General features: G+C 40.2%; 1 protein-coding gene across 1 annotated transcript; it reads left to right on the top strand.

The window, feature by feature from the left end:
- The first annotated feature begins 32,701 nt into the window (after nucleotides 1–32,701).
- On the top strand, nucleotides 32,702–60,391 carry LOC118625280 (cytohesin 1 interacting protein). The gene is made up of 8 exons (XM_036254117.1): nucleotides 32,702–32,979; nucleotides 40,782–40,831; nucleotides 41,099–41,153; nucleotides 44,577–44,679; nucleotides 45,156–45,249; nucleotides 47,998–48,067; nucleotides 56,182–56,248; nucleotides 59,140–60,391. Exons 1-8 carry the CDS (start codon nucleotides 32,806–32,808, stop codon nucleotides 59,595–59,597), a joined length of 1,071 nt encoding a protein of 356 aa, XP_036110010.1. The 5' UTR covers nucleotides 32,702–32,805; the 3' UTR covers nucleotides 59,598–60,391.
- Nucleotides 60,392–72,089: the final 11,698 nt, after the last annotated feature.

The raw sequence follows: 72,089 nt of genomic DNA, 5'->3' as shown, positions 1-72,089 counted from the left end.
TAACCAGTCAGGGCAACAATTTCTTTTTTATAAACAAAAATTCTGAATGTGTTTTGCTGGATTCAAGGATCTTTCTGGTATTTTAACTGCATTTCTAACTTTCCTGGAGGTTGGTTCAAGGCCCATAGACTGATCTCTGAGAATGGACCCACACTATGAACAGCCTCATTAGAGAGAATTTGCATCAAGGCTGAAATGATGATGCCATTTCTCTAGGATGCTTCCTGTGCGTTCTTCTTTGTTCTGCTCGGAAGCAGACTTTCCTGGCTCAGATTTCTTTTTTTTTTAATCCTCAGATGAGGACATTTTTCAATATTTTGTTTAGATAGAGTAGGAGGGAGAGAGAGAGAGAGAAACATCGACGTGAAAGGGACACATCGAGTGGCTGCCACCCACATGACCAACCAGGGCCAGGGACAAACTGCAACCGAGGCACGAGCCCTTAGCGGGAACCGAACCCGGGTCTCTCCGGACCGCAGGCCAACGCTCTAACCGCTGAGCCAAACCGGCCAGGGCCTGGCTCAGATTTCTTGAACCTTAGCATCCTAATGCCTTCCACAGGCTCTCGCTAGCTTGATCAGCCTGCAATGTCCTAGGTCTCAACTCACTTCTCTCTTCTCATCATTCTTCTGACAGCATTTCCAAAGAGCTTCATTCACATTATTACCACACATCCTACCTCCGCTTGTACTACTGCTTTGCTAGTACTACAGTCACTGCTTCTACTCCCGCTGTGACTACTACCACTTCTACGACTGGTGTTACTGTTGCTATTTCCGCTGCCACCGCAGCCACTACTGTTTGCTGTTGTACTACTACTACGTCTATGGCTATTACAACAATTACTACTACTGTTACTGCTACCATGTCTCCTCCTCCTCCTCTTACTAAAACTTTTTTTTTTTTTTTTTTTTTGAGTGACTATATTCTGGGCACTGTCATAGGCGATTTTTCATACATTTTCAAAACAACGCTACACAAACAAATATATTATCTACATTTTGCAGGTGAGGTTACAGAGGCTCAAAGAATTTAAGAAACTTTGGTTCATTGAATATTATTCTCAGCCTATGGAATGCATTAAAAAATTAATATCGGAGAGCTTAGCATTTGTGACAGTATGGTGGACCTAGAGGGTCTAATGCTAAGTGAAATAAGTCAGTCAGAGAAAGACAAATACCACATTGTTGTGGTGCGAGGGAACCGAGAGACCACCAGAGCCAAATTAAAGCCAAATAGAGAGCAAAGCTGGCCAGTGAGTGATCCCGAGTTCTTGGAGACCAGCCCTGGGGCCCCCAAATGTTGTGGCATGACGGGGTCAAAGAAAGACCACTAGAGAATTGAAGTCCAAATATTAGCCGTTTATTAGCCGGTCAGTGTCTGGTTCTGAACACCCCTGTGACAGGGTCTTCGGAATCAGCCCTGATATGCTTTATTACGTGCCTTTTATACCTTACAGAAAAATAGGATCTTTTTGATATAATGCTCACGGCCACAGCAATGCTGTATAGAATTGATTTGTCTTACGGATAACAGGAACACCCAGGCACACGCAGGCACACCCAGGAACACCCAGATATTTCAGGTATTTCAAGGTACATTGGGTCACACTTAGCCCCGAGCTGCACAAACACAATGCAAGCCTGATTCCTTGAGATTGTGGGGGAGGTCGAGTCTCTGACTCAAGACCTCCAGGCTCTGTGGACTCTGTCAGACACGCAGCCGGCTCCCAACAATTTCTTGGTTCAGGGAGTATTCCAATTTACTGAGGTTATTTTGACTAAACAGGTTCAGCTAGAGGGCACACAGCGACTTTCCCAATCATCAATTATGGAGCAGCACAATAATTTACCAATCATCAATTATGGGGTTATAAACATGCCAGCACAACATGATTTCACATATATGTGGAATCTAAAGAACAATATAAATGAACAAACGAAACAGAAACAGATGCATAGACACAGAGAACCCACCGATGGTTGCCAGAGGGAAGGGCTTTGGGTGAAAAGGTGAAGGGATTGAGAAACACAGGTTGGTGGTTACAAACTAGTCACGGGATGTAAAGTACAGCATCGGGAATATAGTCAACAATGTCATAACTAGGCATGGTGCCAGGTGGTACTGGAAATATCAGGGCAAACACTTGTAAAATATGTGCTTATCTAACCACTATGCTGTACACCTGAAACTAATACAAAATGATATTGAATGTAAACTGTAATTTAAAAAATAATAAAACTGAAAAAAAAATTAATATATGGAATTTTACACCTAGTTGCTCCTGAGCTCTGTTTATAACTCCCTTGATTCTGAAGGCCTGTGGTCCCGGCTTCTTGGTGTAGAACACACTGGTGGTAACATGACCAGAACAACCTGGTGGGCTTGGTGCTTTTGACAGTTACCACAGGTTTCAAGGTAGCTTAGTCGTGGGCTGTGACTTAAAAATATCATAGACTGAGTGACTTAAACAACAAACTTTTATTTCTCACAGTTCGGGAGACCAGAAAGGTCAAGGTCATGGGGCCAGCTTGGTCCAGTTCTGCTCTCTCCCTGTTTTGTCCTCACAGAGTGGAGAGAGCAGATGGGCAAGCTCTCTTATCTTGTCTTCTAAGGACGCTAATGCCATCCTCAGGGCTCCAGCCTTGTGACCTAATTATCTCCCCAAAGCCTCATCTCCAAATACCATCACATTGTATATTAAGGTATCAATATATGTATGTTTGAGTGACACAGTCAAGCAAAGTGTCTTCTTGAGGGGAGGTGGGTTCCATGCAAGAGAAACCGTCCGTTGTGCTCCTGAGTCAGCACTCGGTGAGGAGGGCTGAACACTTCATCCTGGGGCAGAGGTGTCACTAGGCTTTAGTTTTCTGTTTTGTTTCTGTTTGTACTTCCTGCTGGGTATTGGTTGTCATGGACTTAACGCTGTTAATTCTTGGGGAAAAAAAAGAAAATGATCTTTAGTACTGTAGTTGACATCACCCCTCTTAGGGACAGTGCTTGGATTATGAGATCAGCATTTTTAACATCAGCAGTTCCTAAGTAACCCTGCAAATACACTGATGCTTTGCATGGTCCAGAAGTTTTAGTAGTTAAAAAACCCCATCTTTTAATGAAAATTTTAAAACTTATTATAAGGATATGGAAAATAATAAAGAATACATAAAAAGCAAATTAAAATTTTTACTCTCGATGCCAGGTAAAGGGCTGTGTGTGTGGCTGTGGGTGTATGCACGCATACACCCACACCCTCTGGCACATGGGTACGAAAGTGTAGACATCCCTTGCCTGGAGGGAACGAAGCTGGAGTAGGTGTCAAATTGGTTCTAATCAGATTTTTTAAGAAGTACCTGCAGTGGTGGAGAAAAAAGTATGGCCTGGGAGGCTAAGAATAGCAGGTATATTTAGCCACAGACCGTGGGATAGTGGGGCTCTATTTCTTGTTGTTTTGGAGTAATATCAATCTTAGTGGATTTCTCTTTTTTCCTTCAGCTTTGTTGAAATATAATTAACAAATAAAATTGTAAGATATTTGACGTATATAAGGTGATGATTTGATACATGTACACATTGTGAAAGGATTCCCCTCAGTGAGGTGATTAACACATCCATCACCTCTCATAGTTAATTTTTTGTTTTAAATAGAGACCATTTAAGTTCTACTCTCCTGGCAAATTTTAGTTGTACAGGACAGTGTTAGCAGCTACACTCACATGTTACACTTATGTCCTCAGACCTTATTCATCTTATACTGAGTAGCAAAACCCTTTGCTAAAGGCTTGTGATAAAAGAGTCCTACAAGATAGCAAAGAGAATCATTGACTCATTGTTATCTGAACATGACCTTCCACTTTCTTTTTCAAAATGTTGCCATAGGCAGAGACAATGCAAAGGCGGGGACGGGATCTAGAAGTGGGCTGAGGCTGACTGTTGCATCATATAAGTCCTGTGTACAAACAAATTTTTTTTCTGGTGGCTTTAGCCAGCTTTCCAAAATCCCAGCTAAGTGTTATCACCAAATCTTTGCAAGTTTTTTCTCCTTCAAGAGCTAAGCATTCCTATATAGCTAATTAGGATGCTTCACGCTCCAAACTGCAATTCTACACGACATGTCCATGGGAATTTCGAATATGCAATTTGTGTAGAACATGTTTCATATTCATTACAAATCAGGTACACATTTGCTCATGTCCAGTACATAGTGTTGGAGTCAGCAAGATTTTTTCAGTATTTAAAAAAAATTTTATTGAATTGCCCTGGCCGGTTTGGCTTCAGCAGTTAGAGTGATGGCCACGGACCAATGAGTCGTGGGTTTGATTCCAGTCAAGGGCTCATACCTCAGTTGTGGTTCATCCCTGGCCCTGGTTGGGTCGTGCGGGAGGTGACCAGTTGATGTGGCCCTATCACATTGATGTTTCTCTCTGTCTCTCTCTCTCCCTCCCTCCCACTCTATCTAATGATAAATAGAAAAATATCCTCAGGTGAGGAATAAAAAAAATATATTAAATTTATTGTGATGACATTGGTGAATACAATTTATGGGTTTCAAGTGTATAATTCTATAATGTATCATCTGTATATTATGTGTTCACCACCCAAAGTAGAATCAGCAAGATTTTTTGTTGTTTGGTCAATCTCTTGGTTTATTTAATCTCACCCAGTTTATACCAAAAGGGATTTAAAGTGGCTATATTTTAGTAAAATTTAGCAAGTTAGCTCTCGACCACATTTAGCATGATTTCTCTCGTCTTTGGAAGGCTTTTACTTTGTTGTTGTTGTTTAATTCATTGTGAGTGTAGATAGTTCTCTCACATTTGAGAGGCTAGCATCATCTCCAAGTTAAAAAGGTAAAAATGGAGGTATAAAAATTTACTAAAATGCCATAAATTTGGATGAGGTGAAATGCCCAGTTCATAAGAAAAAAGCAAAAAAACAAAACATCAAGTCCAGCTACCTTTAAGGATCTGAAATGATAGTTCGTGTGTTTCTAAGATACTTGGGTAAATTAAGCCAAACAGGAAAAAACAGAAGTTCCTGAGTCAGAGAGGAACTGCTCATTACTCATTTGACTTTGCAAGCAGAATGATGATGCTATTACCCTGAAGTCTACAAAATTTAAGATAACTCATTGTCCATTATGAAAATGCTAAGGTTATGCTTTCCCATCACGAATCCCATGAGCAACTTGACCTTATCCATTTTTTTTTAAAGACCATTCCAACCCTTCATACCTCTAGAACTAGATGAAGTGTTTACCAATGTTTTAGATTATAGGGCACTTTGGGAAAGACAACCTAACCCCACCGTATCTTTTTCATGATGTACCCTATTCTGTGTAACTCGAATGGGAAAACTATATACAAGAACAAATGGTAAGATCGGTGTTCCATTGACCTAATTGAGACAATGCTCTGTTTCTCAAAATTCAGGGGGAAGCTAAACATTCGGTGCAAAAGTAAGCACTCATCTCTTTGGCCTCCTAGGGATGGCAGTAATCTGTAATACGCAGACCACCGTCACACCCAGTGAAAACCATGAAGGGGAAGCAGAATGGGGAAGTGGGTGGGAAGGTTTTAATTTAGTGGTCTCGTAACATTTTGGAAAATGTAAGTCAGTGTGGTATTTGCAGAAGTTCTTACAATGTTATCAAAGATGTCATATACCCGGTCTTGCAACATCAACTCAAAAATGCTGGCTCCTTTTCATCCTCTAATCTCGGGAGGAGAGAAAATGTTTCCTTTCCTAAAGCAACAGTCTGCTTCTGCCACTGGATCGCTGGGTCCACAGGCCATGCCCGTGCTCAGCAGCGTGGGGTTCCTTAGATATTTTAATTAATGTTTATTGACTAGTCAGGTATTTTGAAAGCACTTTACTTTTCACAAAACCCTATATTTGGTACTATTTTGTATGTATATAGAAAACAAGCACAGAGGGAGAAAATGCAGCGGTTCCTAACGCCTGGTGGCACACTGTCCTCACAGGGCACCTCGTGTGGTACCTGCAGCACTTTTTTTTAGCTCCTTTCCTCTTAATTTACGATTATTTTAGAAATTTAAACTGATTTTGAAGTTAAAGAAGTACATCTATAAGGTAAGGATTAAAACATATAAAGAGATAGACCGAAAGAAGTCCTCCTTCCCTTACACCCAAGGACCATTTTTTAAAGTATTTAGAAATAGCCTATGCATAAGACAGGGTATACACACAGATGATTACATGGTTGTTTTAGTTTGTGGATCTCTTAAGATACTTGTGTTATACCTTGACATGTTATAGTCATTTGTGAATGTGCTTTTTTCCCTGAGTTGATTGTAAACTCTCTGGGGTCATGCTGTGTATTCTGTTCAGGTTAGCTATTATCAAGTAATAAATGACCCCAAGACTTGTGGCTTAAACTAATAAGAATATTTATTTTGTTCAATGATCCGTAATTTGGGCAGGGCTCAGTGGGAACATCTCATCTTTGTTTTACTCAGTGTCAGCCGGTGGCTCAGAGGCTGGGTTGGGTCATCTGAAGGCTCAGTTATCACATGTGCAGAGTTTGATGCTGCCCTCAGCCAGGACTTTGAGTGAGACAGTGGCTAGAATACCTATGCATGGTCTTTCCATGTAGCTGCTTGGCTTCCTCAGAGCACGGGGCCTGGGTTTCGAGCATTTTATTAGAACTGGGTAGAGGCTCTATTGCCTTTTATAACTTACCATTGGACATCACATGGTCTTATTTCTGCAGTGGTCAGAGGCTTATCGAGACTCAAGGGGGAGAAGGTATATACAGACCCTTGAAAATCACATGGTAAGAAGAACATGTGGGTTGGGCTATATTGTTGAGACCATCTTTGGAAAATACTATTTGCCACAAGTATCTTTTCCTCTTAGGTTCATTCCTCTACTGTCTAGACTTTTATCTCATAGCCATGTATGTAGTAGATGTTCAATTAATGCCCAGGAAATTAAATTGTTGAATCAGGGTTAGGAGACAACTCTCTGTACTAACCTAGACTAACAAGGGAGGGGGGTAGTGGCTCATGCTTGGGAAGATGCTGCTGGTTATCTCAAAAGCAACATCCAGGGTATACAATCTCCCTGGGGACAATTGCTAGGGGTGGCTAGAAAATGAGTTTCTAAAATCATTCCCCTGGAGTAACTAGCAGACGCCTCAAGCTTTCAAGCTTTCATCTTTGTCCAAGAGGTTTCTGAGAAGTGCCATTTTGATGGTGAAGGGGAAATGGGCTAGTACAACGCCGAGTTTCGTGTGAGCAGGTGCATAGAGACTGCAGCTTCTAGGAACCACAGTCAGCCCCGCAGGCAAAGTTCTTCCCCTTTCCAGTGAAGCTCACCTGAATTGTTCAAACACTTTTATTGCATGTTTGGCAGTGATCAAAATTAGTATGAAGGTGAAATTCTGGGTAGAAAAGATGAGGGCGAAGTGTGAAGGCTCGTTTGCTTTTAGATGTGACGGGAATAAATATTGTAGATGCCGATCCGAGCAGGGCCTGAACAACTGGCAGCATCTGTGCTGGTCCTCCAGCACTGAAAGCAGGTCTGTAGCACCAGCTGAGGTCTGGTATTGAAGAACCCCTCTCTTGACCAAGCAAAACAAAGTAACTACCAAAATCACTACTGTTTCCTTAGTCAGTTCTCAACCACCTCTGATCACTAGACATTGATTGAAACACTTGTTCTCACGTGGCACTGCATCACTTAAACCTGGCAACCCTGAATCAGACCACTGGTCCCGGAGATAATCTCCACCACGTCTCAGCCCTATCCCCGGGATGTTCACACTTAACATCTGCAGTGTACGTACTCTTGCTCTTCCCTCACAGGGGTCTTGATTGGCGCATTCGAGCTCCAAGGGCTCTGCTTTTCTTCCCATTTTGACCTCGATAGAATGAGAGCAAACAATTATTAAGATTCAGTGATGATGTGTTTATAGGGCTTAGAATCAGAGATATAATTTTTTTTATCCTCACCTGAAGACATTTTTCCATTTTTTGTTCAGATAGAGTGGGAGGGAGAGAGAGGAAGAGAAAGAGAGAGAAACATCGATGTGAAACAGGCACAAGTGGCTGCCACCCGCACAATCCAACCAGGGCGGGGGACAAATTGCAACTGAGGTACATGCCCTTAGCGGGAACCGAACCCGGGTCTCTCGGACTGCAGGCCGACGCTCTAACCGCTGAGCCAAACTGGCCAGGGCCAGAGATATAATTTTTTTTTTAACTTTATTGTTGAGTGTATTACAGATGTTCCTCATTTTTCCCCCATTGACCCCCTCCTCCCCACTCACGCCCCCTCCCGCCTTTTCCCCACACTATTGTCTGTGTTCATTGGTTATGCATATAAGTTCTTTGGTTTATTTCTTCCCACCCCCCAACCCCTTTCCCTTTGAGGTTTGTCAGTCTATCAGTGAATTTGTACTTCTTAATCCCTTCACCTTTTTCACCCATTCCCCCCACCCCCCTCCCATCTGGCAACCAACAAAATGTTCTCTGTATCTAAGAGAATGTTTCTGTTTTGCCTGTTCATTTTGTTTATAGATTCCATTGTCGATAGTTATGTATTCATTGCCATTTTGTTTGTTCATATATTTTATCTTTTTCTTCAAAAAGACCCTTCAGCCATGGCCGGTTTGGCTCAGCGGTTGGAGCGTCGGCCTGCGGTCCAGAGAGACCTCAGTTTGGTTCCCGCTAAGGGCATGTACCTCCATTGCAGTTTGTTCCCGGCCCTGGTTGGTCGTGCGGGTGGCAGCCACTCGATGTGTCCCTTCACATCGATGTTTCTCTCTCTCTCTCTTCCTCTCTCTCCCTCCCACTCTATCTGAACAAAAAAAAGTAGAAAAATGTCCTCAGGTGAGGATAAAAAAAAAAAATAAATAAATAAATAAATAAATAAATAAATAAAAGACCCTTCAACATTTCATATAATAATGGTTTGGTGGTGATGAACTCCTTTAATTTTTTCTTGTCTGGGAAACTCTTTATATGGCCATCAATTCTAAATGACAGCTTTGCAGGATAGAGTAATCTTGGTTGTAGATTCTTGCTTTTCATCACTCTAAATATTTCTTGCCACTCCTTCTGGTCTGCACAGTTTCTTTTGAGAAATTAGCTGACAGCCTTATGGGAACTCCCTTGTAGGTAACTAGCTGTCTTTCTCATGCTGCTTTTAAGATTCTCTCTGTCTTGAACCTTTTGCATTTTGATGATGATGTGTCTTGATGTGGGCCTCTTGGGGTTCATCTTGTTTGGGACTCTCTGTGCTTCCTGGACTTGTATGTCTGTTCCTTCACCAAGTTAGGGAAGTTTTCTGCCATTATTGTTTCAAACAGGTTTTCAATTTCTTGCTCTCGCTCTTCTCCTTCTGGCACCCCCAAGATGCGAATGTTGGCACGCTTAAAGTTGTCCCAGAGGCTCCTTACACTCTCCTCATTTTTTTGGATTCTCTTTTCTTTTTGCTGTTCTTATTGGGTATTTTTTGCTTCCTTATATTCCAAAATCAATGGTTTGCTTCTTGGATTTACGTACTCTACTATTGAATCTGTGTAAATTATTCTTTATTTCAATTAATGCCTCCTTCATTTCTGATAGTGCATCCATCATTTCTGACTGGTCCTTTTTTATGCTCTTGAGGCCCTCACTAAGTTCACTGAGGTTCTAAGTTCATCGAGCATCCTTATAAGCAGTATTTTGAACTCAGCATCTGTTAGGTTGCTTATCTCCATTTTGCTTAGTTCTTTTCCTGGGGTTTTGTTCTGTTCTTTCATTTGGGACCTGTTTCTTTGTCTCCTCATTTTGGCTGCCTCCCTGTGTTTGTTTCTGTGTATTACTTAAAGAGAGGTATGGGGCTAGCTGACACCAGATGCTGCTCGTTTGAAAGAATTTAGGAAAAACCTGAAGCAGGATCCAAGACAGGCCAATCCTATGGTTAAGCAACTGGCAACAGCTTGGGTGGGCCTGAAAGTTGGGTGGGCGGGGCCTCAGGGAGTCACCAGGGCGGGGCTACCAGTGTGAGCCAGGTTGCTGGAGTCCCAGATATGGCGACTGTCTGCCGCCCCAGGGAAGGGCTCACCAAAGGAACAAAGGCCTCTGACAGCACGTCTGTCCCGGAGAAAGCCCCCTCTCCAGCCCTCGCTCCAGTGCCAAACAGTTCAGTTCTTGCCCCTCGAGCTGCCTCCCTTCCAAGCTTAGAAGGAGAGAGTCCGATAAGTCCGTGCACGGGCCCTTTAGGGAGCTGCTTGGGGCTCCAGCCGCGTCGGCTTCCCTGAGCCTCAGTTCCCAGTGGTTTTTCCAGCCAGAAGTTATGGGGATTCTCTTCCTGGCACTGGAACCCTGAGCGGGGTGCCTGGTGTGGGAGGGGGACCCCTCAGTCCTCAGGAAGGACCTTCCCAGCCGAGGGAGCCTCCTGATTTTTATCCGCCACACGTGGGTGTGGGACCAGCCCGTCCGCCTCCACCCCTCCTACCAGTCTCGATGCAGCTTCTTTAATTCCGTAGTTGTAGGACTTCCATTCAGCTTGATTTTAGGTGGTGTTGAATGATGGTTGTTCTGTAGTTTAGTTCTAACTTTGATGTGGTTGTGGGAGGACACGATACCGCCTTTACCTACGCTACCATCTTGACCAGAAGTCCCAGAGATATAATTTTAAAAGGGCTGTGTGCTCATATTTAAGTGTGTTTGGAAAATGTCTATCAAAGAAACAAGGTCAATATCTTTGGCTAAATATTTCTCACTACTTGTAGGAGCTTTCTGTCACATTGCCTACACTGACTTCTCCACCCAAGTGGGTATTCATAGTGTTGCTTAACTCCATTTTGTCCATGATTTAGTTTGTTATTTTTTTCAACTACTTTAAGTCATTACTTTTGAGTAGGTCATTAAAGGTCAACCTTTAGCTGTGTACCCGTCACTGTCCACATTCTTCCCCTTCTGATAAGATTCACTGGTAGAGTATGACTTCAGGGTGACCACTGGGGGTTGCCTGATGCAGGAAGAGGAAGCAGCTGAAACGTTAATTTTATGACAGTCTTTGGTGCTGAGGTCATATTCTCTTACTGAACATTGGTCTGAAGGGATAGTCAGATACTTATTTAGTTGAATTCAAGGTGTACATTTAGTGTGACTTTCAGAATTGTCGATTTTGGAAAGCTACAGAATCTTGGTATTTGTTGACCTGATACTGCAAATGGCTTCTGCAGTGTGGGATAAAACAAGGATTTTCCATTGTGATTTAATTTTTGGACTTCAGAGGTGGAACACTGTTTGCTGGTGCTTGACTGTGGTTGTGGCCAGGAAATGTCTTCTTTTTTTTTGATATTTTGTTCACATAGAGTGGGAGGGAGAGAGAGAGAGAAACATCGACGTGAAGAGGACACATTGAGTGGTCGCCACCTGCACGACCCAACCAGGGCTGGGGACAAACTGCGACCGAGGTATATGCCCTTAGCAGGAACCAAACCTGGGTCTCTCCGGACCGCAGGCCGATGCTCTAACCGCTGAACCAGACTGGCCAGAGCATGAAATGTCTTCTTGCCATCACTTCTTGTTGCCTCATCCTTCTTGTTGCCAGGGATGGTTCAGAATCATCAACCTCCTCTCCCATTTCTCCTTACACCTAGGGGTCACAAAGTCCGATTGCTTTTCCCCCCACTGACATTGTTTTAGTTTAAGCCTTTATTACCTATTTCTAAGATTAAGGCATTAGTCAAATTGGCTTTAGCTCTCTCCCCCACAATTATCTTATAATCCACTGCCAAGTCAATGTTTCTAAATTTTTCATTTAGTTAACTTATGTCTCTGCTCGAAAAATTAGTGATTGCTCTTTGATTATTTTTGTATTTAATTTTACTTTTTATTAATTTATTGGGGTGACATTGGCTAATAAAATTATATAGGTTTCAAGTATACTATTCTATAACATATCACCTGTATATTGCATTGCGTGCCCACCACCCAAAGTCAAATCATTCTGTCACCATACACTTAACCATTTTGATTACTGAATCAAGTCCAAATTATTTAGAAGACAGGGACCCTTAGCCATCTAGCCCCAGTAAGGTGTTTGGTAGTTATCTCTTGCAAAACAGCCTACTCTCCCGAAACAGCCGTATTTTTATCAATCTCTGACCAGTTTTATCTGTTTTCTCCTCCTGATGGCTTCCTTACACACTCATTCACATGGGAAACGTTGATTCTTCTCTGGCTGCCATGTCTAATTGTTGAAACTATACTGATTCTCTAAATGTGTCTTCCTCCTTCGAAGGCAACTCTTGCCCCCATCCCAAGAAGAAATCAGTCTCTGTTACTGTCTTTCTGAAGTGCCTGTACCATTTCAGTCCTGTACTCTGTGGGTGTGGGCACGCTGATCTCTTCCTGGACTCATGTGGGACAGACACAAGGTTTTAACAACTTCAGCATCACTTTTCCTTAGCCCAGAGCCAGATATGTAGCAGACCTTTGGTAAATGTTGTTGCTTTGGATTTTATTTTTACAGATTCTCCCTGGGAAAAAGTTAAATTTAACTCAGACCATGAACTCAAGTTTTTCTATATATAAAGTGTAGTAAAAATGTCTGATTGATTTGGTGTCTAATTACTCTAAATTTTCTAATACAACGATTTTAAATATGATTTATAAAAGGATGTTTATGAGATATAATTGTCAAGCCCTGGCCAGTTTGGCTCAGCGATTAGAGTGTCGGCCGCGGACCAATGAGTTGCGGGTTTGATTCTGGTCAAGGGCACGACCTCAGTTGCGTTCATTCCTGGCCCGGCCCTGGTCAAGTGGTGCAGGAGGCAACCAGTCGACGTGGCTCTACCATGTCAATGTTTCTCTCTGTCTCTCTCTCCTTCCCTCCCTCCCACTCTATCTGATAAAAAGCAGAAAAAACATCCTCAAGTGAGGAATAAAAAAAAAGAGATATAATTATCAAAGGACACTAGGACTATTTCCTCAAACATTGGAGGTACAGTGATTGTTCCTGTGTGTTAGAGCTTCTCAACTCCAACCACTCTTATAGACACGATGCTATGTACATAGTAATGCCAACTCATTGTGCTGACATCAGCTGTCTTTAAATATTTTGATTTATATACCTTAGGCCTTTATTTTCCTCATCTTTTTTTTAGCGGATAGCTCTATCGTGTGGGATGTTTAAGTGAGACCACCAATGTGTCTGTTCATCTTCATCTATACTAACAAGATCCAACTGATGTGTAGGCTGGTCTGAGAATTAGGGTCCCAGAAAACTAGGTAGGCAAGCCATAAAACTGCTATATTTTAAAAAAAAATTTTTTTTCTTGTGATTTGTTGTCCCAAATTGTTCTCTTGTATTCAAAGGTGTAGTGTTCACAACTGATTCTCTTTGCACCTTGTAAAAATATTTAGTAATCCTGTTTTCAGAGTTGAGTAGTGTGTCATTTTTCCATTGCTACCTTCAGGTAATGTACACTGTTTTTTTGGTAATGTTATTCATAATGGACCTACTTTTCAGCCCCGACCACACATTCAACTATTTCTTTTGGGTGCAGATCTTCCTTTGAAGCCAGTGGGAGCTTTGTTCACAGATGAGACATGTGGCAGGGAGGGAACCGTTTCCCACCTTCCTCTCTCTCTCTGACCCTTTCATCGTGTGTAACAATGTTTTCCACTCCTCTGCAGATAAGAATCTTTCGTGAATTTTCTATATTTAACACCAGCGCTAAAATGCTGTTAAGCAACATCAGCCATTCTCACCACATCCACCCAGATTAAAAGTGAGTCAAAGACAATTAGGTTATTCTGGCAGGAACTGTGACCCCACAAACTGATAATTTTTTACAGTGCCTTCCAGTCCCTAAAGATACCATGTGTCTCTTCTGCAAATGCTGGGGGTCAGGTTAAGGCAATTTCCTTTGTACCATCTATATATTTTTTTAAAAGAAAATAAGATATATTTATTTTTTTCCACATTCTTGGTCCTTTACTTGTCTTGTTAGGGCCATAGGGGTGCTTGATGATACTAAATTCTTATTTGCTCAGCTTTTATATGCAGTCACTGGATGTCATCCAACCCTCTTCCCTGGTTCCTTGCCTAACTTTGTAAAACTTCAGGAAAAAACACTCCACAGATTCCCTTGACAATACATGTTGAATGGTCTTTCCTTTCTGGATAGCACCACCTCAAGTAGTTACTTGCAGAATAATAACTAGATTGTTCTTGTCTGGACATCTGATAATGTCAGGCATGTCCTCTTTTATTTTTTTTTATTTATTTTTTTATCCTCACCGGAGGACATTTTCCCATTTTTTTGTTCAGGTAGAGTGGGAGGGAGAGAGAGGAACAGAGAGAGAGAGAGAAACATCGATGTGAAAGGAACACATCGAGTGGCTGCCACCCGCACAACCGACCAGGGCCGGGGACAAACTGCAACCGAGCACGTGCCCTTAGCGGGAACCGAACCCGGGTCTCTCAGGACCGCAGGCGAATGCTCTAACCGCTGAGCCAAACCGGCCAGGGCAGGCATGTCCTCTTTTAGATGATCAAAAGATTCATACAAGATCAGTCCTCATCTCTGCCACAACTTGTCATTCGAGTCTTAGCTTGCTCCTGATGTCTGCTCTGACTCTCCTTCCAGATACCCACAACCAGTGAAAGGCTAACCTTGGGGCTTTCAATACTCTCGTCTTTCTCATATTTAAGTTTTTTCTATATAAAATAAACTCAGTGGGGAAAGTTTGTTTTTCACCGAGTTCAGCTCTACTTCTTCTAGGTAAGAAACTCAAGGACTGGGAAGAGATACTCCTATGACAACTTCTAATAAAAGGGCATCCTGTCCGGCGGGTGTGGCTCAGTGGCTGAGTGTCGATCCATGCACCAAGAGGTGGCTGGTCCATTCCCGGTCAGGACACACACCCTGGTTGTGGGTCCAATCCCCAGTGAGGGGCATGCAGGAGGCAGCCAATCGATGTTCTTTCTCATCGATGTTTCTATCTCTCCCTCTCACTTCCTCTCTCTCTAAAATCAATAAAGAAAAAAAAGAAAGAAAAGAAAAAGAAATAAAATAAACAAATAAAAAGGCATCCTTATCCCTTTAATTTGAGTGTTTTCATATAGATGGGATTGAACACTTGAGGACAGACAATATACCTTTCTAAATATTGTTATGAATTATTGGTATTAATTATAGGTAAACTGATTTAAATGACCATTACCCCTGCCCTTTTGCCCAGAATAATTTTGTTTTGGAGTCCATTTATTTCTTCTAATTTATTTAGAATAATTTTCTGTATGTTTCTTGGGAAAATCAAATACCCTGATTCTATCGAAGTTCTTCATCTGTAAAATGAAGCAGAAGAAGGGAATTGTCCCAAGCATGTTTTTAACTCTGATCATATATATATATATACACATATATACATATATACCTATATATATATGTAGTTTTAATTTTGTGAATCTAAATGACCTATATTTTGGATATAAAGACGATTGGGCCCTGGCTAGTTTGGCTCAGCGGTTAGAACATCAGCCTATGGACTAAAGAGTCATGGGTTTGATTCTAGTTATAATTCATACCTGGCCCTGGTCAGGGTTGTGGGGGAGGCAACCAGTCACTGTGTCTTTCTCACATCGATGTTTCTCTTCCTCTCTCTTCCTTCCCCTCCCTCCCTCCCACTGTATCTGAAGATAAGTAGAAAAATATCCTTGGGTGAGGGTTTAAAAAGAAAAAAAAAAAAAGATGATTTGAAGGGACAGTTGGCAGAAAGACATGAACTGTAAAGTTAATAAAATTTGAGTCAATACATTTAATTTTTTAAAATTTCGAGTCCAATTAGTCATCTTTGTCCTTCCGGGAAAGTCTTCATGTAACTCAAAAAGTGCCCCCAAACTTGCTGCTTTTCTTCTTCTCCCTCCTTTCCTTCTTTCCCTCCTCTTCCCTCCTATGCTCCCCTTTCTTCATCTTTTATCCATTTTATTCTTCGAGAGAAAAAAAGCCACAATTTTTTAAGGACATTTATGTAATGACTTCTCCAAATTCCTCTTATAATGTAGACTGATATTGAACAAGGACAACAACAAAAACTGTGGCAATGTCCATATGTGGTTTTAAACTGTACTATTTATATAATAAATTAACTTTGCATGTCCCTGGTTTTCCACCCGAGAAGCCAGGGTGCAGGAGAGAGAATATTTATCAGAGTGTGAGAGCCCTTCCATCGCCACAGCACTTTCCTGCTCGCGGTCAAAGGGCAAGCGGATTCACTGTGCACATTTAACACAATGAGCTTTCATTGCTTTAATATATTAATTTTATTTTCCAATGAAATTCCAGTTACTGTGAACTGTATTCTATCTCCTTTTTTATTGAACCTCAAATAAGCACAAAAGAAGTGTCTTATATTTAGAATAGACAAAAAGAAAATCAGTATTTCATTTAGTGTTATTTTATCTCGGACTTTTTCCATATACCTAAAGAATGACATTTTTTTTTTTTTTTGCTTTCCTATAATTATGTTTTAGTATTGAGGATTTTTTTTTTTTTTCTTGTCAGAGTATATTTCTAGCAATTTGGTAAAATGTTGTAAATCAGTCAGAGTCTTTAAAAAATTTGTCCTGCCAAGACTGAAATACGTTCCTACATATTCATTTTTGAATTGATGGACGGGTGACAAGCAGTAGGCAGCAGGATTGAGTATGAAACGAGTCTTGTGTCAGCCTTCAGAAATGTTAGCAATGTGATCTGCAGCAATGAAGAAAAGTTGGAAAAGAGCAAGAAAAAAGAAATATGTATGAGAATTTGGTCTTAAGTCCGAAAATAGCAGCAAAGATTTATTTGTAGGCCCTGGCCGGGTAGCACAGTTGGATGTTCATTCCCCGGTCAGGGCACATACAAGAAGCAACCAATGAAGGCATCAATGAATGCATCATTAAGTGCAATAACAAATATCTCTCTCCTTTCTCTCTCTCTCTCTCAAATCAATAAAAATAAAAAACGAAAAAAAAAATTATTTTTACTAAGTAGGAACATAAAAATAGAGAGCTGAAACTCTTGATACCATTGTAAACAAATGAACTGATTATCTTAAGTTTTGTTGAAAAGTTGCCTGTTATCTTATGCCTTGTCGAAATTTTAGACATCTGTTGAAAGACTGTAAAAATGATGGTGAGTTTTGAAGGCTGAATGGATGAGGAAAGATGAAAAAGAAGGCAAAGTGGTTTCTAATGGTGCCTTCTCAGTCAAAGGTAGTGTGGTCTGCTGGGAAAATCATTGGTCTGGGAAATGGAGGGCCTGGGACACATTTACAGCTGCCGGCAATGACCATGTGTCCCCGGGCAAGTCGCTTCACATCTTTGTGTCAAATTGTCCATATCAGAAAAATGAAGGCATTATATTGTATGATTTTTAAGGTCCTTCACCTCAAACTTTATAATGGCTTTTCATCTACCAGCAGTACAGACTGAGAAGAAATGTGCAGAGTAGTACGCAGTTCACCTTGGTAAAAAAACAACAACAACAAATGAAGTGTTTATAAAGCTAGGGATAAAACATTTAGAATAGGGGGAAATTTTGTTTAATCTCTGATGTTGACATTTGGGTTCAATTCTTATCTTCTTTTCCTTCTCTTTGCAAAGCCCATTGTATCTTGCTTATTCTTAGCAGTGTTCAAACACCAGCTGTATAAAAGAAAAACAAGAGCGTAAATAGAAAAGTCAATGCCAAGTACAATTTTTTTTTTCTGGGGAGTCCACTGGTTTCCTCTCAGCCTGCCCTACTTTTCTTTTTTAAACTTGGTTCGCATGCCAATTTTGTGTTTCTTTGTAAACCTTGTTAGAGCTTTTGCAAAAAAGTGGAGAAAGATGGAGAAAAAGAAAAACAATTATGAAACTAAATAAAATTAACAGACTAGCAGTACTTAAAAGCAAAATAACACACAATTGCATTCCTCTCTGCACCAAATCCTTCAGGAGCCCACGAAAATCAAGTAAATAATTAACTACTGCTCACTTGGAGAATGACAAAGAGGACCTCAGGGTTTGTAGAGAAAGGACTAGAATGATCTTCAAAGTCCCAAGCAGTCCAAAGTTTCCATGACTTGATTCCTGCCCTCAGGGAAATCACATTTCAAAACTGGAGGAAAAGGGAAATTTACACAAAGCCAAGGTGGTTCCCTTGAAAATGACAAAAGCTATTTTATCTCCTAGTGTGTCCTTAAACACTCCAAGCGTTCTATTCAAACATGCTGCTTTTCCTGGGGAGTTCACTGATCTGGCGGAAGTAGTTTTGGTTTTCAGTTGCTGGAGAGAATGAACCATATTCCAAAAGCTAAACCGTTAAGCAAAGGATAGCAAACAGCCAGCAAGGGACACCCTGGAGAGGGACAAAGCTATAACGCTCTGCACTTGTGAACTATTTGCTATTTAATGGAATTTTTTGGAAAAATCCAGAGGCATGAGTATAATGAAGTCACCAGATTGCAGTAATTGAAATACCAAAGTTAATTGTTGTGAACACCATTGCTCATGTTACCCCTGCGTTTTAGAAAGACTATTGTCAAAGCATTTATTTTTAAAGATCTACTCTAAAAGCCAGCTACTAAACTGACTCTCTCAGCCAGAGAGAGTTGGGAGTCAACAGCCTGGCAAAAAACCACCCACATTGCAACCTCTGTTTTCTGGAGTGAAGAGGGAAGGAAATGTTCCCCATTGGGTTACATATTGGTGCATGAGATGTACAGAATGTTTTGCTAGGTGTGTGAGTGAGACAAAATATGTGACAAACACACTTTGCCCTTATGCTAGCTATTATTCAGAAAGATGAAATACAGCCTGAGAAAGACTAGGGAATATTAACAACCTGCTTCCTGGGCAGTGAGTGTTGTACGGACACTGATTATGGAGTGGAATATCATACCATAGATAGGAGCGACAGATCAGTAATAATCTGGCTTTTCCTTCATTCAGTTTCTTAGCCCGTGGCTGGAATCCAGCGATACATTTCCCTGTCTTTGTTCCTCACTCCACACGTGCTCTGGGAAGCTCAGTCATGATGGGTGGGCTTCCTTATGTCCATAGTGAGAACTTTCATCAGTCCTGGCCAGCGGTGACTGTCTCTCTCCGGACGCAACTCTTGCACAGGCTTCATTTTCATTCTTCTCCAGTGTCAGGGTGAACCCAGGGTGGTGCCGAGATTCTCCCTGTTACAGAGCTTGTCCAATCAAGTTGTACCACCAGCAGGAAAGACAATATGCTTCCTGTTCTTTTCCGGTATACTAGCACGTTTCCCTTTTCTCGTCCCTGCAGAACGGTGACGACATCTTTCTTTGACACTGCTAACCTTAAACACCGCTATTTTGGTGTCTGCACACATTCTAGTGCTCCTCCTCCCCACCCCCAAGAATATTTACATTTTATCTTTTCCACTTGGCACATGGTCTAAACAAAACCAGTTGGTCAGGGACAGTGGCTGTTCTACCTTCTAGTCCGTCCCTAAAGAGGCTTTGTGTTTGTCCACTGCAGTTCCGAGGGTCCCCCTGAATGTGCATGTGAAAGAGCTGGAAATACACTTCCTAATGTCAGTAATTGTTATCTGCTTTGACTTCCGCTGTGTTACTCAGTAACCTCCAGGTGACATCCAATCAATTGAAATATCAGCTCCCCATATCATATTACTTTATTTGATGTGTATTTTTCACTAAAACAAGATTTTGTTTAAGCCTGGGAGGGTCACAAATATATATAAAATGGGGTTCCCAGCCTAACAAGAGAATGCCTTCCAAAAAAAAAAAGCTAACTAGGCTATGTGGAAGTGTGTCACGGGCTGCGTGAGCAGCGCAGGTACTAAACTGTATAGAAGTTCAGTAGTGGGAATAGACATTCTGGCTGCTGTCATCAGGGAATGCCTCACAGAGCAGGTGACATCTGAGCTCAGCTCTTAACAATGGAGGGAATTTCCATGAATAGAAATTGGGAGAGGTTTTTAGGAAGAGGCAACAGTTTAAACAAAAATGCCAAGGTATGACAATGTTAGGCATATACTCAGGAGGAAGGCGATTACATCTTGAACACTCTAAGTCAATTTACTTAGATTAAAAGTCAAGACGGAAAGTTAGGTATGAATTGGATGATGGGTGATTTTGAATGCAAATATAAGAAGTTTAAATTTAATTCAATAGACATGGTGTACAACATAAGTAGATAGGAAGTGTTAGGTTGGCGTGTCTATATATATATAGGGAGACCAGTTGCCTGCTGCTCTGTTGTGTTGAGGACCAAACCTGGGGCTTGGAAGAAGCAGATGGTCATAGAAAGGAGAAGACAGATGTTGGATGTTCTAGAGGCAAAAAACAAAACGTGATGTCCAACCAAATAGAAAAAGAGAAGTCTGAGACAGTGAGATGGGAGACTGCGTTGTGCCTGACAGGACCGGCTGGGCAAGTCTAATTTAATGTATGTACATTTTGGGCACAGAGGGTGCTATTTTGGGAGATGAGAGCCCCAACTGCATTTCTTCAATTCCAATTCCAATGCACTTCATCACACTTTATATTTCTGAAATTAGGATGCTTCTTATGGTCTATGGGTGCATTTAATGTGGAAGTTTTTCTTGAAAAGTAGTAGTTAGTAAATTAACAGTGAATATTGCAGTTGATGGCACCTTATCAAATAACTAAAGTATAAAATATTTATTATTACTGTACTAGGTTTTCCTTTCAAACTACAAATTATTTCATACTCATTACAATTAAGCCAAACGATCCAGTAAACATAAATTGCATTTAAATATTAAAACACCGTAAATATTATTCATCAAACACCTACATTGCTCAAAGTAAAGAATCACTGGGAGAATCAATCAACTGCCAGAGCTTTGGGCGGACTATGAATGTATTCATCAAATGCTTACCGAGCAGCTTTTATGAGAAGTCAGCCATCTAAGTGCTAGAGGGATGCAAAGATGAATGACGAAAGAATTCTGTCTTGGGGTGGGAGTGGGGGAAGTGAGCTCACAATTTATTGAGGAGGAAAGGACAGGTGCACATAATTTTAACAAGGCAAAATGTGATTCATCATAAGAAAGAGCCCCGAGGTGTGCTTTGGAAGCTCTGGGGAGGGATGCTGGTGTCTGCTTGGAGGTGTCAGGCAAGGCCTCATTAATGATGTGGCATTTAAGTTGGGCCTGGGAGAATGGGTAGGATTTTAGACAGAGTTGGAATAAGGAAATCCAGGTGAACAATGTGTGTGGACAAAGGTAAGAAGGTGGAAAGAACCATGTGTCTTCAGGAAACACAGCAGATTAGGGTCACTGCAGGGTAATGTATGGCTAATAATGATGAGGACAGGAGCATTTATTGAGCAATTAGTGTGTGCTGAATACTGTTATGTTTTACTTGGTGATATGTCATATAATTGGTCCTGTTTTATAACTGAAGTTAGTGAAGCACAGATTAGTTAACTTTCTTGGTCAAGGGCCTAAACGTTCAAGCTGAACCAGTTTTCCTGACTCCTTTAACAGGCCGTGCTCATGTGAGGTGCACACACAGGGGGCGGCAGCTGTAAAAGGAGGCTGGGCAGAGGTCAGGGACGGTTTTGCAAACCACGGGAAGGACCGGGAAACTAACTCTGTAGCTGAAATGATGGCATTCTCTGGATTTGGAAACTATGGCATCACCCTTTTGGTGTGTAGAATAGAATTGGATAATAATGGTCTTTCGAAATATGGTTCCAGAGGGGTGTAGGGTGTGTGTCAAACTATAGCATCCTACAGGTGTGTTTTAAAACTCTTACATTTTGCCCTGGCCGGTTTGGCTCAGCGGTTGGAGCGTCGGCCTGTGGTACAGAGAGACCCGGGTTCGGTTCCCGCTAAGGGCACATACCTCGGTTGCAGTTTGTCCCCGGCCCTGGTTGGTCGTGCGGGTGGCAGCCACTCGATGTGTCCCTTCACATCGATGTTTCTCTCTCTCTCTCTCTCTCTTACTCTCTCTCCCTCCCGCTCTATCTGAACAAAAAATGAAAAAAAAAAAAAATGTCCTTGGGTGAGGATAAAATAAATAAATAAAAAATAAAACTCTTACATTTTTATAAGACTTTACAATTAAACATTTTTTTTTTCATTTCGTATGTCATTTATTTTGAATCTCACAATGGTGTGATATTTCTCCCTGCATTGCGTATATGGAGAAACGTACCCCAAATTGGCACTGGCTTTGCCAAAGCCCCAGGGCTGATAGGTGGTTGAACTAGGGAAGGAAACAAGACCTGGAGCCTAGGTCATTGCTCCTTTCACTCAAGCCTCTGTCCCTTTTCCTAGTTTTATCTCAACTCCCTTTACAATCAGAGGTGCAAATGGGCACTCCTATGGTAATTACTAGGTTTGCTCAAAACTGGAAATCAGTACTCCTGGAAGCAGAGTTTTTGCCTGATGAGAGAAATGGACAGTTCTCTGGCTGACCTTGGCTGGACCGCGTGGCCAAGCGCTCGCCCAGGAGGCAGTCGTTTCTGTACTTTTCCATTGGTGAGGAAGGAACAGTGCTAGCTGGCTGCCCCTGGAAGCTCACGTGGCAGTTCCCACAGGCTTGTCTCGGGAACCGGGCCAGCTGTCAGACTATCTGAGGTCAGACCGTTCATTTCACAACCTGTTTGCTCCGACACCTCTCGACCCCTCCCCAGTTTATCAGTAAAACGGAGCGTCCACCGTGCTTGGCTAAAGAGACAGTATCACAGATTCTGAATTCACCACAATTCTTTGTCATATATTTGTACATAAAATTCCAATACTTGTTATTTCAGAACTTCCACTGGGTTTTGAGTCAATATCCAGACCAAAGAGGTGCTGACTAATCACCCATTCTTGAGATTGACAGCACTTTCCACTTTTATGTTTGTAATAAGATCTCTAAAGGTAAGGAAGAATGGATATTGTATGAATTTCCTAGGGATGTTGTGACAAATTACCACACGTTTAGTATTTTTAAATAACAATTTACCCCCCTCACCATTCTAGAGACGAGACATCTGAAATCAAGGTGTCAGTAGAGCTACACTTCCTCTGAGACTCTGTTAAAATTCTTCCTTGTGCCCTGGCCGGTTTGGCTCAGCGGTTAGAGCATCGGCCTGCGGTCCAGAGAGACCAGGGTTCGGTTCCCGCTAAGGGCATGTACCTCGGTTGCAGTTTGTCCCCGGCCCTGGTTGGTCATGCGGCTGGCAGCCACTTGATGTGTCCCTTTCACGTTGATGTTTCTCTCTCTCTCTGTTCCTCTTTCTCCCTCCCACTCTACCTGAACAAAAAAATGTCCTCGGGTGAGGATAAAAAAAAACCAGAACCATTTAAAATTCTTCCTTGCTTGTTCCCAGCTTCTAGTGGTGACCACTGATCCTTGGTTTTCCTTAGCTTGCATCTGCAAAGTTTACAATCCAGAATCTGCCTCTATCATCACATGGTGCAGTCCCTGTGTATCTGTCTTCAACATGGCACTTTCCTCTTCTTACAAGGTCACCAGTCGTAATATTGGACCAGGGCCCACCCTAAGGCCTCAACCTGATTACACCTGCGAAGACCCTATTTCTAAGGAAGGTCAGGTTCATAGGTACCAAGGATTAGGACCTCAACATTTTTTGAGGGAGACATAATTCAAGATTTAACAGATGGAAACCAATAATTGGCACTATTCCTTTAATTAAAGTGAACTGTATACAGATCATGGCACTCTTTCTAAATTGTAAACTTCTTTGGGTTAAGAGGAAGGTCAGCGTGACCAGGATGTGGTATGATGTGAGGTCATAGGATCTCCTAGAACATTCAGGACCTCAAATAACAGGCTAAGTAAGGAGATTGGATTTTATTCAAAGGCCATGGGGAAATCACCCAGGTCTTACATGGATGTTCTATTGTTCCAAGTATTGATACGAAATTCCAGTCCCAGACAGGTTTCTTGCTTTCTAAGAAGTTCCTTTCTAAAGTACTGACGCCCTTCCTAATTCTGCGGGTGGCACTGCCCAGACGCATTGGGCAAGTGAAGTAGAAGCTCATCATCACTGAGGGTGACGCGGGGGTTGGCGAAGGGAAGTGGAAGGGGTACTGTCACTTGTTGATCTTAAATTGTGATAAAAGACTTGAATTTTTAAATGGAACCATGTGCGTGTGGGGAGGCAGAGCAGGTGTAATAAATGACTAATGAGAAAATTAGGCAGTTGAGAACTGCTATTGTAGAAACAATGAATTTCAATAGGACAAACCATGCCCTTTACCTCCATGAAAATTGGTGGCCCATAATGGTGTTCTTCTCCTTTACTATACTATTTTGTGGAGATTTCAGCTGTCTTTTTTTTTTAAATATGTTGTTATTGTTTTTTTTTTTTTTTTTTAGAGAGAGAGAGGGGAAGGGAGAGACAGAAACATCAATGTGAGAGAGAATCATTGATTGACTGCCTCCTGCACACCACACCCCCTACTGGGATCGAGCCTATAACCCAGGCATGTGCCCTGACCGGGAATCAAACCGGGACCTCTCAGTCCATGGGACAATCCTCAGTCTACTGAGCCTGGGCCAGCAGTCCTTTTTTAGGAGTAAATTTACTTGGCTGGAAGAAAATGATAAGGAAAAATGGAAGAATCACCTAAAAAGACGAAACATAATCCAATTAATACGAGTCTTTGCCTGTGAACAAACACCAACATCCAGGGGATAGATGAATAATTCTCATCAGTAAGCATACACAGAAGCATGAGAACCTATAAAGTTATAAGATGTTATTATCAACACAATGTGATTGACTGAAAAATTCTTTGTGAATTAATGGTTTTTAAAAAGTTGACCATGTAACATATGAATGCATTTATTATAAAGGTTCAAACTATATATGAAATAATTTTTGAAAGTCTTCTTGCACACTTCTTTTTCTTCCACAACTCCTTCTCCAGAATAACCACTATTAACAGCTTGATGTAAGTCTGTGTAGTCTTTTTTATGCCTGTACATGTTAGTGTACATATATATGTGATCTTTCTTTAAGAAGAAAGCATAAATGAGATCATGGTATGCACATTATTCTTCTATATTTTCCTTTACTTTGTCTCAAAGATCTTTTTGCACATAACTGTTTATTTGATATTTCCTAATGGGTGCAGAGTATTCCATTGATATAATTATCATAAGTTTTAGCCAGTTCTCAATTGATATATATTTAAAACTCCAATTTTTTAAATTAATTTATTTTTGTTGAAACTCCAATTTTTTACAATGACAAACAATGCCACAGAAACACTCTGTGCTGTTTTTTGCACATGTAAGAGAACTTCTGTAGGGTAAAATTTTAAAAGTAGAATTCCTGATATGCATGTTTTAAATGTCAATACTGTTAAATTGCCATACTAATGAAGTTTTAATAAGTTATATTTCTACAATGTGCTAAGAGCCCATTTACCTGTAACTTCACCAACAGTGGAAATCACCAATTATTACTGTGTCTATTTGGTGGACAAAAATTATTGTCTAACTAGTTCAAATTCTACTTTCCTGATTACTACTAAGTTCGAACATCCTTTAATAAATGTACTGATGATTTATATTTCTTCTTTAAAATATATATTCATAGTTTTTGCTCATTTAAAAAAAATACTTTTCTGGCCCTGGCTGGTTTGGCTCAGCGGTTAGAGCGTTGGCCTGCGGTTCCAGAGAGACCCGCTAAGGGCACGTACCTCAGTTGCAGTTTGTCCCTGGCCCTGGTTGGGTTGTGTGGGTGGCAGCCACTTGATGTGTCTCTTTCATGTCAATGTTTCTCTCTCTCTCTCTCCCTCCCACTCTATCTGAACAACAACAACAACAAAAAATACTTTTCTGCAAAGTATAATTGTAAGAGCTCTTTATATATTATGGCCTTAATCAAATGTGTATCACAAATAATTTCTTGCTATCTGTCACTTAGCTTTAACCTATGTACATATAGCTTTCATTGACCAGAAGTTTTTAATTTGTATGTTGCTAATCATCCCTGAATATTTATATATTGTTAGGAAAACCATTCCCAACTTAATCTTACTAAAATATTCTATATTTTCTGCTATTATTTTATATATTTAAAATAATTTTGACATTTAACTTCTTAAGGCATCTTGAATTTATTATTATACTATAATAAAAGACTACGATTTATTTTCCTGATAGGTACCAACCCTATTTATCAAAAGGTCTATTTTTTTTCCTAATAAAGTAAAATAACTTGGTGCGATAGTAAATTTCTGAATATGCATGAATATGTTTTGTGATTCCCTATTCATTTGACAATATTCTATTTGTCAATATTCATTTTTTAAAAAAACATTTTTTTATCCTCAACTAAGGATGTCTTTATTGGTTTCAGAGAGAGAGCAAGGTAGAAAGAGAGAGAAACATCAATGTGAAAGAAAACATCGATTGGTTGCCTCTTGAACTCAGGGATGAAACCCACAGCCTAGGAATGTGTCCTGACCGGGAATAGAACTCACCATGTTTTGGTGTACAGGACGATGCTCCAACCACTGATCCACCCAGCCAGGGCTGTTTGTCAATATCCTTTTATTGACTTACTCTATTTGATAATACAGTTCTAACTCCTATAATATATTCTGATGCCCAAGTAGGGTAATTTTCTCAATGCCCATCCTCACTTCCATCCCTTACCATTATTATTTTCAAATTCTTCTTGGCTAGTCTTGTGAGTTTCTTTTTCGTTTGAGGATAAGACTGTACATCAAATTTTATCAACAAACAAATCAACAAAACCTGTGTATATTTTGATTGGCAATACATTGAATATTTTAGAAAATTTGGGGATAATAGGTACCTTTAACAAGAAGGACTTATCTCACACGGGAACATGGTGTTTTCTTTCCCTTAGTTTGAAATTTATAATGTTCTTTATAAAATCATATAAATGCTTGCTAAGTCCTTGTCCCAGTAGCTCAAATTAGTCAGAGTGTCATCCCCAAATGCCAAGGTTGTGGGTTTGATCACCAGTCAGGGCATATACAAGAATCAACCCATGAATGCATGAAGAAGTGGAACAACAAATCAATGTTTCTCTTTTTTTTTTCTTTCTCTCTCTAAAATCAATAAATTAAAAAAAAATTTTTTTAAATGCTTGCTAGGTTGCCTTGGCCAGTTTGGCTCAGCGGTTAGAGCATTGGCCCTCGGACCAAAGAGTCAAGGGTTCAATTCCGGTCAAGGGCATGTACCTCGGTTGCAGTTCAGTCTCAGCCCTGGTAGGGTCGTGCAGGAGGCAGCTAGTTGATGTGTCTCTCTCGCATCAAAGTCTCCCCCCCCGCCCATACTCTGTCTGAAAATAAAGGGAAAAATATCTTCAAATGAAGATTTTTAAAAAATGCCTGCGAGGTTTATTCCTGTTTTATGACTTTTCGGTTATTTTGACAGTGTTCCTTTCCTTTATTATTACAAGTCCCTATCATCCATTGCTGCTGTTTGAGAAATTTATTTCTTTTTATATATGTCCTTTGAATTCTACACTTAGGAAAACTGCCTTACTAAGTCTGTTCTTCATTGGATTGGCTTGGATGTTCTAGTCATGAAACTGTATCACCAACAAACCTTAGTTTTGTCTCTCTCTCTTTTATTATTATTATTATTTTTTTTGCAAATTCTGTACCTTTAGCTGTGATATGCAGTAAAACAGTGACAAGTGGCGAGGGTTACTGTCATCACTGCCTTCCTTCTCACTACAATGGAGACTCATTTCAAAATTTAGGATGATATTTGGTGGGTGTTTCTGGCAGATATCCTTTATTGTGTTAAAAAAAAGTTTTCCTTCTAGTTCTAGTTTACTTGGGATTTTTCAAAGCAAAGATGAATCTTAATAGTTTTGGTATCTACTGCACTGAATTTATTTTTTCATCCAGAAATTTAGGAATTTGTGTTAATATTTTACGTTCTAATGTTGAACTATTTTAGTATTCCTATTCTGGCCAATTACCTGTTTCTTGGTGTGACTGACAGGTAAGCCATCTTCCCATATCACCCAGATCTTACTGGGCATGTGTTTATTGTCCAGTCCTTTCTCCCATTGATATGTGGGATACAGTCTTGGAAAATGTTAAAGTGCAGCTTCCTGGAAAACTGTATAAATGGTATGCCTGTATTATCCATTCATTCATTCCCTGTTAGTTAATAACTGGGTTATTACAATATACCCCTTCCTTCCACCTTCCTTCTCTCCCTCCCTCCCTTCCTTCTTTCTCTCCTTCCTTCTTTTCTCTTCACTCTCCATATCTAGTTTAGAATCAGATTAGTTAGCTTCATAAAATACGTCTTGTTTTATGCTCTGGGACAATTAATATAAGACATTTCTCTCTTGAAAATTTGATGTAACACCTGGATCTCATGATTTATAAAGGATAGATCTTTGACTGCTTTCTGAATTTCTTCTATAATTTGTGGTCTATTCATGATTTCTACTTCATATGTCTCTTTCTCTGTCTCTCTCCATCCCTCTCACCCCCCCCTCACAAACCCCCCCCCCCACGTATTACTTATTTATAAATATTTTATTTTCTTGTTCAAATGTTTAAGGTTGGACATAGCCCTGACCAGTTTGGCTCAGCGGTTAGAGCGTCGGCCCACGGACCAGAGAGTCACAAGTTTGGTTCCTGCTAAGGGCACGTACCTTGGTTGCAGTTTGTCCCAGGCCCTGGTTGGGGTCGTGTGGTTGGCAACCACTTGATGTGTCTCTCTCATATTGATGTTTCTCTCTCTCTCTTCCTCCCTCTCTCCCTCCCACTCTACCTGAAGATAAGTGCAAAAATGTCCTTGAGTAAGGATAAAAAAAAGTAATAAGGTTGGACATATTCCTGAGTACTTTATTATTCAAGTAATTTAAACAGAAAATAGCTACATTTTTTTCCCCCTGTAAGATAATAGTCCTCAAGCTAAGAAAATGAAATACTCTGTTAATTGGTAGTCAACAAATCACATTTCTCTTAGGGCCTTGATCTTCCTTGGAAAGGCATCTCCATAACAGAACAGTTCTCTTAAGATAACCCTTCCCACTTTCGTCTTAATAAATTTATGAAGAGAGATTGCTTTAAAATAGTTTTAGACAAATTCAGAATTACTGATCACACTCATTACTTTGTGTTTATGTTTAAAGCGAATGCTTGGTTTTATCCCTCCAAGAGAGAGCCATGTCTATCGAAATTGGGGAACTTAATTAGCGGTAGGATGCTTTCCTACAGAGGGACTATGCTATGGAAGCTACTGTTCTTTGTACAATGTTGATTCTTTTCTCTCCTCTATACTCATGTTGTTTTCATTCCATTTTTATTTTGTAACCCATGGGAACCATGTGGTGCCAGGAATGACACAATATAAGGCAATTAAAAGTAAACCACCGTGGCTGAAGTCAGGGTCTCCTCTCACGCCTCCTTCCTCCTCCTCTTCCCTCTTCTCCGGGTAACTCAAAGGCGCTCCTTACATTCTGAAAAGTGTGGTTTTAAAATGAACGCAGAGCCCTGGCCAGTTTGGCTCAGCGGTTAGAGCGTCGGCCTGCAGTCCGGAGAGACCCGGGTTCGGTTCCCGCTAAGGGCACGTACTTCGGTTGCAGTTTGTCCCTGGCCCTGGTTGGTCGTGCGGGTGGCAGCCACTCGATGTGTTCCTTTCACATCGATGTTTCTCTCTCTCTCTCCGTTCCTCTCTCTCCCTCCCACTCTATCTGAATAAAAAATGGAAAAGTGTCCTCTGGTGAGGATAAAAAACAAACAAAAAACAAAAAATAAAAATAAATAAATAAATAAAATGAACGCAGAGACTGTCTCTTAAAGACTCAAACTTGTCTGCACCCACAGAGCATTTTGTAGTCCATTGGCAAGTCCAGAAACAAATGCCCTTTACAAAAACCTACCCACATTCATATCATCTCCAAGTGGCCCTGTAGTACTCTACACCTTCAACATGGACCCACTTAGAGATTCATCTCTTCCGCATGCCCGCCAAGCTCAGAGTACTCTCCCTGAACCCCAAGTGGACCAAAAAGTAAAAATTTTAAAATAAAATACACAGTGATGATTCTATGTGATAAATGCACAAAATGAAAGTCTCAAGACATTTACTTTTACATTGAAAAGAGGGCTTTAAATGATCTTACTGAGTGGATTCATGAAAAGCCGATCTAGATAATCTATTTAGGGCCCCAGATGAAGTCAGTGGCTTAATCTCTTGGATGATACTGTGATCTACTCATAACTTCACGACTGGACTGGATTAAACTTAAATAGTTCAGAAAATTGCTTCCTTGTACTTGTGTTAACAACACAATGGATATGATTTATTGCTAGCTATGATTTACAGGTTTAAAGTTTTGCGTGTGCTGTTTTAAATATGTATGTCACAACTCTAAACTAATATTTGGTTTGCTTCCTCTTTGGAATTTCTAATACAGAGACTTTTATAACCTCTGTTTCTTTTATTTCCCTTTCCTGAGCCGGCTATTTTTCAGAGGCAATCCTGATTGTAGAGTTTTGTTTAGCTTCTTCTGAAAGACTACTCTTCTATGGGGATGCTGCTAGAACCCCAGTGATGCCCACAGAGTGGCGAAGGTGGACACCCACCACCAGCCAGTCACTCAAATAAAGTGAGACACAGGGTGAAGCAGTTTCACATCCAGGGCACTGTCGTGTATGAGAGTAGCCTTACCAAATTAAAGTTACCTGCTATAAATTCAGACGTACAATATTCAAATATCATCTATGTGACTTTAACCATCTTCTACAACAGTCCAGGCAGCCAAACAAAGGCTTTCTGTGCGAATAAAGGCAAAAAGCCAACATACACAGAATAAGCAAACCAAAAACCACAAAACAAAACCCTGTAATATTCCAGGAAGCTACATAAAGTCTTCTTGTGCAAATAAGGCAAATAGCCAAAATAAAATGAATCAAAAACTCAATAACTATCTTAAAATCGGAAGGACAGAGAGGAATCCTTGTTTTTTGAGTAACCAGCTGCTCCCATGTCTACCCTAATGAAGAGATGAGTCGGGCGATGGTAATCCAGAGACTTCAGACATCAGCTCTGACAGTGCTTTGCAAGCTTGCCTTGGCAAATGACAGCTAAGATTTTCACACGCACCCTAGTCTTTAGACTGCTGTATGGGGGATGAGGGCATCCTTGCAGTATGTGCCGGCATTTGGTAGTGGATAGGGCAGTTCACAGAGAATTCAAGTCATTTTCTGTAAAGTGTTTCCTTTTGAATTCTTATTATTTGAAACAAAAACTCCATAGTAATACTTTACTTTGTACCAAGTGATATGTGGGGACTATTTTATCTATTCCTCACTAAAATATTTTATGTTAGATGTGTGGAAACTGAGGTTCACAGGGTATATTAGTTCGCTCAGACTAATAGCATAAGGACAAACACCATACACTGGTGGGGAAAGACTGTGGCCACTGAAGGAGATGTCAGTTGTGAAGCACTCCTGACTCCGAAGATTTTACTGTTTTTACCCTTGGCAGGTTCTGCTTCAGCCGCATTCACCTTGACTTTCATTTCGCCTCCAAGACTTTCTAACTCTTTTAAATTCTACTATTGACCTTCAAAATGATTTTGAAAATCACAGTTGACTTTTTAGACTACGTAAAACTTCTCTTTTTTGATTTTTTTTTTTTTTATCCTCACCCGAGGACATTTTTTGATATTTTGTTCAGATAGAGTGAGAGGGAGAGAGAGAGAGAGAAACATCGACGTGAAAGCGACACATCGAGTGGTTGCCACCCACACGACCCCACCAGGGCCGGGGACAAACTGCAACCAAGGTACGTCTCCAGACCGTAGGCCGACGCTCTAACCGCTGAGCCAAACCGGCCAGGGCTCTTTTTTGATTTTTGTTTGGAGTCTTCCTTCTACTTACATCCCTTGCGCCTCCTCAGAAGCAAGTTTTCCCAAAACTACATGTCCCGACCCCAACCAAAACAGCATCTGGATCTTGAGTCCTTCACGATGGTACTCATATAAGCACGCAGGGACCACTGGCAACATTCTCGGGCCCCTTGCTTTGCCTGTTGCCTTCCTGCCCTCTCCATTCCTTCCCCGGGACCACTTGCTGATGCTGCAGCAAAGTCCACTCTAAAATATAGCGAACTTTGCGCTCTGCATGTACTGGTCTTCCCCTCCCCTTGTTCCTTGTAAAGATGATGGATAATTTTAGCCAGGACAAAGCAGTTAAAGGACAACCAGGAGAATGCTGAATGGTTACAGTCCAAGTGGCACATATAATGTCTTTCTGATGAACATTAATGAGCTACGGTGTACTCTGGGGAAAGTACATTACAAGGACTTTGTAAGAGAACATTATGACCGGACCCTGTAATTCTTGCTTATATTCACGAGAACTGAATGTTCGCACAGCCTGGCTTTTACATTGCACTGCTCATATTAAATGGGAAAATGGATGGGAAACAAATGGCAGCACTTGGGGAAGTTTTTCTTTCTTCCTTTAAAAAAAAAAGGCAGATGGTGTTTTGAACACAACTTGTCAGAGAACATGCACGCATAAGAGTTCTGGCTGTTTGAAGGGGAAAAATTACGTTGATAATTTTTTTAGTGGTAAGAAGTAGCTTTATGTGCTCTCAGGGGCTCAAAGGAAAAAAAAAAAAAAAAACCACCGAGAAATGGGAGTGAACTGCAAGATAGGGTTTCTGTAACAAGTACCTCAAACCACAGAAGTCACATGGCTCTGCTGCTTTGCTACTTCAGATTACTTGTCAGAGGTTATACTTTTTAGCTTCCCCCATTCTGCAAGGCTACTCAACCATGTGCCAGCTGGAGTAGTCTCTGCTCACAATGTCTTTGCAAAGGCTCATGCAGCAGGGCAGCAATGCCAACTTGGTGGACTACTGCGCTGGCCCAGCATGTAACTCATACTCCACACTCTCGGGCAACTATTCCATGGATGATAGTAGGAGGATTCAAATGCTGGCTGACACTGTGGCTACTTTGCCTCGGGGCCGAAAGCAGGTATGATTGCTATTTTGTAACTTTTAGAGCGTTCACGTTCTCTTGAGAGCAGAGTGATATGTCTGTGGGACTTCATACTAACATTGTTATGATAGAGGCTTCTGAGAGGATGAGTGAGGAAGGAGGTGAGGCGCCCGGGCAGTACTAGTATACCAGTCCCAAAATTTAAGACCATAACAAAACTTTCCTTGTCACAGCAAAACTTAAAAGAAGATTGCTTTTCTCATTTGAAGAGGTGTTCAGGGAAAACAAAAATGATAAAGCACATCAGACTTGAAGATGCTATTTATAGACATGACCAGTGTGAGCATTCTTGATTTTTTCCCCCTGTGTGTCCCATTGATTCCTTCCTCCCCAGCCTCACTCGCAGTCATAGGTAGTCATTTCGGTTTATAAGCCAGTGAGTGTTTTTTTTTTTGTTTTTTTTTTGTAAGGACAAGTTTTGTGAGCTAAACTATCTTCAGCTTTGAGGCATGGGCACATACCCCATGCTCTTGAGAAAGTTTGTATTGGATAAGTGAGTGCAGATTGAACACCAGCTCTGTCATTTAATAGATGTGGGACCTTGAGCAAGTCACTTGCGTCTCTAAGGTTCAGGTTTTTTGTTTTCCTTCCCCTGAAGTGAAGATAATAATAGAACCACCTGTGGGGCTCTTCTGCTGCTTAAGTGAGAAACATTCAGTGCTTAACAGAGAGACTGAAATGTAGTATATGCTCAATAATCACGCTAATATTTTTATTTTTACTGCAAATATTTCCCTAGAGGGGAAAATATTTGCAAAAATTCATGTCTAACTGGGTTTATGGTGAATGTATTTTTATCCTTTGACTTCCAACTTCAAAAAACATTAAAACCATAGCACTTCTTTAGTTAAATAACCTGCTACAATGCCCCAAGTACATATCTGAATTTAGATATAGCACTTGTACAGAAAATACGTAGAATTGCTTTATTGCTTTATTTATTTATTTACTTATTATCCTCACCCAAGGACACTTTTACATTTATCTTCAGATAGAGTGTGTGTGGGGGGGGAACATCAATGTGAGAGAGACACATAGAGTGGTTGCCACCCACGCGACCCCAACAGGGACCGGGGACAAACTGCAACTGAAGTACGTGCCCTTAGCAGGAACTGAACCGGGGACTCTCTGGTCTGCGGGCCAACTCTCTAATCGCTGAGCCAAACCAGCCAGGGCTAGAATTGCTTTAAAGCATACATTTTTGCCCTTAAATGTGGCAAGCGCATCATGTACTCCACTTCAGCCTTCCAATTCGGGATTAGAGTTGGAGTACAGCAGGAGTCATGGTCTTTTCTCAGGGAGTTACATAGCCGATTCCTGCGACTTCTCCCAATGGAGGTAAGGACATCATTTGCCGTGGTTTGGATTATCAATCTTTTCAATCCCAAAGGGCTTTTATGACATTTAAGTTTAACATAATGACGAACATGTCTATCAATTTTCTACCTGACTGAAAATAAAGCACCTCTGGGAAGTACTGAAATCTTCATTCAGTTTTCAGACAAAGAGCGGTATAGGAGGAACAAAGGTGAGAAGAACATATTTCCTGCCCTTATTGTTTATAATTAAAGAGGCAGAATGAATAGATGTTATACAAAGTAAAACAACATAAATGCTCCAATCCTAGTACATGTCTTTGAATACAACCTTGAAGGAGAGATACTGCAGATATTGGGTATTCCAGAAAAAGGGACTAGTTGATATTGAAGCACAGGTCTTGGGGCCGTCAGGGAATGTTTATGGAATGGCACATTATTGGGTCGGGAGGGCCCAGTGTCTGTGTGGGAGGTGAGGGGAGACCACAGAGTTGGGCTGCTTTACAAAACATTTGGACACTTCCCTTAAGGAAGCAGTAATTTGAGCAGCACAGCGAGTCATGGAATGTGTTGGAGCAGTAGAGGGATTTGGGACATTTACCCTAGAAATGTGGTCTGTCGGTAAGTGGGTAGAGACTAGTGGTCAGGGAGCAACTTTTGCACTAGTTGGAAAAAGAAGAAATGGAGTCTTAAATACAAAAAGAAGTGAAATCCGGCTGGTGTGGCTCAGTGGTTGAGTGTCAACCCATGCACCAAGAGGTCGCCGGTTTGATTCCGGACCAGGACACATGCCCAGGTTGTGGGCCTGATCCCCAGTGGGGGGCATGCAAGAGGCAGCCAATTAATGTTCTCTCTCATTGATGTTTCTGTCTCTCTGTTCCTCTCCCTTCCTCTCTCTCTAAAATCAATAAAGGAAAAAACAAAACATCAACAAAGAGCAGTGAAGACAGAGGAGTGACATATGGTTTTTAAGCATGAGTGAATATAGCATGCAATGGTAAAAGGCCATCAGTAGGCCCTGGCCGGTTTGGCTCAGCAGTTGGAGCATCGGCCTGTGGACCAGAGAATCCCAGGTTCAGTTCCTGCTGGGGGCACGTACCAAAAAAAAGGCCATCAGTAGGAGGTTATTGGAAGAAGATAATGAGAGGGATTTAGGCATATGAAATGCACACAAGTATGAGTGTGTGTTTACATGTGTATAATATATATATATATACACACTTACACATATATGCACATACATTCCAACATCAATTAATTTATTTGTATGTTCTCATCTTTTTTAGGTCTTCTCTTTCCCCTTTTCTCATGTTTGTTCCCATGGTTGACTCCTCCTAGTCATATAACTTTTGAGCACTGTTGTGAGAATTACTTAAGAAAAAAAAAAAAGCAAAACATGATCATTCTGATTCCACACAACTATCATCAATGAGACATGTTGCAAGTTTATCCCAACGTCTCACAATCTTCCAAAAGGAGGTTCATTTCCTTGAGAACAATCATCCATTTGTCACCGACTGAATTGCAGGCAACAAGATCTCTGTAAGGTCGTCCCAAGAACAGGTGTTTGTCTGCCCACTGTTATTTTCAGTCCTTTCAGCGTTGACGTCAACAATTCATACTTCTCGTTATTGTTGGCTTTGGTTTCTGCAAAGCTGTATCTGGTTAGCCTGTAGTTTCAGTTTATTCTTCAGAGTCTTTTGGGTGTTCACACTCAGAATTGCTTAAAAATAGATTTCTGTGTGTACATATTATCTTAATACCTACATTGTGGAAGGTGACAGACACCCCACCGCAGCTCCTATGTCTGAACACAATTTTAGGAGGAAAAATACGTGCAATGGAAAACACTGTAGGAAGGAGGCTGGGGAGCATAAGGACAGTCTGCAGAAATGTTGCAATGCCCAAGGACTAGGGTTGCTCTTAGAAAACAGTATTTTACCAAATGCAGCAGCGAGGCCAGGGACCTGACATGTGAGAAGCTTGGATATGCACAAGAGGACCAACAAGCTGAACCTCTTGCCCTGATTTTCTCTTGGTTATCAAATTACAGTTGACCCTTGAACAATGTGGGGTTACAGGTGCTAACAGTTGAATATCAGCATATAAATTTTGACTTCCCCAAATCTTAACTTTTAAAGAGCCTGCTATTGATAGGAAGCCTTACTGAGAACATAAACAGTTGATGAATACATATTTTGTTGTAAGTTATATGGATTGCATACTGCATTCTTATAATAAAGTGAGAGAAAAGAAAATATTAAGAAAATCATAAGGAAGAGAAAATATATTTACAGAATTTATTTTAAAAATCTGCACATAATGGACCTGCACAGTTCAAACCCATGCTGTTCGGGGTCAACTGTATTACTAAACAGACAACTTCTAGAACAGTTATTTTTTTTTTAAATTTATTTTTGTTACAGATGTCCCCCCCACCATGCACCCTCCTCCCGATCCCGCCCCCAACCAAGCACTGTTGTCTATGTCTACTCGTTACGCATTCATGCATATAAATTCTTTGATTCATCTCATCCCCCCCCCACCCCCCCCACCCCCCGTCCCGAAGTTTGTCAGTCTGAACCACACTTTCTATCTCTCTGGGTCTGTTTAGTTCATCAGCTTTTTTTGTTCATTATATTCCACAAATAAAATTTTATTTAAAACTGTAGATACATAACACAGTGCTCAACTCTGTAATGTGTGTATTTCTGGGATGGGTTCTGCCCTTAAGGAGTTTTTACATCATTTGTGGCCACGCATCCATCTGTTACCAAAACTTCCAAGTGCTCCTAACTACAAAAGGGTATTTTGCTCATTCAATTAATCCTTTTAGGTAGGAAACTTAATTTGACCACAGAAGAATTTGAAACGTATTCTCTAATCCGTATTGTTGCACGCTGGGAGTCAATTTCCAACAATTCTTTCTGAAAAAGAGGTCCCAGACCTTCATGGGAAGCTACAACCCTTGAATTCAGTGCCTTTATTTTGCTGTATCTTAGAATGATCTGTGCAGCCCTGCTAACACAAGAATCCCGACTTAACAGGGGAAAGAAAGAAAGCTGTATACATGGAAGAACCGGGGAGAGTGAGGCAGGGGACTGGAAAGGGAGCAGAGCACATGATTTTGGAAATTTGAAAACAAACACAAACAAAAAAACCTCAACTATGGATAAGTTGCTCCCCACTCTCCTCCCCCAACACTTTCAGGAAATGAGTAGCAGACTGGGGACCAGGAAGTAGCAATCTGTTACTTCACTGCAGGAGTGGCTACAGTGTTGACCTCTGAGCTCCTCTGAGCCTGGCTGAGCTACCACAGGTCATCCGTCTTTTGCAAACTGGCAGCTGAAGTATTTGGCCCTGGTTTCCCTCTAAAAAGGGACATTGTGAATCACTGGATAGCAGGGAAAAATTACCTCTTGAAGATCAATGCCTGATTTTTAACTCATCTGACTAAAACCCAAAGAAGAAGGATGGTAAATGCAACCCCAGGCATCTTTATGTGAGTGTCTAGCAAGGGGTTAAAGAGCTTGGCGTACTCAGCCGTAGCACATGAATTGCCAAATTGCTAAACCCTGCTTTCTCCTCTTCGATCACGTGTAATAAAAGACAGCTGTCGCCAGTGCAGACTGTTCATTGCACACCAGTTCCTCACTCATGAGTTTTGGTGCCATCACTACAACCCCGAGAAAAGAAGGGAGGGCAGTCTGGGAGTGAGGCTCCCCGATTAGAGCCCAGAACAGGGCTGCACACCCGAGGGAACGGGCTGCAGGAAAGCACTTTCCAAAGTGGAAGACCTTTGATAAGACCTTAGACGTCCTTCTTTTCACTTAGGCAGATAGTCTGGTGTCTGAGCAAGTTGGAACCCTGAGAACATTCCCTTCCACACCCCCTGAGCCTGACAGCCCTGATGGAAAGCAAGTAGTCTTTGCATCAAGATGGGGTACATGTCAGGGAATTTGATGGTGTCTCATTTATTTAAATTGTTTTTAATTTAAATGTTAGGTGCCTGAAACAGGTTCATTGCTAATCCAGAGCGGAAGCTAATTTATAATTTGACTTAGTCTGATTTTGTGTGTGTGTTACTGATAACCCAAATCAGTCAGTCCACAGGAACTGAGTATCTGCTATGCCTCTCATAATATGCCAGGCAAGCATTTTCATTTCCAACAAGTCCATTAGCTAGATAGAAAGTGTAGCAGAAGAGCCCTGGTCGGTTTTGCTCAGCAGTTAGAGCGTCAGCCTGTGGATCAGAGGGTCCCGGGTTTGGTTCCCGCTAAGGGCACGTACCTTGGTTGCAGTTTGTCCCCAACTACTCGATGTGTCTCTCTCGCGTTGATGTTTTTCTCTCTCTCGTCAATGTTTCTCTCTTTCTCCCTCTCGTCAATGTTTCTCTCTTTCTCCCTCTCTGCCTCCTAAATGCAAAAATGTCCTCAGGTGAGGAGGAAGGAAGGAAGGAAGGAAGGAAGGAAGGAAGGAAGGAAGGAAGGAAGGAAGGAAGGAAGGAAGGAAGGAAGGAGGGAGGGAGGGAGGGAGGGAGGGAGGGAGGGAGGGAGGGAAGGAAGGAGGGAAGGAAGGAAGGAGGAGGAAAGGAAGGAAGGAAGGAAGGAAGGGAAGGAGGAAGGAAGGGAAGGAGGAAGGAGAGTAGCAGGAGAGAGGTGGGCAAGTTTCCTTCTCCGTAAAGGTCTTGTAGTTGTCTGGTGGATTTAAAGAGTTTAGACTTGATCTACCTAGAATGGTTTTTTATTTAGAAGGCAAGTTGAGGGTGGACCAGCTGATTCCTATCAATGCTACGACTAATCTGCTAAATAATGATAGCAAGAGTTATATTTTTAAATATAAACCCTAGTTACGGTTACAGATAACATCATTAGATGTGACCTACCTAAGTACCTTACAATCTGAAAACAAAACAAAACGCCAAGCAGGTGCAAATAACAAAAACAGATTAAGAAAGTGAGTGTAATAATATCAGGAAAAGAGAGAATGCTTGGGAGTATCAAGTTTATTGCTCTCTTCTGCGGAAAGTTAGCCTACTACATAGCTGGATGGTGCCCACTCATATGGACAAAATCAGGCTGAAATAAACCATGCAAATTGTTGTAGGTCTTCCACATTCAGTCCTTATGAGTTGAAAATGAACACTTTTTAGCCACTCGAGAGAATCTTTTTGGGTCTGAGCCTTCCTATTGCTGTCTACAGAATGATATAAATGATTTAAGGTCCAGAACTGACAAGAAAGAAAAATGTAATTAATTTACATCAACTCAGTGGGAAGAGACCAGCTCTCCATTACATTAACTTTACTGACCAGCAGCCAAGTTCTGCCCTAGCATGAGCCATTCCAGAAAATTGGTCAGAATATTGGCATTTGGTCCTGGGTAATTTCAATTCCTTACAGTAAATGTAGGCTTCTCTCCTAACAAATGCCTTAATGAGGATTTCTTCTGTGCATTGATTTCTTTTATGCATTTTTCTCCCTCCAGTTTTCATCCTCTATTTTATTTTTATTTGTTTAGACTCAGTATGCATTGATCTCCTGACAATTTGCATGTTAAGTTGACAGTTAAACATCACAAGTTAGCTAGGAGCGTAAGCTTATGTTTTGGGCCCCTGAGAAAAGGCTAATGAATATTTCTTAATTCCTAAACAAACAAAATAAAACACCCGCAAAAACTCACTTTAATCACTGAGAAAAACGCCCAGAAAACAAGATGCCACCTTTTGTACATTTTCCTCAATTTACAATGGTTGATTGTATTTTGGAATTTTGTGTTTATATGATCTTTTCCCAAAACAGAGTAAAGATGATGTTTTCTATGCCATTTATACCATTTATTCTGAGGTTCCTTTCCTTCCTTGGCTGGAAATCTCACTACACTTTCCCAAAACTATTACAAAAATAAATCACAAAACAGAATCAAGGGTCTGAGTATTTGGTTTTACTTGAATTGTATTTCTGCATATGAATTGGTTCTTTAGAGATTCTTTTAACCTGCTTTTAAAAAGTAACATTTTAAAGTAACTGTTATAATAAACACAATCATTTCATCGGCATCTCCAGAAACTATTAAGTATTTGGGTTTTGCATGCCATTCCATGGGTGTTATTTTTCTTCGGATTTCAGTGTGATTATAAATTGCTATGGTTAATCTCTCAGAGGCTATTTTTAATACAGATTAGATATGAAGTTCTTTTGGGAAGCTTTGGAGTTTTGCCACATTATATTAACTCTTGCCATAGTGTATTATTATCAGAGCCTCTTTTAATCTTTGAAACAGACTGCCTGCACTACCCTTCCTCAGCTCTCTGCTATCACTAAAGAATGGAAATTACCACCTTTACTTTCTTTGAGCTGGGCCAAAGAAGGTGATCAAGAACAATGTCCTTTGTGACTTAGAACATTCACAGATGTGTCTTAAGGACCTTTCGATTGATAACTGTGCTTGTTGTCTTTTTCAGCTTGCTTTGACGGCATCAAGTTCTTTAGGTGACTTTTCCTGGTCTCAAAGGTAAAAAGATTCATTTATTTATTGTTTTCTCTCTCACCAACATGTTTAGGAACACAGCTCTCCAGACTTATTGACAAATCACACACATACACACACACACACACACACACACACGCACACACACACACAGTTATAATACTACAATTTACAGAAATTGTAACAGTTTTTAGGTTGTGACAGTTTTTTTAAAAAAATAAGTATGTGACAATTGTGATACTTTGATCCTCATGCATAGTTTTATTTACACTAAAACATTTTTTATTACAGAAAGCTTGTTACTGTGGAAAAGCAGGATAATGGAACGTTTGGATTTGAAATTCAGGTGGGCACTTCTCACATTTTTTAGACTTTTAATGAAGACAGTGGCACTAGTAGTGTGGTGATATTTGCAAAGCAAGAATGAAATCAGTATTGAAGAATGACGGAGACTGTGATTTATATTTAGTGTGTGGTTGCTTGGGTAGTTCTTTCATGTCTTTGGTACCATCAAGGAAAGAAAAGATTGAAACCCATAAAATAAAACCCCTGAGACTTGCTCAACACATTGTTCTTAGTTGCTTCAGTCTCCCCCAAAGTCTGAGACTGATCAGAAATACTTGATGTCAGGCAGGTTTTAATTAAGAGAGTGAAACACTCTTTATATGTGTGTATTTTGTTTATTTGCATTTCTGATGGGTTTGCATAATTATTTTTTATACTACATGTCAGGTATTAAATCTGTACTTTGATACTCGAGAAATACTTCAAAACATATATACTTGTATATGTGGACTTCTTGCATTCAAGTTAGCTCTTATAACATTTAGAAAATCCTAAAGATTTTATTTTATAGTAATGTGTACATTTTTATTAATGATGACACTTTGTAATTATTATTATACTTAAGAACAGTGCTCCACTTGCACAGTGTCTCGTGCTCAGGGAAACTTTTTAAACAATCTATAGGTTTCTTTGAAATAGCCTAAGAATTTCAGTTCTTATTCGCATTTGCTTTCTAATGGCCGTGTTTGTAAAGATGGTGAGTTAGGTCAAATGAAGTCTAATGCAGTTAAGTGCAACAGTAGTAGCTTAAGTATTAAGTGCTTTTTTCCATTACACGTTTGCCTTTCCTTTAGATGTATTTTGCACAATCATATACTTATACTGCACACCATCTTTTAGGTCTTAGCTTTGGTGCTGCTTTCAGAAAATTTTGGTGACCAAGTATCAGCTCCACAACTGGAAAGTCAGCATGTGTTTTAAGATAAGGAACAGGAAGCTACTAAGTAAAACGTGCTTTATGAACAAAGGGACAGAGTGGAACTCTACCTTTAGTGAACAGGGAGGAGGCTGTAAGAGAAAAGATGATACCGTCTGCTCTCTGAACTCTTCTACCTTGAAGTTTGAGGAAATCTGTAATTCTTCCATCAGGTTTTGGAAGCATAGTACTGTTTCTTATTCCCCAGTCACACAAAACACTCCCTGTTCTTCTGCCGAGACTGTACTTTCTGTGACTGCTTCTTTTTAAATGAGAATTATGCACACGCGTGTGCGACCATTGCTGCTGAAAACAGGATCAGTGACCACTCCGTACCCTTATTTAAAGTGACAGACTAGGATTTTTTCTCACCCTTCTGTGCTATGCCACTGCTCCCCCATGTGTCGTCCCCGTACCATAAACACAGTCCAGGTGGAGCAAGAGTCAAAGCTGTCATTAGTAGACCACAGGCTGCAGCACCCGAACCTTTGTAGCTCGGCGTGAGCCGACGGCCGCACCTCTGAACCGGAGCACGTATGTGTTATCTCGGGAAAGCAGGAGCCCACTCCCCTGCACATTCCTTTTTGGTGTAGTTTTCGTGACCAGCTCCATGACCTCTTTTCTAGTACTTACGAGATTTGCATATTCATCGAATTGGGGAAATGCTGTGGGAACTTTTTAAAAGCCAGATAGAACCTCTTGTGCTGGTATTATGCACCCATTGTTAACACCTATTTGCATGCTGGTCCACCGAGGGAAGGGCTCTTTGGAAGAGAACAAGTCCACTCTGCTCTCTGGTTTTCCATGGGTGCTACTCCTACGCTGCTAATGAGAATCATACAATACAGCGTGATAGGAACACAGAGTCTAGATTCAGGCACACCTGTGTTTATTTTCTCTCTGTTGCCTTGTGGGGTTTTTAGGAATTTCAAATGAAATAACACATACAAAATACTCAGTCATGTGCCTGGTACCAGCAGAAGATCAGCACATGACAAGTGTTAGAATGAATGTCACTGGGTGTGAGAAAGGGCAATGTGACTTTTGTGTCTCTAAGGATTGTTTTGCTATTAAAAGTGAGAGCAGAAGACTGAGAGTGAAAGAGAGATTCAACTACTTGTTGCTCTCTATACCTTTGGGACCCCTGCCTTTTCTTCCCTATCTCTAGCCCCCAAATTTTGCACCCATTGGCCAACGGCCAACATGCCAGCTACCTAAGTCAGTATTTCTCCTTCACTGTGCTCACTTTGATCACTGGGCATGGAAGGCAGAACTCCCTGTTAACAGAGTTGTTGTACCAGAGGTTTCTCAGCAGAAAGCCTGCTAGAGCTGCGGTTCATGACCACATGAACTAGGCCACCCTTCCATTCCTGAAAGGTCTGGGCTGTGGCAAGAAGACTCCCTGGCAGAAAAACTGATAAAGGGTCTCTGACAGAGATGGGAAATATATTACATGCTCTTTAAAGGTCCCTTTTACCTTAACACATGGGGGCTCTAAATGCCTTTTTGAGTCAATAGAACCTGACAGGTAAACAAAGTCATATTTCTAGAAGTTCTTAGCGTATGACTGACTTCTGGCTCTGGAGCCTGGAAGTCTGTAAAATAAGAAGGAATGATCATCAGACATTAATTTTTCCATAAGGGGGCCGTATGGAATATGGTTTAATTTTAGGAATCAGATGTTTAAAAGACTTACTCAAATAAGAATGGTGATTGTGAGTCTCAGTGGCACTAGACCTCATAACTTAATTGTGTAAAAAAAGAAAAATGTGCTGGCGATAAGGCATAGGGCCACTCTATCTAGCAAACATTTATCCAGTGCTCTGGGTACAATTTGGAAAACAAAAACAAAAACAAATTGCTTTTGCCATTTGGAGGCAGGAGGCAAAGCATAGCCTTTTCTGATGTGGTTGGATTACTAATGAACCAATATTCAAGGCAGGTATACCAGCAAGTGCTCCGAAATGAAGGTAATTGAGTCGATTATAGTACTTCTGAATTAATGCAGGGCAGATTGTCATTATTTGCAGAACCATAATACAAAAGAATTATTGTTGGCATATCTCCATTGCTGGTTATGTACAGTTCGTCTGCTCCTGTGTTGAGTACCTTAGCAAGGGAGATCCTCATGGACATCTTTCTCTTTGCTCTTGGCCACCATTGTTTTATCCCATTGGGAAATGAGAAACTTAATTTTTTTCTCAAGTAATATGCAGTAATGATAGCATCATGTGGTCTCTTAGGCCTGAAAATATAAAAGCCTGAGCCAGTTTTATCCCACTTTTTCCCCCTCAAGGCAGATGTTCTTTTTAATGAATGGGGTTGGCTGAAGATTGGTAGGATTGTGAAATTGGTCTGTTGGATGTAGTTTATATTCAGGAAGGACTTTCCAAATTGTTCTTTGCATTTACCCTTATACCACTTAAGGTAGCAGACACCATTTTAGTTTTGGACAAATAGATTTTGAATTTGTAGAATACTAATTGTGTATCGCTTTAATTTTTGCAGACGTACAGGCTCCAGAACCAGAACACCTGCTCCTCAGAGCTGTGCACTCTGGTCTGCAAAGTCGAGGAGGACAGCCCAGCACACTGTGCTGGCCTGCAAGCTGGTAACTTACAACTTTGCTCATGTTAAAAATGATTTTAATAGCAAGAAAATTTTTTTTTGTTTTGTTTTGTTTTATCCTCACCCGAGGACATTTTTTGATATTTTGTTCAGATAGAGTGAGAGGGAGAGAGAGAGAGAGAAACATCGACGTGAAAGTGACACATCGAGTGGTTGCCACCCACACGACCCAACCAGGGCTGGGGACAAACTGCAACCAAGGTACGTGCCCTTAGCGGGAACCGAACCCGGGTCTCTCCGGACCGCAGGCTGACGCTCTAACCGCTGAGCCAAACCGGCCAGGGCGCAAGAAAATTTTTTGATAGTGAAGGTCAGGACAGTATTGTTGCTTTTAATTTTCTTAGAGCCTTTATGTTGTTAAGGTTTGAGGCTTGCTTGTTTTTCTTCTTTTGCACAGTCAGGAAGGATTATTTAACCAACCACTTTAACACTCATTTTTTTTTTCTTGGCATCTCCCAGGTGATGTCCTTGCAAATATCAATGGTGTGGGCACAGAAGGCTTTACCCACAAGCAAGTTGTTGACCTGATTAGATCGTCAGGAAACCTGCTAACGTAACTATCCATCTGCTTCTTGTGGGGCTTCAGAAATGTTTCGGTCTCTCATAATGCCTGTTGAGTGAATGAATAGACTTATTGTTCAGGATCACAAGAAGGGAGGCAGTGCATCATAGCTTTGGAATTGGATACAGACGTTTTCATCAGTTCCTTTTGTTTTTCAAGGTTTCCTCAAACTTGAACATGTCAACATCTGAAGTCAGAGAACTTGGATAGCCCAAACATCTGAGTGGGAGGGAGAGCATTTAAAAAAGTACTTAATGTTAAATTAAATTAAACTGGCACGCGTCTTCTCTGGACAGACAGAAAATGGTCCAGTTTCCATGGTTGATATAATCTTGTGGTTAGAACGAGTAAAAGGTCGGAAAGGTTGAGTTTTTCATCTTATACCACAGCCCATTGTTTTTCTCATCTAGTGTCCATTCAGAAGGGAGAACTCCAGTGCCCACCCTCCCTCCCCGCCCCTGCACATGCACACACACACTCCTGCTACCACTGCAAACTTACTGATGGACATTCGTCTCCCCTATCGGAGATTTGACTGACTTTTCAACTGTACCATCCCTAGAACCTAATAGGACTTTAATATTTAGTTAAAAGATGAAATTCGCTTATTCTCTGAAATACTATTTCTTGAGTAAATACTATGTTTCCAGCACTGTGACAGGCTCAGGGGAGATGGAAGGAGATGGATAAGAAAAACCTGCGAAAGTAAATAACTTTAATATTTCAGTTATGGATAACTGCTCTGAAGAAAGCACCATAAGGAATGGGATAGAACATTGAGGAAGAGGGCTGCTGCTTTAGCTCAGGTGTTTAAAAGTGGCCTCTCTGAAGAGGTGGACTTGGAGCTGAGACCTACATGAAGAGAAGGCTGGTGATATAAATTCTTGGTGAGAGAGCATTTAAGGTAAAGAGAGAGGTCTCTGAGTTGTCAAAATAGGCTTGGCCCATCCAAGGAGAGAAAGAAAGCCAGTGTAATTGGTGGTTGGTGAATTAGGCTGAATAGAATAAGGGATGAAGACAGAGCTGGTCTGGGGGGTGGAGTATAGGTCTATCAGCCAGGCTAGGTAGTTTAGGATTGATTCTGATTAAGGTAGGTCCCATATTTTCTCATTTGTTCTTCACAGCCACTTCATGAGGTTAGTTTTATTTCTATTTATAGGTGAAGTAACTGAGGTTTAGTTAAGATCAACCATCCAGTAAGTCCCGGGGCTGGGATTTGACCACGGGCCCTGGATGCCAAGATCTCTTCTCTCCATCCACACCACAGCTGCTCTCGCAAGCTGCCAATCAAAACTCGCTGGACACTCCTGAGTGATTCTAGTCTAACACTGCAGAGGGTGTTTGGGGTGTGTCTAGGAGTCGTTTTGAAAGGTGACTTGTGACAGAGGACTGCATCTAACTGCCAGTGCTTTCTCTTGGACTCTGGATCATTTCCTCCTTGCAGATTCAAGCTTCTCTTTACCCTGAACTCATGGGGTCCACAGAGTTGGACTCAGTCCTCTGTCACCCCCAGAAGGCTGTTCCTAACTAAACCTCATGGAAGCCGCAACCACTTCCTATAGTAGGCAGGCGTCAGGTGGCTATTTAAGGGCGGAGACAGTTGGGCAGTCAGAGATCAGGAAGAGTACTAAGACTGACGAGAGCAGCCAATCTAGGCCTGAGGCTTTGCCCAGAGACATCTACTGCTCGGGGAGGTCAGATGGACATTAAAAATCCCAGTGGAACAGAATCGCAGGGATCCTCACCACTGCCTGGAGTCAAGACTGCCCTAATGAGAAAGCAGATACTGTCTTGGCTTGCTGTCGTCTCATTATTTTGGGTACGGTGCTGTTAGAAATGGAGGCAAATTGATCTCCACATTTCATGCTCTTATTTTACCACGCCTTGAAAAATTCTTGCATTGTTAGAGAGTTACAGTTTGTTTATCGGAAAGAAATCGAACCAATACTTTAAAAATGCTTAGGTGTGTGACTCCAACATGAAATGTATTTTATTCAGATTGATGGCTTAATAGTCAAAATAAAAGCCTCTAACTTGTGTCCACAAAACAAATCAAAGCACTCAAGATGCAACAACTCTTTTTTGTTTTTAGAAAGGGATAGGGAGAAAGAACAGCATTAAATTGATCATTTTAGGATTCAAGTTTGTGAACTTAAAAGGCTTTGCGATGAGACAGTCATATGAAGGTTACTCACTGATAGTAGTTCTGGTTTTCTTTGTTCTAGTTCTAAAATTCAGGCAATTCACAGAAGTCAAGGCTCTTGGCAACTTAGGGAGGCAAAGATTTTTCCCTTCCAAGAACCAGCATGTTGATGCACTGCTTGTTATTCTTGTTGCTATATTTCTTGAGCTTAACATGGTATCTAGAGACCAGCACACAGTAGATGTCTGATAAACATTCACAAATGAAGGAGGTGAGTCAGCCAGAACTCACACGAATAGATTCTTGTAGAGAACAACCATCACTGCTGTGGTTTCTATAAAATGAGCTGCAGTTCACAAATTATCCAGAATCTTTCAGTAACTCTCTCAAGGGGAGTTGTTTTTTGTTTGTTTGTCTGTCTCAGAATTTGTTAGAAGATTTGAGCTAGGTCCAGATGCTTTCAGTGTCAGGAGCACTGTAACATTTATGTTGCTTTGTAAGGATAGTCTGTGCTCAAATTGTAGTGCTTCTTAAGGATGGGACTTGTATGAATGAAGCACTCATGCTACCCCCCCCCCCTTTTTTTCTTAAAACAGAATAGAGACTCTTAATGGAACAACAATTCTCAAAAAAGCGGAGCTTGAAGCAAAGCTGCACGTTTTAAAGGTAATTGAATTTAATACAGGGAGGTACATTTTTCAGCCTTGAGTGTATGAGTGGTAGAATAAAGATCTATTTGAGGAATTGAGACAGCCCTTGGGGATGAAATTTCATGATAATTCTAAACTGCTGAATTATCAAGAGCCACACAATTAGCTTTGTAGGAATATTAAGTTTCACAAACCAGTGCAAATCACTTCCTTCCTCCTGTGTGTCTCTGAGGCTCAGAAAGGCAACAGGAAGGCACATCAATTGAAGAACTTTTCATTAATGCACCTATCTGTCTTGATTTACATTTTGTTTGGGGGAAAACAAAAAAACAGAGAAGGAGAACCTGGTCTTTTCGTCGTTTTCCCAAGTGCTGCATGTGTGTGCAGGGGGGCCTGGAATTTTTGCTTTCTGTTGTCTTCCTCTGTGTCCTTCCATTCTGCCTCATTCTTACCACAAACACCATCTCCCTGTCCTCCGGCTGTCCTCGACTCTCCTTTCGTTGGCAAATACACTACCAACTTTGAAGAGGGAAAAATTAAGTTTTTAGGAGATGGTGCACAATGCTTGATGTTCGGTGAAAATTCCCATGGCCCATTGAGTCTCACAATCTTAGTAGACTGGGGAGGCTCTGCCAGGCCAAGTCCAGACCCTCACTCATGTGCGCCAGAGCCCTGCAGGCCCCTCCCTGGATCCAAGGACTCTATCCCAGGGCTGCCCCGCATGGCAGTGAAATAGCCCCTCGGAGCAAGGGTTGCGTGTTTACTACAGCCTGGGTGCTCACTGGGCTTTTGCATAACAATAGCTTCCATTTATTAGTTTTCTTTATGAAGTATGCACTTCTAAATTATTGAGCCCAGGAGGGTGGAGTTACTATATGGTATTGATATTTGATCTTGTAGTCCCTTCCCCCACATCTAATTTATCAACAAGGCCTGTTTTCTTTTTTGTCAACATCTTGTTATTTTTCCTTATTCCTGCTATTTTCTTTAATCTCTTTGTAAAATTACTTGAAAACATTTTTTCTGTTCAGATTTTCATAGCAACTGAATTTCATTTATAGGATAAAGGAGATCAATTGACATCTTTATGGTTTCACTTCTCTTATTTCAAACACAGTTGAATAATTGGAGGTAAAGGGGCAAAACTTTCATTACCTACAGCTAGTATTATAGCTGTACAGAAAAATGTAAGGGGATCTATAAACATTTTGTTAGAATAAAAGGAGTTCAGCAAGACTATTGGATTTAAAAACCAACAGCAATAAATTAAAAATCTTTGAAAGTTAAAAGATTATATTTATTAAGAAAGAAAAATGAGAAGGTACCTAAGAATAAATATTTTTTTTAAATGTAAAAGTGTATGAATGAATTATAAAATGTTTTAGATTAAAAGATTCAATACATCTTGTTAGATTTATTCTTTTATAACTTACAATTTTGTTCTTATAGTTTTTTTACTTAAAAATATTTTGATTGAGATTAATATATAGATATGTAAAATAAAATATTCTATGTTGTCACTATATTCAAACACTTTGCTACACTGTATAATTTCTAACAAATTATCTATAGATCTTTGGGGGGCCTTCTAGAAGGATAGTAACTATTTGTTAAGAATGACATTCAGTTCTATTTCTTGCTAATTGGCTAGAACGTACAAAATGATGATGAATAGAAACTATAATTGTAAGCATCCTTGTTTTGTGCTTGACTTTAAAGGGAATTTTTTTACTCTTTCATATTTGGAATGAACTATCATAGTATACTTTTCAGGTTTACTGGTAGTTTTTATAGGGCTTTCATATTAAATTTTATCAAATACCTTTTTTACATGTGCTAAGATGGTCTCACTTTTTTATTTTAAAAGAATCTGTCAAGCCCTCGCGTTTTGGCTCAGCAATTAGAGCGTCGGCCCACGGACCAAAGAGGGTTTGATTCCTGTCAAGGGCACGTACCTTGGTTGTGGTTTGTCCATGGCCCTGATAGGGTCATGAGAGAGGCAACCAGTTGATATGTCTCTCTCACATTGATGTTTCTCTCTCTCCCCTCCCGACTCCCGCCCTCCACTCTATCTGAAGATAATAGAAAAATATCCTCAGGTGAGGATTAAAAATATGGTAAATGACATTTAAAGATTTTTTTTTTTAAAGTGATACCATCCTTGCATTTATAAAACATACCCAAAATGATCACAGTTTATAATCATTTTTTATATACTTGTATATTTGCTTTGCTAACATTTTCTTTAGGGTATTTGAAGGTCGCTTCATTTTATAAGTAGCACGGCCTTTACTGCTTTCCCTCAGGCGGGGTTGCTTTGGTTTCGGTGTCACGTTTACTGGACGTTTACCGTGAGCTAGGGAGCATTTCCCCGTTTCATTCTCTGGAGAGTACTTGTAACTCTGTCTGAATCATCAGGGCTTGGAGTTCTTTTTTGGTGGAAATACATCTAAATTCTGTTTCAGTTTCTTTATTAAGACTACTCAGGCCTTCTGTTTTTGTTTGTTTGTTTTTTAGCCAGTTTTATCAAATTATGTTTTTGTTAATAAAGTTTTTTGGTTTTTTTTAATCCTCAACTGAGGATTTTTTTTCAAATATCTTCAGATGGAGGGAGGAGAGAGAGAAACATCAAAGTGAGAGAGACACATTGACTGTCTGCCACCCACACGACCCCAACCAGGGAGGGGACACAACCGAGGTAATATCCTTAGCGGGAACCGAACCCAGGTCTCTCTGGTCCGCTGGCCAGTGCTATAACCACTGAACCAAACCGGCCAGGGCCCATTTTTATTTGTACTCCTTTGTGTGCCTTCTCATTTTTTATTTCTTAGTAATTCTCTCTAGAGGATTTTTGAGTCTTTTTAAAAAATAGTATTTAAATTTGTGCCAATCTTTTATCTTTTGCTGGTTGCTTTTAAGCTCTTCTTTTGTTCTTACCAATCTGTAGTTTCCCCACAACGTGATTGGGTCTGGATTCATCTATACATTTATACTGCTTAGAACTTAGAATTTTCCGTGCCCTTTCAGTGTCAGCATGGTGACTGTCTTTGGTTCTGGAAAACTGTCAGCTTCATCTCTGAGTAGACGGCCAACCCTTGGACAACATGGATTTGAACTGCATCGGTTCACTTAACACATGAATTCTTTTCATCTTGTAAACAGCTAATGTGAACTCATGGCATCGATAAATACAGTACAATGCTGTAAATGTTTTATCTTATGATTTTCTTAATAACATTTTTCTCTAGCTTACTATATCATGAGAATATAGTATATAGTACATATAACATACAAAATAAGTGTTAATCAATGTTTTATGTTATTAGAAAGGCTTTCAGTCAACAGTAGACTAGTAGTAGTAGTTAAGTTTGGGGAGTCAAAGGTTATATGCAGATTTCTATTCTGTAGGGGTGGGGGAGACTCCCGTATTGTTCAGGGGTCAGCTGTACCCTCTCTAAATCATTTAGTATTCCCTAAATCATCTCCTGGAGTTCCTTTAGACATATCTTAGAGTCCCTTGATTTGTTTTCCAGTCTTCCTAACCACTCTTTCATATTTTGTATTGCTTTATCTTTTTTATGTTCTTTTTGAATTTCTTTTTTTTTTTTATCCTCACCCGAGGACTTTTTTCCATTTTTTGTTCAGGTAGAGTGGGAGGGAGAGAGAGGAACAGAGAGAGAGAGAGAAACATCAATGTGAAAGGGACACATCGAGTGGCTGCCACCTGCACAACCGACCGGGGCCGGGGACAAACTGCAACCGAGGTACGCGCCCTTAGCGGGAACTGAACCCAGGTCTCTCTGGACTGCAGGCCGACGCTCTAACCGCTGAGCCAAACTGGCCAGGGCTGAATTTCTTATTAATAGCTTCAATAATGTTGTCTGTGTTCCATATAGAATGTGTTCTTTCTATTAATAGTTAAATTTTTATTTTCAAATAGCTCTTTTTTATGTTTATCTGATCTTGTTCTTTTTAAAAAAAGTTTCAAATTTCTTACTCTTCTTTATTTTTTTAAACCTCAGCTGAGGATATTTTTCCATTTGTCTTCAGATAGAGTGTGAGGGAGGGAGAGAGAAAGAGAGAAACATGGATGTGAGACAGACACATCGACTGGTTGCCTCCCACGTGACCCCGATCAGGGCTGGGGACCTAACGGCAAGCTAGGTACGTGCCCTTGACCAGAATCGACCCTCGACTCTTTGGTCCATGGGCAATATCTCACTGCTGAGCCAAACCAGCCAGGGCTCAAACTTCTTATTCTTATTAATGTTGATATAATTAATTATGATTAGAAATATTCTTAGTTTAAAGTCTTTTTTGGACGCTTTCCATTTTCATTTTATTTGGAAAGAATTTGTACACTGATGATCGGTGTTGTTGCCCTTGTTACTAAACTTCAGCGGGTGTTTTGGAGTTTAGATTGACGACTTTCCTTCATGTGGCCTCTTCCTTCTGCTCAGTGTCATAGTTGGGCAGTTGCCTCCACTATACACTTCAGGGCCCCTGCCCGGAGCCTGGCGTGGCAGTGAGGATGCCCCTCCTTGAGGGTCATCATGAGGCTGCGTGTATGCGCTCCTGACCGCCCAGGTGCACGCTCGGGGGGGGGGGGAGGGGGGCACGAGACCCTCCCCAGCCTCCTTTCCTGGGGGTGCAGCTTCCGCCCGGCTTTGTTTCTCAGTCAGGAAACTTGTCCCTGTTCTGTGTCACATAAGCACTGTCTGTTTAGACTATATATCACCTTAAGATCCCAGTTCCTGGCTACCTCTTTCTGTTTCTCCAGGTCCAGCAGAATTTTGGATTCATTCCTGCTCATCTTCTTGCATTTCTGTGCCTTTTAAGATCTTGAAATGATGAGATTTCCAGTTTATCTCTGAGCCAGAAGTGTCTTGGGTCTGACCTATAACCAGGGTCAGGCTGGCTTCCCCTTCACAGAGTGACATTTAGCTTGTGCGTCCTCTGTAAGCATGTGGTCTGTTCCTCAAAGACTCTGTTTTCAGGGATTTCCTTTCTCTTGACCTATGATTCACATGGGTAACACGAAAATGATACATGCGGTGGGCTAGCCGGGGCGTTACTCTTCAATCTAGCTCTGTTACTGACTGGGTTTGTAGCCTTGGGAAATATTTTGCTACTCTGAACCTTTATTTTTTTAGTCTGGAACTTTTTTGGACAGTTAGGAAAATTAAATAGCATGTTAGCCATGAAAGCACCATGAAAGTAGTCAAGTGCCACGGAACTATTTAGCCACATGTGTGTCTCATGTAGACAGAACACATTGGAAATAGATCCAATACAGAATATTTAATCTGTGGTAGTTGCATGCTGTTTCACAAAGCCATTCTTTTATATATTCATTCAACCAGTATTTAATGAGCTGAAGCAATGCCAGGCGTTGACCTCGGCACAGTGAGGGAACGTGGCCTAGTGTGGTTAAATCTCCCGTGTGCTTTCTTCCAATGGTGAGAGATTAAATTTGTCCAGATATACAGCTGTGATGTTAATAGCAGCCAGAACCACACTCGGAGGAAAATAGGGAAGCTTAGATATAGGTAAAAGCTATTAGTCACTTTGAGATAGCTGCTCTTTACACTGGTATTTTCTTGGTTTAAGTGACGACATACTTAGATGACTGGGCCAGATCAACAGATTAGATATTATAAAACCTTTATTTTTTTCAAAAATTAAGTATGTGGCAAGACTTGACTTTGTATTTCTGGAGAAGTGGTGCAGAAATACAACTTCCTCCTCCCTATGTATTTAGTTCTGACTGTCAGGGTAGCCTAATGGTCTCCTACTAGACTCCATTCAATTCCAGGAGATAAACCTCTTTAAGAAAGAAGAGAGGGGTTGGCATATAGGCCAGGTCTTATTAGTTCTATACTCCTCGGGTCCCGAACTCTGACCTCCACCTGACCGACCAAAGGTTTACACAGGTGACCTCCACCTGACCGACCAAAGGTTTACACAGCTGAGATTCAGGTAGTCCAGCAGTCTTATAGCCATACTACATTATAATACAGAAAGAATAAGAAATCAATGGAGCCAGGTATTTTATGGCTTGAATTTATTGCTTGCATATTATATTGGCAACCATAGGATTGCTGCTAAATGTTACTGTCATCAAGGATTGGAAAAGCCTGGCCAATAATTGTTTAGTCCCTAAATTGAGGAACCAGCCATTTTTCCCTCAAGCATGTAATGACATTCTTTTTTTTTTTTTTTCTTTATCCTCACCCGAGGACATTTTTCCATTCAGACAGAGCGGGAGGGAGAGAGAGGAAGAGAGAGAAACATCGATGTGAAAGGGACACATCGAGTGGCTGCCACCTGCAGAACCCAACTAGGGCTGGGGACAAACTGCAACCGAGGTACATGCCCTTAGCGGGAACTGAACCCTGGTCTCTCTGGACCGCAGGCTGACGCTCTAACCGCTGAGCCAAACTGGCCAGGGCGTAATGACATTCTTGTATTTTATTATTTTCTTTTCCTTAGACCTTTCCCTTCCAAATGTACTTCTTTCCCTCCTCCTTTTTAGACTTTATCTGCCCTTTTCAGATCGCATCATGCAAAGGACCCCTTTCCAACGAGGCTGCCATTCCTCTTGCATAGGTGCCCACAGGCAGAGCTGAGTCATGCCTGCCCACTGGGCTGGCTGTGGGGACTCGAAATGGCAGAGGGTGGAGTAGAGAGCAAAGACCAAGAGAGAGAATGAGCCCTTGACAATACCTCGCCAGATGCATTCTGCCCAGTTGGCTTTCAATTCCCATCACCTCAGTGCAGCCTGTGGGCTAGGCCAGGCCTCACCAGCCCCTCCATCATCACATCATCCACTTCATTCTCACCTGGACCACTGCTCCCTTGGGGCGGGGGGTGGGGGGTAGGGCGCCAGGAAGGGAGCAGTTCAGAAGTCCAGGTGCTTAGCAGTGTTTTAGTTTATCCTTCCAAGGAAGCCTCTCAGAACAGGTGGACTTCACTTTTTTGGTGTAGAAATAAAAAGATGTCCAGCAGAAAAGACCGTTAGAGTAGTCCAGGCTTGTAGAATAATGATGGTATTTAGTGAACAATTACTAAGATCTAGTCACTGTTCTAATCATTTTATATCTACTAACTCATTTATTCCTCATGACAAGCCCAGGATTTAGGTTCTATTACTGTCTTCATCCTGTCTATGGGGAAAGCCACGAGAATGTAAATTCTTGTCTAAACAGATAGTAAATGGACACAAACCCAAGCAACCTGGTTCTATAATACTTACTTATTTGTTTTTTTTTTATTATTATCTTTTTATATCCTCACCCAAGGATATGTTTTTCCATTTATCTTCAGATACAGTAGGAAGGAAGAAGAGAGAGAAACATCAGAGAAACATTGGTGTTTGAGAGACACATCAGTTGGCTGCCTCACGCACAACCCCAACCAGGAGTGGACCTAACCACAACCGAGGTATGTGCCCTTGACCGGAATCAAACCCTCGACTCTGGTCCGTGGGCCCACACCCCAACGCTGAGCCAAACTGGCCAGAGTGATATAATACTTACTTAAAATAAAAATATATAAATGATGCCCTGGACAGCTTGGCTCAATGGTTAGAGTGTCGGCCTGCAGACCAAAGAGTCACAGGTTTGATTCCAGTCAAGGGCATGTACCTCAGCCCTGGTCGGGGTAGTGCAGGAGGCAACCATTCGATGTGTCCCTTTCTTATGGATGTTTCTTCTCTCTCTCTCCCTCCTTCCCACTCTACCTGAAAATAAATGGAAAAATATCCTGGGGTGAGGATTAAAAAAATCTATCTATCTATCTATCTATCTATCTATCTATCCATCCATCCATCCATCTAACTATCTATGTAATTGTTTCTATTATCTATTGTTTTTATTGTTTCTATTGTTTTCATTGTTTCTATTGAAATGATGTCATGGTTTCAACTACTTGGTGCTACTAGATTATTTCTTGGAAAAGTAGCATGCTCAATATTCTCCTTTTATTCAGAAAAAACATGTTTCAAATGAATGGAAGGAGTTGTTAGTGTCAGAAAGAAAGGAAACACTTTTAATGACAGATCTCAACACCTAGAATATTGCTATTTTCACTGGGGTTTCCTAATATTAGCACTTTTTTCTTTTTTCTCAGCAAACCTTGAAGAAGAAATGGGTGGAGTTCAGAACTCTGCAGTTACAGGAACAGCGCCTGCTTCACGGTAAATGTGATTTCCTGTTCAGAAACCACACCAACATTTCACCCTCGCAGTGCTTCTGCCTCTAAGCCGCTTTAAGGTTATCACCATTATAAGAAGAAATTGCCTGTCATGGACAAAGAATACTAGCCTGTGTTTCTTGGGAGTGAGCTATGTATTTGAAGGAAGGATAAGTCAAGTCACATCCCCTCCTTCATACACATAACACATGCACGTGAAAACATGCATGTACGTGCCTGTGTGCACACGCTTGCAAGAGGCACCTGGGGATTTTAGAAGAGCAGTGAGAATGATCGCCTGACGTCAGCAGGTGAATGAAATTCCTGGGAACACTCATAGCTCAGGGGCTGTGTCGTTCTCAGAAACTACTGAGGCTGGAAGGGTCGTGTGCTTCTTGTACAGGCCTCGCATCATTTGTTCAAATTGTGCAGGTTAGATTAATGCAGATAAATTCTCCTCCACGGCCTCCAAACCCAAGACAGAAATGTAAATGATCACGATAATAGTAAATTCGTAGTTCTTGACATTGTGTGCATTCTAAAGGGAGGAAATAAGTTTAAAATGTGTTGATTTGCTATGTGACCAGTGTATGACCAGTATAACCTGAAGAATGAACTTATATGTATAAGTGATTCATTAAAACCACTATTTAAGTGGGTATGAAATACAGGTTATATCTTCTTCAAATAATACCAAGCCTAAAGTCTCTTTTTAAAAACCTAGATATCTGTCTAAAATGATAACCCCTTTACAGAAAAAAAATACATATAATTTTTAATTAGACACTAATTTGTGGCTTAGAAGTTGTGTTGAAAATTTTTAATGAAACATATGTATGAGTTACTTCTATTTTTATGTATTTACATTAATATTTTTAAAAAGTCATAATAGATTTTTTTTGGGGGGGGGTCCAAAGATTGCTATCAAGACACAGGTACAATGTTTAGCTACCTCTTGGATTTCTGTAGACTTGAAGGTTTGGGGAACCTTTGCCTCTACTGTTGGAGCATTCTGGAGCAGAGGTGAGCTGTGTTCGGGGATAGTATAGCAATGGCCTTGTAGAGACAGGTCTTTAGGTCAGAATCGAGGAGATTCAATCCTCATAAAGCCAATGTTGTGCACAACTGTTCAGATGTTGAAAGAGTTCTTCTTTAGTTTACTTTTTCTAGACCTAGAATAAATATCAGGGCATGACATTCTGTACAGCAATTGCTCTCTAATCAACTCGTTGCAAGATGAAGTAAAGTAGGTTGTATTAGCAAAAAAGAAGAGTTATGACTAATCACTGAGGGCTGGCCATACTCAACCTTGCAGATCAAAGGGAAAAATAAACAGTCGCCTTTTATATTGTCAACCAAGGACAAAGAAGAGCAGCGGTAGAGATGATCAACACAAAGTGAAACCATTTCTGGGTGTGCAATGTTCTATTACTTGTCTTGAAGCACTCACTGTCTAATTATAGTCATCCCTTGGCATCCATGGGGGATTGGTTCCAGGACCCACCCCTCTGGATACCAAAACCCAAGGCGTATTTACTTGAACTGCTCAAGTGCATTCTATAAAATGCCATATTATTTTCATACAACCTATATTTACGTGTAGGCTACCGAAGGGTATGCCTATATTTCACTTCATTCATATGGATTCAGTGTGGTGCCTGGTGCTATGGCAAATTCAAGTTTTTCTTTTTGAAACTTTCTGGAATTATGTCTTTTGCCTCAAATATTTTAGATCAGCGATCAGTTGATTCCAGAGGGCTGACTGTATGTCTTTCTCAGCTGGTATTAGATACTCTCCTTTCTTTTTGCCGTATACCAGCCAGTACAGGAGCAAGTGGGATAAGGGCACGATGTTGGTATGAGATTAACATGAGTTTGGAGAGCCCAGATGTAGGTTATAAAAGGTTATCCGCTAAGCAGATAAAATTCAATTTATTCAAATGAATTATTACTTATTTGAGGATGGCTGTTTTCTGGATAGTACCATTCCGGAGCATTTAAGTATTCCAGCATTCTAATAAGAAACTTGGAATATTGGGGCTGAACGATATCCTTTCTGTTTTAAATACCTTTGAATTCTCTATAATGAGCTACAGGTGCAGGTTTTATAATGCTGTTTCCCCTACACTTCAACTGGTGTTATTAGAATTTTATTATCGTTAAAAAGTGACAGTTGAGAAACATCAGAAGAACTAAACAAAGAAAATCTATAAAACAGCATTTCCCCAAGTATATTCTATAGAGCTCATTTCTGTAAGGTTTTATTTTTATTTTTTTGCATTTATCTTCAGATAGAACAGAAGGGAGAGAGAGGAGGAATAGAGAGAGAGAAACATCGATGTGAGAGAGACACATCGGGTAGTTGCCACCCACACAACCCCAGCTGGGGTCAAGGACAAACTGCAACCGAGGTACGTGCCCCTAGCGGGAACCGAACTGGGACTCGACTCTCTGGTCTGTGGGCTGACGCTCTAACTGCTGAGCCAAACTGGCCAGGGCTGTCAGAATTTTAATAAAAGGTTGCGGGGTCACTTCAGTTTAAGAAATGATCCTTTTAAAATTTCACAAGTCACACTGGCATGCTGTCAGATGACTTGAACTGTTCTCATGTGAAGAATCTGGTTTAAATTTATTTGATCTAGCATTACCATTTTTGTGTTCATGAACCTTTTCCATGGCAGGTAGGCCATGAACAATAGTTTGGGAAATCCTACTGTAAGTTTCATCAGATGATCTCATAACCAGTCACTTATTCATGCAAGGCAAGGCTCAGCGAGAAGTATCATTCACCCTTAACTCTTTCTTGTACCCTTTGAAGGGACATTTTGGCGTATTTACTTGTAGGGAGTGATGCTCAGATCCATTCCACAGTAGACTTTGTTTTCTGCATTCCAGGCGACACAGCTCACTGCCCAAGTCTGGAAAGCACGGACGTGGATGAATCAATTTTGTCTGGAACCCTGCCCGGGCCAGGCTCAGCCCTCGCGGACGGGAATCGATTATCCAGCGGGAGCAGCTGGCTGAGCTCCCTGACCGCGGACAGCGAGGACAGCTACCAGACGTGTATGTCTGAGGACTCGAGCAAGGGAGCCTTCAGCCGGCAGACCAGCACAGACGACGAGTGCTTTGTCCTCAGGGACGGCGACGATTTTCTGAAGAGGTCATCTTCGAGGAGGAACCGCAGCATCAGTACCACCAGCAGCGGGTCCATGTCTCCCGGGTGGGAAAGCAACTTCTCCAGCATGTTTGGGACCCTGCCCCGGAGAAGCAAAAGGGGAAGTGTCCGGAAACAACTCTTAAAATTCATCCCTGGCCTTCACCGCCCCGTGGAAGAGGAAGAGAGTCGCTTCTGATGGGCTGTGATGCCCTTTCCCCTGAGCTTATTTCGTAAATATTTCTGGACTTGTTTAGACCAACTCCACCCAGCTTGGTGGGAAAGTGCAAATGAATTGCAAAACTGACATCCCCTTTCATGCCAAGAGTGACCTTTATTTAAATGTTTTCTATCGTTATTTTTGCTGCTTATTATTATTATTTTTTAAACCAGAACAGCTCAAGTTCGAAGCAGACAGTAAGGAAATAAAGTTGTAAGTTAGATAATATGACAAATTAACATAAGTGCTTGCTCATTCTAATCTGCCTGTGAAGGCTGGAGTAATATTTATTTTTGTAGAATATCCATGTGAAAAATTGAGAACTTTGGAGTCAAGTGTAAATAAGAGAGTGACAATATAATTATTGACAATATAAATACCTTCTGTAGGTTAATAGGTAGGTATCAAAACTTTGTGTTAGTAACCTCTGGGGAGGCTTAAAAACAGGCAATTTTGAATGTTTCTGTTGAACTATATGAAGGGTATTATAAACAAAGATGATCATTAGCTATTTTACACATCTGCAATGGCAATAAGGCCAGAAATATAAGATTTAATATGAGGGTTTAGCATCATGAGATCCATGGGAAGGATATTGTCTAAGGTGGGTGCTGAGGAAGACTATAATAAATTTTGTAAAATTTTGTTGTTGTTTGTTTGTTTTTGTTTTTTAATAGGCAGCCTAAACAAAATGTGTGGGAATGTTATTCTTACCCAATTCATTTTTTATTCTGCCTAAATGTTGATGACAAGACGAGAACTTGCAAGATCCTACAGCTTTATAATTTAAAAAAAAATTAATTTATTTTTGTTACAGATGTTTCTCCTTTTTCCCCCACTGATACTCCCTCCCCCCTTTTTAAAGACACATCTAAAATTTGAAAAATTAGAGTCAGGAAAAAGATTTTTCTTCTATATATTTTTTTCATATTACTCCTCACTTTGTGTTATCTATGTTAAATAGGTATTTCCTCAGCCCTCTTTAGCCTGTTCGTTACATGACTATCACATTACTTCTAGCCGTTCAATCACATTTGTATTCAATTCCCATTAAAGTCCATAATCTTTCTGTTCTGGTGATGCAGCTGCTCATTACCTATATTCTAGAGTAGATAATCCAGACGATATAATAAATAGCCCTTACTGATTTTAAGTTTTTTTGTGCGTGTGTGCGTGTTTATGTGTTTGGGAGAAAGAGAAACATTGGATAGTTGACTTTGAGTGGAATTGGAATTGCTTCACTTAAATAAACTGAAGAATGAGTCATTTGAGAAAAAATAATGGAGAAAGGAAGCCTGTAGGGTAAGAAATAAATAATAAAAATTTTAAAAAGTAATTTCTAATGGAGACCTGCCCTCTGTTACTTCTTTGAACTCGGAAACACCCACCAAGCTCTGCTTGAGAATCATTCAGATGACAAGCAGTGTGCAGTGCGTGTCACAGAGACAATGGCCGTCCCGTCTACCGTTTACTGGGTGCCTAGTGGGTTAACAGTGGTTTCCGTGGGATCCTTGAAATAACCCTGTAGACAGGTGTTAGGCGTACAGTAAGGAAGCAGGAATCCAGAGATTCCCATGGCCAGTGGCAAGGCTGCAATTGGAAGTCTTCCTGGCTCCAGCCTATCATTATGGTCTCTCTAGACAGTGTTTACTCTTTTGCTGGTTCTGTGTAGATTTTATCACCACAGGCCATAGGACCCCCACTCCAAAAAATACATAACATATGCAGTTGTAGATACTTCATGGATAAGGATACTGTTTTTGGTAAATAGGAAAACAAATACACATTTAAGGTGACTCTCCTGGTCTCCATAAGCAAGTTTTCAGATGTAGGCACATTTATAACTGCGTGGTTAGCAATACATTTATTTTCAACAAGGGCTAGGAAATGGGTTGTGATCCAACAGATAGTTATCATGTTAAAGATCTGCTTCATGGTCCAGGCGGTGTGGCTCAGTGATTGAGTGTTGACCCAGGCACCAAGAGGTCACCGTTTCGATTCCCAGTCAGGGCACATGCCCAGGTTGTGAGCCTAATTCCTGGTGGGGTCATGCAGGAGGTGGCCAATCGATGTTCTCTCTCATCGATGTTTCTATCTCCTTCTCCCTCTCCCTTCCTTTCTCTCTAAAAATCAATGAAGAAAAGAAAAAACAAAAAACGATCTACTACATGAATAGAATGGGGCATTTTTTGTTAATCCTATTTCACCACGTTTATTGGAAAGATCGTATTTATTTGAGGAAAGATGGCTTTAAAGACTTCTACAATGTGAACAGTGTTTTGAGAACTACCACAGGTCATCTGGGAAAGCAGACCACAGGTCACTGTGGCTTTAAGCATTGAGTATAGGGCAATGCTTCTTTCTTGCAGTAAACTCAAACCCAAAAAGGCACAAGGAAGTGCTACTGAAGAATTAGAGTAAAAAGTTAGTGATGTCCTGGAAAAAAAGAAAAGCATTTTCTATTCTAACCAAAGTACAGGAAGGAAAGGTATGACATTTTTGTGTGTGCACAAGTTGTAAGAAAACTAGCTACTGTGTAGTGGAAATGTGGGTGAATTTCTCACAACATAATTTTTCACACTAAGTATGACCTCAGGAGGGCTTTAGATTTCGTTTCCCTGGTGTGATGCAAAATGACTCACTTAGATGCAATTTACTAAGAAAAGAATTGAAAAGTGAAGTGTTTTTTTAAACTCCAAACTTGTGAAATATGTAATATCGGTGAATTGCTTAATTGACAGTTTGTTATGAAAATGCATTTTTTAGTATGGCATTGATAAACTGAATTTAAATCAAGCATATTGGGAATTACATGTCATGTGATTAAAGGAGCATCACCATGTCAAACAGTTTGGGGTATATCTATGTCTATATCTATATCTAAATCTCTATCTGTATCTGTATCTGTATCTATAACTATAGAGACAGAGAGAGATGTTTTGTTGTTGTTAATCTTTACCCAAGGATATTTTTTCATTGATTTTTAGATAGAGTGGAGGAGGGAGGAAGGGAAAGAGAGAAACATTGTTGTGAGAAGGTCACATTGATTGGTTGCCTCCCACACAACTCCAGGGCTGGGATCAAACCAGCAACCCAGGTAGGTGCTCTTGACTGGAAATCGAACCCAGGACTATTTGGTCTGCAGGCCAATGCTCTAACTGCTGAGAAAAATCACCAGAACTGGAATTATGTTTTGTGAAATAAAATTGTATTCATCACTTTCTATTTGATAATACTTTTATATCTTAGTTGCATGATGCAAACAGTATTATAAATTCTAGTTTGTACTGAAGAAATCAAATATAGATACAGTTTATATATAATGATTATAAAATATAAGTATGGATGTATATAATCTAAGTACAGTAAATAATACATAACAACTATTGAATCCTTAAAATCACAAAATTCTTGGTACTTTATATCCATTTCCTATAAAACTATGGGCAATACAGTTTTTTTTTTATATATCTTTTTGAAAAAAGAACTTATTTTCTATCTCTATCTCTTTCCCTACCTACCTTAAGTGAAATGCTTGTTTTAAGTGCAAATTTTTAAAAATCTGGGGTGAACAGGACACCTCTTTGAACCTCTTTAAAGTTCTTAAAAGGCATTACCTACTAATTGAGGCTTTGCACTTATACCAGCTTTCTGTCCTTAGTTAACTACAAACTTAGAGGCTTAGAACATATTCTCTCAAAGTTTCTGTGGGTCAGGAATAGCAGCTTGCTTATCAAAAACCAACAATGGAAACAAAGACTGTGAGTAAGACATAGTCTTAAATAATGCAGTGTGGCCACAGGAGTGACATCACACCACGTTTGTCATGCAACAGAACAGAGCTTCAGAGGGACAACCTATCAACCACCATCTTCTCTTTGTTTGACACAAGTCACGGACTCACCCGTCCTCCAGAAGTAGGGACTGTGCAAAGGCATGAGCACCGGGAGGTGGGGATCAGGGCACTACCTTAGAGTATCCACAGCACCATTCGGGAGGTCACACACTTGATAAAATAAAGATAATGAGTTTCTCTGAACTTTTTTTGAGTAAAAATAAACGGTGAATTTAATTTTTTCTATAAGAAATGGTAAGATAAAAGATCTGTGAAACTAAATAATCTGGTCAAGAGTGTACAATTCAGCCAAAAAGCTGAGTAGAAATCTTAATCCAGATCTTTTACTAACCTCCCAACTTTGTCCTCCAGGTGCATAAAATGAGAGAAGATTTTAAAAGAATATTAAAGGGTGAACTTAAATGGTTACTTGCTTTCCCTTTCTGATGGGGAATCTGAATGTATTTCAGTGAAATCAGGGATTGGCGTGCTGGATTTTATCGTTCCTATGTGAGCAGAGGACAGGAATTCCACAGAAAAGCTAAAGGAAACTCAGAGTCAAAATTACAAAGCACAAAAGGAAAGGAACAATGATGAGTGAAGGTCAATAGATGTCACAAACAGCAGAATTGTTATAATTTGAGAAAATAAAGCAGTTTGAACAAGTATAAAACATGCTTCTCTTAGGAACAGAACAAATCCCTCAACCTAATAAAGAATATCTACAAAAAACCCATAGCTGCCCAGCTGGTGTGGCTCAGTGGTTCAGCATGGACCCCTGCACCAGGAGTTCACCGGTTTGATTACCAGTCAGGGCACATGCCCAAGTTGTGGCCAAATCCCCAGTGGGGGGCATGCAGGAGGCGGCCAATCAATGTTCTCTCTCATTGATGTTTCTCTCTCTCTCTCTCTCTCTCTCTCTCTCTCTCTCTCTCCCCGTCCTCTCTCTATGAAATCAATTAAGGAAAAAAAAAAAGCACACCCCATAGCTAATATCAGAATAGTAATAAACTGGATGCTTTCCCCCTAAAATCCGGTACAAAACAAGTTGTCCTCTCACTACTTCTATTTACCATTGTACTAATAGTCCTAAGTGGTACAGTAAGATAAGGAAAGGAAATAAAAGGTATACATATTGGGAAGGAAGAAATGAAACTGTCTTTGTTTGTAAATGACATGATTATCTATGTGGAAAATTCCAAAGAATCAAACAACAACAAAAATCCTGGAACTAATAACTGAGTATAGCAAAGTCACAGGATATAAATTACCATACAAAAGTCAATTGATTTCTTATATACTACAATGAAAACTAGGATTTGGAATTAAGTAAATGCCATTTACCCTGAAAACGAAGTAATAGATATAAACCTAACAAAATATATGCAGAATCTATATAGGGAAAAGTCTAAAACTCTGATGAAGAAAATAACTAAATGGAGAGATACTCTGTGTTCATGGATTGAAAGACTCAGTAGTGTTAAGATGTGAATTCTTCTCTATCTTAATCTATAGATTTAGTAAAATACCTATGAAAATTCCAGCAAACCATTTTGTCGACTTTGACAAACTACTTCTAAATTTTATATAAAAAGGCAAAAGACCTAGAATAGCTGATGCAAAACTGGAGAAGGGGGAGGTGCAGGAGAAGAAGAAAGGATATTGGAGAAATCACAATACCCAATTTCTAGACTTTCAAAAATCTACAGTAATTAAGACAGCATGGTATTGGCAAAATAATAGATATATAGATCAATGAAGCAGAACACAGTGCTCAGAAATAGACCCACATAAATATAGTCCACACCGATCTTTGACAAAGGAGCAAAGGCAGTTAAATAAAGAAAGGACAGTGTTTTCAACAAATGTTTCTGGGACAATTGGACATCCATATGCAAAACTTTACACGTTTTGCAAAATTAACTCAAAATTGCATCATAGACTTATATGTAAAACATAAAATTATAAAACTTCTAGAAGATAATATAGGAAAAAGTCTAGATTTCATTGGGATTTGGTGATGAATTTTTAGATACATGAAAAGTATGATTTGTGACAGAAAAAGTTGATACATTGGACTTTCTTAAAATTAAAAACTTCTGTTTTGAGAAAGATATTGCAAGAGAATCAAAAGACAAGTGAAGACTAGGAGGAACTATTTGCAAAACATATTTGTAAATGGACTTGTACTCAAACTATAAAAAGAACTTTTAAAATAAAAAAATAAGAACACAAACAACCCCATTAAAACATGTTCAAAAGATCTGAATAAACACAGCTCCAAAGATGATATATACATGGCAAATACATGCATTAAAAGAACTCAATATTATTTGTCATTTGGGATTCTCAAATTAAAACAACAATGAGATATTACTACATGGCTATTGGGATGACTAAAATCTTAAAAAACAAAAACAAAACCTGTTAATAGCAATTGCTGGCAAAAATGTCAGACAATAGGAATGATTTTCACTGCTGGTGGGAATGTAAACTAGTACAACCGCTTTGGAAAATAGTTCGGCAGTTTTTTACAAAACCATATGGTTCATATGATACAGCAATCACACTCGTAGTTATTTATGTAACTGATTTGAAAACTTATGTCCACACAAAACCCACACACAAATATTTGTATCAACTTTATTTGTAATCACCAAATACTGGAAGCAATTAAAATGTCCTTTAATAGATTAATGGATAAACAAACTGTGGTATATCCATACAATGGAATATTATTTAACCATTATGAAATGAGCAAGCAAGCCAGAAAAAGACATGAAAAATCTTAAATACTTATTGCTAAGGGGAAGAAGTTAGTCTGAAAGGGCTACCTATTGTATGATTCCATTTATACGACATTCTGGGAAGAGGCAATGCTATAGAATGGTAAAAAGACCAGTGGTCGCCCAGGGTTTGAGGGCAGAATGGTGTGTGTGTGTGTGTGTGTGTGTGTGGGTGTGTGTGTGTGTATGAATAATTAAATAGATGGAACACTGGTGAGTTTTATAGAGTTGTTTTAGTCTGCTTGGGCTACTGAAACAAAATATCACAGGCTGGGTGACATAAACACCAGACATTCATTTTCTCACAGTTTTGGAAGCTAACTGCCTAGCAGAGTCTTAGAGGTAGGAATGGCCATTTAAGGACAAAGCAGACATTTGCAAGCCAGGAAGACAGCTCTCACCAGAAATCAAACCCTGCTGGAACCTGGCTCTTGGACTGGAACCAGAACCAGCTTACGGAACAGGGAGAAAATAGGTTTCTTTCATTTGAGCCATCCAGTCTATGGAATTTGGTTATGGCAGCGTGAGAAGACTGAGGCGAGAGTGGTTCAACTCTTCTGTATAACACTTACTCGTGGATACATGACCCTGGGCATTTGTCAAAACCTGTAGAGCTTTATAGCACAAAGAATGACTCTCACTGTAGGCAAAGTATCAAAACCCACTTAGGAGGCTGGGGGGAAACCCAGGACGGAATGCAGAATGTGACAGAACAATCTAACTGTATTGCTAATTATGAAACAACCTACTTTAAAAAGTGGAAGGGAAAGGAGCTGACCTAAGTAACTTTGAAAATGATTGGAGTCTGTTAAATTAAACATACACATGGTACTCTAATTGGAAAAGTTGTTTCCCATGGGGTTTCAGTTAATCATTCTGATGCTGCTGTGTGTGTATATTAGAACTGAGCTGATAATAAATGAATGGCTGATGATAGGAGCCTGGTTTTATACTGTTGGAGTTTACAGATAAGAAGGGAAGAGGCTAGAATACTCTATGTGGAAGTGGATTAGAGTTAAACATATCAGTGTGCACTCAATATTAGCTTAATATAGATCATATTACATAGAAAAATATTTATAGATATGTTATACTTATGGGGTAATATATACACATATACTAACTTGCTCTGTCAGCTGAGAGGTACAGGAAGTAATGATACCCTAGTAACAATTAGCACATCTAACACCAAGATTTTGGTTTCTAATTCCATTCTCTAGTAAAAGGAACCAGCGTTCCTTGGAGAAATGATTGATTCTACAACTGGGGCAGAGAATGTATGAGAAAAGCCTGTAGTATTTTGTAGTGCCAGAACATAAGAAAGTATTTAAAAATCAAAAACAAAGTAAAAATTCACAATGATGGGGATATAGCAAAGGGACACAGAGCCACCTAAATGAGCTTCCAATGGCCATGTATGCAACAGTTTGAGTAACAAAATAAATAAGAGTATTAGATTATAACCCAAAATATAACACAAATATCCATGTGTGAGTCCATTCATACTGCTATAAATAGATGACTGAATAAATACTAAATGGGGTGAAGAGACACATTTTTTGTACTAAAGAATACTATGTAAGTTATGTAGATACTGCACCCTCAAGGAGAAGGAATTAATTCCTCATTCCTTAAGCATGGTGACTTCCTTCCATGGAGTGCAGCATAGAAAGGGAAGAAAAAAGGTAACTCCATAGCAAACATACCCAACAAACACTACTTTGGCCAAGTGATCAAGGTCACATCAATGTTGACAGATCCCGTACAATAACATGTATAGTCGTCCCTCACCACTTGGCGCTTCGACTTTCGCAGCTTCACTCTATCACGGTTTTTTCAAATATATTCATTAAAAAGTTGATTGATCAAACAACAAGTGTTGATGAGGATGTGGAGAAAAGGGGACTCTAGTACACTGCTGGTGGGAATGCAGACTGATGCAGCCACTGTGGAAAACACTATGGTGTTACCTCAAAAAGTTAAAAATTGAACTGCCATTTGACCCAGTGATCCCACTTCTAGGAATATACCTTAAGAAACCTGAAACACCAATCAGAAAGAATATATGTACCCCTATGTTCATAGAAGCACTATTTACAATAGCTAAGATCTGGAAACAACCCAAGTGTCCATCAGTAGATGAATGGATTAAAAAGCTGTGGTACATGTACACAATGGAATACTATGCAGCTGTAAGAAAGAAAGATCTCTTATCCTTTGAGATGGCATAGAAGGACCTGGAAACTATTATGCTAAGTGAAACAAGCCAAGCCGAGAAAGACAAATATCACATGATCTCACTTATTTGTAGAATATAATGAACTAAACAAACTACTGAACAAAATTAACCCAGAGTCATGGAAGTGGGGTACAGACTGACAAACCTCAGAGGAAGGAGGGCTTGTGGGGGAAGAGATAAACCACAGAACTTACACTCATGTATGCATTACCAATGAACATGGACAACAAAGCTGGGGATGAGGTGGGGGGAGGGGAGGAAGGTGTCAATGGGGGAAAATGAGAAACATCTGTAACAAAAAGAAATTAATAAATAAAAATTTAAAAAATAATAAAATAAAAAGCTGATCGAGACAGTGAAAATGATACAGTGTGCGCTCGGTTGTCTGAGTCACTTATACATCCCTGTATTACAATTATAATTAAAATCACTGTATGTATGGACTGTAGGCCTGTGTATTCGAGCACCCCAGGAATCCTTCAATGCCGGGTGCAGCCGCTAGAGTCTGGAGCTGATTAACCGCGATAAACGAGGGACGACTGTATGCTTGATATGATGTAGAGACAATGGCACTTTATCTCTGTGGTCTTCCTTCCTAAACTCTAACCTAAGTCTAATAATAAAAAAATATCAGACAAATCACAGTTAAGAAACATTCTACAAAATACCCACCAGTCCTTTTCGAAACTGTCAAGATCATCAAAGCAAGTAAAGTCTGGGAAATGTTATAGCCAAGAGAAGCCTAGATAGACACGATTACTAAATATAATGTTGTATCCTGAAAGGCATCCTGGGACAGAAAAGGACATTAAGTAAAAAAAAACAAAATTCTTAATAAAGCACGGACTTCAGTCAATAGTAATGTATCAATATTGTTTCAGTAATCATAACAAATGTGCCATACTAATATAATAGGGGAAACTAGGTGCAAGATATATGGAAACCTTCTGTGATATCTTTACAGTTTTTCTATAAACCTAAAACTTTTCTTAAAAATAAAGACATTGAAGTTGATTAAGCGGAATAAAAAGAAGGAATAGAATCCATAGTGGAGTAAAAAATATTAATTGGAAGGTTTTAAATAAATATTAAGTTCATTTTTATTATAAAAGAACTGTCTTGGAAATGAATTTTTTTTTTTTTTTTTTTTTATCATCCTCACCCGAGGAGGTTTTTCCATTTTTTTGTTCAGGTAGAGTGGGAGGAAGAGAGAGAAACAGAGAGAGAGAAACATCGATGTGAAGGGACACATCGAGTGGTTGCCACCCGCACAACCAACCAGGGCCGGGGACAAACTGCAACCAAGGTACGTGCCCTTAGCGGGAACTGAACCCGGGTCTCTCGGGACCGCAGGCCAACGCTCTAACCGCTGAGCCAAACCGGCCAGGGCGGAAATGAAATTTTAATGACCATATAACACATAGACACTGAGAAATGTTGTGGACTGAAAGATATAGGAAATTACCTTAATGTAGAGAGTAAGAAAGATAAAGAGAATAAAAGTATTAAAACAGGTTAAGAACAGGGAGAAGAGAATGAAAAGTTCCAATATACATCTAATGGATGTCAATATACATCAAAGGATGAAAGATGAGAAAGAGAAAGAGAAAATGAGAGAGAGATAATATTTGAGGAGCTAATGATTGAGAATTAGCAGCATTGATAGAAACTCATGAATTATTTGAGTCAGAAAGTTTATGTCTTAAACAGGGTAAATAAAAATAAACCTACACTCATGCATTAGAATGGAACCATGAAACACCTAAGTCAATGAGAAAATCTTAAAAGCTATTAAAAAGGAAAAACAGTGAACAATAATAATGTTGACAGAATCAAGTTTCTAAATGTGCAACAGTGAGAAAGAAACCTATCACTACTGAGTTCCCCATGGCAGAACATGCCCCTTCGTGATACCTCTGTGAGATTGTCTACCAGCCTTCCCTAGGGCGGGCACCACTGGTGACACGTACAATTTTCCTCCTTTCTTATATTTCTGCAGTTACTAGATAAAGAAAATATTTATTAAAGGGGCAAGACTTTTCGTGGGCAAACGAATACATGTGTTCAATTTTTATTTGTTTCTTCAATCATCCAACAAGTCAGCGAACAATGTTTGAGCCAATCCTAATCAGTGGTAACTGTTAGAAATTTAAAACAAATAAAAGTCCCTCATGTCAATACTTAGAGTTCTGTCAGAAGACAAATAGTTATATTATTGTATGGTAAAATCTAAGGTAAAGATATGCAATACATTTTAAGAGTCTATACAAGGGCCACCTAACTCAGACAGGATTTAGAAATGTGATCATTAGTGTTTATAATCCCTTTTTTTTTAAAAAAGTGCAAAGAACTTTACTTATGACATTAAATCCTACACAATACATGAAATTATGTAATTGTTAATCTAAGCAATTCACTCTGATTTAAAGAAAGTTTTTCTTTTCTTTGAAACAGTGTCAATTTGGTGATTATGTCCTGTGGGCATTCTGGTCAGATTACAGATTTATTGCTGATGAAGCTGTTCCTGCTCAGAGAAGATTGGGTGGTAGCCAGTTTCTTTCCCACTGACCATTTGAAGAGAGAGTCTTCCATTCCTTCCATACTTGTTTCCTTTCTGAATCTCAAACCACTAATGAACCAGCAATGCCAGAGAGGAAATGAGAAGAGGGATAGCATTTGCAGGATTTGGAGGGTAAAATTCTGGAGTTGCCTTCATCTTCTGATGCACAGAATTAAGTCGATAGGTCGATATAGTTTCAATTCTCACCACTGCTTCAGCTAAATAGTGGATAAAATAAGAAAGAAACTAATTGACTAGACAATGCAGTTTATGATGATAAAACTTCTTCATTATAGTAACTTCATCATTCTTGACCTTCCATAAATAAATTTTAAGTATCTTAAAAAAAAATTTTTTTTTTAATTGGTAAAACAGCAAAGAAGATCATGGGTAGGGGTCTGATCCTACTGCTGTACTTGAAGACACAGTTGTAGTTTCCTCACCTCAGTGTGTGGCACTTTTATTTTAGTTTTAAAGCTACAGACAGAACCACTGATTAAAAACAGGATGTGGGTGAAGAGTCATGCATAACTTGACTAGACCAGACAGGAGCTAAGATAGTGGTTTTGAAACAGCAGTCTTCAGACAACTGCTGGCTGGCTGTGTAAGAATCACCTACCAGACTTATGAAAATGCAGATCCCCCGGCACAGAATTGCAATGAGTCTGTTGGGGAGGTCTGGGCAGTGTTCAGGAATTTTCCTTTTTAAACAAGTTCCCCAAGAGATTCTCTCACAGATAGCCAAGGAACCACACTTTGAGAAACACTGCCCTAGAAGCTTACCATTTCTCTGTGAGCTCTGCTACTGATGAAGGCTTGAATTCTGAGTGATAAGGAAAGAAGTTTAAGGACAATCGAGAAATGTCAGAACTACTGAAAGTGCCTTCAGAAGAAAGTGACCTCCTAGTTCTGGTTAGATTCCCCACTGTGGTGTGTGAACGCTTTACTCCGTCCAAACCTGCATGCCCTCCCATTCTCAGTGACTAACCTGACTCCTACTCCAGGAAGTGGACGCCATCTGAAAGAAGTTTCTTTAATCCCTTGACCCCAC

The sequence above is a fragment of the Molossus molossus genome, unplaced genomic scaffold (genome assembly GCF_014108415.1).
Source record: "Molossus molossus isolate mMolMol1 unplaced genomic scaffold, mMolMol1.p scaffold_m16_p_11, whole genome shotgun sequence".
NCBI lineage: Eukaryota > Metazoa > Chordata > Mammalia > Chiroptera > Molossidae > Molossus > Molossus molossus.
Note: the sequence above shows the minus strand (reverse complement) of the source record. Positions and strands in the feature narration are given on the sequence as shown.

Bases quoted from the DNA above. Each gene is read 5' to 3' on its own strand.
- LOC118625280 (XM_036254117.1), top strand. From the start codon at position 32,806: ATGTCTTTGCAAAGGCTCATGCAGCAGGGCAGCAATGCCAACTTGGTG. The intron at 32,980-40,781 runs GTATGATTGCTA...TGTCTTTTTCAG, and splicing joins TGCCTCGGGGCCGAAAGCAG to CTTGCTTTGACGGCATCAAG. The intron at 45,250-47,997 runs GTAACTATCCAT...TTCTTAAAACAG, and splicing joins TCGTCAGGAAACCTGCTAAC to AATAGAGACTCTTAATGGAA.